Below are 72,089 nucleotides of genomic sequence, written 5' to 3'. Positions count from 1 at the left end.
TATTCACTGCTATATAATAATTGAATTAATCGTCCACAGTTTATTGGTGAATAAACACTTTCACACCATCGCACCTGAACGTTGCATGATCTTCAAAAATCCAAAGCAAAATATATTAAAAATTAAGATATACTATGGATATGGAATAAATTGAACAAAAATGTAAAAGAGTTCCTCTCCTATTTTCGGAAGATTAATAAATTTATTTTTTCGTTTGAAGAAAGCTTGAATTGGTTTTATTTGATTACTTGATACTTACCCTTTTCCACTTGTGCTGAAATCGCATTCGAACTGGACTTTTAATTTATTCTCTTTTGCAATATATTCAATATTCGGTGTTGCAGATTGGGACACCGAATCGTACTTCAATGCTACATTTTACAGGTCATCAGATATTGCTTTCGAATGTTTAAGAAAATTCTTTGAGCCTTAATAATATTTCCTGTCATCACTTGCCATTACCAACAGAAAACTCCTCTATAAATTTGCATTTGGATTATATAAATAAATATAAAATCATCTAAATAGTCAATTTACTTATAGCTATAGAGAAAAACATTTCAGTTATGATATAACACTGTTTCTTACCAGATATACCATATGTGTTGTGACCAATCAAAATTAATTAAGACATAAAGTTCCAGAAGTTCATCCAACTGCATCGGGATATTTTATTTTACCAGTTTTTTTAAATACAACTTAAAAAAATGCTGCCTAAAATAGATTGGTAAGTCTTAAAACCTTTAAAAAAATACGAGTAGTAAAAGCCATCTAGAAACTAAATACGAGTACCTGGTCAAAGAATAATCTGGAAAAAAACTAAATTAATCTGAAATAGCTTGAATAAAAGGCGCTCAAACTAATTATACAGAAGTTTACAGAGAACTTAGTCTAACAAAGATCCAATTCGTGTTTTAATCAAAACAGTGGTAAGAATAGAAAGAAGGAAGAAGTTGTGTTTTCACAACTTCAAAAATATGTAATTTTGACAAACATTTTAGGAACTATGACAAAATCCAGGGAGAAGGAAGAAATTGACGCAACTTTCAAACTTAATCAAATAAACCATTGAGTTGACGATGAAGCAGTTTCGGAGATCGGCAAATATCCATCATCAATGGTCTTTGGAAACATATATTGGATTAACTGGCCATATATAATTTTAAGACTGCAAGGTTTAGAATTGAATTCTTTTAAAGTCAGATGGTAGACTCTTGTGTTAGAATAGAAAGTACACTTAATTTACAATCATTTAGATCCATTATAAAAGTTTTATTGATTTTTGTTATTTATTCCTAAAAAATTGCTCTCGCTGTGTTGTGAATTGAAACTAATGCATAAACCACAGCTATATGAATTGATTTAATAACTTTGTTTTTTCTAATAACAATGTCATTGTTTGAAAATATCATTTTTGTATATTTCCTTCAGTCACTTTTCTTGCCTCCGAATTCTACGGAGAATTTGGGAAGCGGAGTCAATCTCTCTTCTATCTGTCAACAGATAGAAGATCGACTCTTGTCAAAACTTCAATGGAAAAATTGAAAAAATTCATTAAAGACTGAATATGGTTTTCAAAACAAGTAAGACTGAAGAAGATACTTCTTCTATAAGATAGAGGCTATCACAATGGGCCAATAAATGGCCGATAAATGTCGACCTGCTTATGCTTAATGGGTTTTATTTTATCTAACTTGATATATTTTGCTTAAAATACTATGGTAATTGATTAATTAAAAATGGTTTTGGACGCCTTAAAACAATACAACAAGACTGGGCCTTGCCTTTGCCTTTGTGAATCGTATGAAAATTTGGGTAGATTGCATTACTTTTTTTTTTTGTTTTGAAAGAAATAACTGAATGTCTTAATTAAGTTTTTGAAATCATTAATCTTCACGAAACCCCAGCCAAAAGTATCAGTGAAATAAATTTTTAGGAAAACTTTCTTAATACTTAGTCCTTCCTTTCTTCACACAAAAGACGAAAAGTTTTAGATTTCACGAACGAATTGCCTACAAAATAAATTAAAACTCATAAAAATAGTAGCAGGAGAAACCTTCATAGTTACTTGCTGTATTTTAATATGGATACCGTCAACCATTGCAACAGCCTAACTCTGCCATCGTCGCCATAAATTTGCAAAATGTGGGTGGTAGAAGGAATAAGATGATGGTTGCGACTTCGAAGTCTCTGCCACCAGCAACTGTTTTGTTTGCGTCAAAAGTTAGAGTGTGCTTAAGAACAGGGGTTGCTTATGCCAAAACAACTACAACAACAATTTCCACGTTCGCATAGAAAAAGATGGCGTTTCTCAGCTCTATAAAAATGCTATACTTTAACCAGTAACATCGACAAGCACTTGCCCCTATACTCTTATGCTCTATAAAGCACTACATGTAACATGTAATAAGTATTCAAAGCGTCCCTTTCCCATTTGTTTGCCTTCAGCCACGCTACTTAATTACAGCGCTTCTATTGAAAGGTGAAGCACAGGAATACCCATTCCATAGACAAAAAAACTGAAAATAGGTAATTTATCTTATAACATGGAACAGAAAGGAAATACTGATTTTTCGAGAAGAAACTTCAGACAATTTATTTTTGTAGGATTTCTTCCAACAAATTCGCGTTTGCTGGCTGCATCTTTATTACTCCAATGTGTATCCAACAAAAACGTCTCTCACCAATGAGAAAGAATTTTAATAAACTTACTAAAATGTAGCTGTTAAACGTAACGACAAATCTATTTGAAAGCGCATAACACATTTTTGAAGTAAAACAAAAATTTGGCTTTCATATGCGAATCTGTTTTTCGCTTTTCGCTTTTCGCTTTTCCGATTTTAATAGTTGAAGGTTCCTTTTCATTTAATTTTTCCTTCTGTGCCATTTTTTTTCTTTTTCTTCGTCGTCTTCTTCGTCGACAAACGCGCGCGCGCTATTACTTTGTATGTTTGTATGGCAACTAACTTCCTCTAAGCATTCATTCGGCGCGTTCACGCTATATTCTTAAGAAACAAGTGGAAAGGAATGCATGTATGCGTGTATATTGGTATTACGCCTAAGAAAAGAAAAGCATCAGCGTAAGAAAGGCAAATAACGCCGAATGCATGAATGAAATAACGAAAATTTCAACTTTTTCGCTAATGAAAAATTTCGCCAGCTGAGCCAATCAACGTGGATACTTGCAACTAATGTACCCTTCCCTTCACAGCCTCATTTGATTATATTCCTTAAGATTCTTCTTGTACATTGAACGTATTTCAACATTGTTACGCACTCTAGAGCAGCTACTTTCGCAAATACATAGAGCCTTGAAAAAAGCTCTTAGATACCTAAAAACTTTTAATAGCGAGCTGATAAGAGAAGGTTGAGTCATCCTTTTATATTTTTTTAACCCAAGGGTAGTGTTGGAGCTCATTAATTAAAATTTTAAATCACTCATACGCCACTCACCCATAAATTTCAATGTTATTGTGTACACGCCATTCCAAAAACAATAACCGACTACATTGTTTGGTTATGAAAATAAGACGAAAAACGCCCAACAAAAGCAGCTTCTAGTTCCTTTTCTCTGAGATACGTAGAAGATTCAGATTAAATTTTCACTATAGTTATGTAATACCTCAAATTAAAAGTACAGGAAGAGCCAAAACTCACAGCGATTCAGGACTGTAAAATAAAATCACATCTTCTACCAAAATTAATATTTTTAAGCATCTTAGGACGCATTTTTGATATGAAAGAAATTTGCCAAACAATAGACGAAAATGACTTGAATCGGTCCAATGCCATCGATTGTATTTGACCGATTCAAGTCAAGACAGATTCCAACAAATTAAAAACAAAATTAAATACGGACAGCTTGGAGTATGAACCAATTGCAATCTTTTAAATACGACGTGAGAATTTATAACTTTACAATTGCATATAAGTTCCCATGACTTCTATAAAATAGTTTCCTTCATTTCTTGTACGTTCTTTGTATATTCAAAAATGTTTAATATTATTTATAAGCATCTACAATTTTGTTCATTCGATAGGTTTGGTTAAGCAAACAACATAATAAACTAGTTTTTCTTTTACTTAGAATAAAAATCGTTACGTTGAACTATCACCCAAATATCTATTTCCTTTCTAGCAGCACCAAGACATACTGGCAAGCAATCTAGGAGCTAATAATACAGCTATATTCCTCAAATAAAAGATATATAAAAGATATTCATTCCTTTTTTTTCTCTCAGGTCCACTTCAATCTTCAAGTTGCAATCAAACTTAAGATGACAAGTCCAATAAACACTTCCTCTCTTAACGTCGCCAGAGATCAACTAAGAAATTGCTTACGAAGATAACTAACACATTTAACTTCCTTAGGTTATACTCGTAATTTAAGTAAATGCTTCATTAGACCCACATTATGTAAACTGAAACACTTGGGTTTCTATCTACGAGACACTTTTTTTAGTATCTATATACCACCCTTCCGTCTTTTTCCAACTGGAAATTTCTTTTCTATGTAATGTGGTTTCTTTTAACGGCTGTCTTATTCACAAAGAAAACATTTGTTCTTTTTGTAATCACTCCTTCGACCAATTAACATTGAAATAATCTTGAAGTCACCACAAATCATCCATCTGTGGGTAGGACAGCGAAGTTTATTGAGTAGCTCTTCAATATTTACATTTGCTCTGTAAAATAAATCAAATGATCTACAGGTATTGAATCATTTTTGTTAGTGTTGTTAAGGGCACCTTCCAGTACAAAACTTACCATACACTTCCTATAGATAACAAGACTTACCATAGATCCAAAGCAGTGGCGTAACTACATTTTTTAGGCCTGTAAGCAAATTCTAACTAAAGGGCCCCTATCAACATACTAAGGGGCCCCTCTTTTTATACTCTTTACACGAAAAATGTGAAAAGGGTATATAAGGTTTGTCAAGATTTTCGTAACGTATTAAAGGAAACGTCGGAAATACCATTAAGTATATATCAGTACAGTATCAGTTCAAACTACTCTCTCAGCTTTTGAACTCTTCGAATAAAACTTTACACACACACTTTTAGCCGACCCTGTTCACCATTTGATTTGATTGAAATTGGACGTCTATTTCTTGTAGCTGTGATATAAACTTAACAATCGGATATGAGGCTTCTCCGTTTTTAATAAAGGTATTTAAATAGAATTTGGTGTATACAGTACTGATATTTGCAAAAGACAACGTACAAAATTATTTTCAAATGGGTTTAAATCTAGATATAGCTTCCATATAAACTCTCGATTAAGACACATACTTTTCTTAAAAAAACTTTTTTATTTTATAAATAGGTTTAATATTTTATTTGAAGTACATACATATTATGTACTTTAAATTTAAAATTTACGTATCTCTTATAAAATGCAATATGAAGTTATTCCAACAAAAAACGTTTACAAACATATACAGTGGGGCCCCCTAAATTCGGGGGCCCGAAAGCGTTGCTTCCAGTTGCTTCCCTGTAGTTACGCCACTGATCCAAAGACAATGTTACAACTTTTTACTACCACTAGTGAAAGATGGTCAAATAAGAATATAAAAAACACAAAATCGATCTTTAATTTGTCAGAAAAAGACGTAGCACGCTACTCAAGTAGTTTGTTTTTGGTTAGATTTGTTACTTAACCGAACGTGATGAAGCTTTTTCTAAAACTTTTCCCGTAGTTAGGACCAAAAATTCTGAATGAATCAAATAATATATTAGAGGAGGCCTACGACAATATTTTAGATTACTCCAACCAACCAAACGATATCCCAGGCGCCTAGATTCATATAAAAATACTTTAGATGAGACAACTTCGTTTCTGTGTGTCCATAAGTCATAAAATATCACATCTCGGACACTCTTAATCAGTCTTTAATAAGCTTTTATTTATTTTTATTATTTTGAGTATTTCGTCAAACTTAACTTAAAATCTTTTTTTGACAGCAAAATATTCGTACCGCTTTTACTTTTTCGTCTGTTAGCTTTTCATAATACTGGAATCGTTATATGTGATTTTGATTCAAGTGGTATTTTTTTATTTTTCAGAATAAAAAATTCTACTAGTTCTTGGTTAAGGTTTTTACCGCCAGGTTTGAGAACTCAGTTTTTAATACCGTAAGACCCCACTTAACGCTGTTTCGGTTTAGCGCTCTTTTATGTTAACCCGGTGACTCCCAAAATTGCTCAGCGCTAGGTTTCGCTAGGTGTTTCTTTTTTCTAGAAATTATTGTAAGAATAAATTTATATAATACCATAACGATTAATATAGTGACAAATAATATGATATTATCATGGGTGATAATGAAAACTTTCACTGGAAGCTAAAATGCAAGTGATTATAAGACTTTGGTGAACGTCAATCTCAAATTAGTGCAACTTCAACAATAAGGACAATTCTGAAGAATAAAGAAAAAATATTGTCATCGGCAACTGCAACTATGTCAAGCTCTGCAATAGAGTTTGAGTTTGAGTTTGACCACTATAACTGAAATTATGAACCAATTTGTCGATCCAAATTTTGGCAGAAGTTCAAAAGAAAGACGGGTGCCTTATCCACTTATCCACAACTTCTAACAGAACGCAAAACGAAAACGCAAACTACATTAACAGAAAGGCAGAAAATTGGAAACATTGAATAAACTGACTAATCTGATTTTTTTTTTGTTTTTTTTGCATTAGGTGGAAGCATCAAAAGCCACCGTGTGAGACTTGAACCCAGAACTTTATTTGTTTTTATATATATTCGTTTATATTGTTTTTATTTTTGTAAAAAATAAATGTTTAGTTTTATTGTCATTAAAAAAAACATAATTATTAAATTTAATACCTAACCAACTTTCTATCAATCTTCCCCTAACCCCATTATTTACATGTTAAGATAGCCTCATTTAGCGCTGTTTCGCAATACGCTCTACTTTGATGGAACGTATCCTACGTGTTAAGCGGGGTCTTACCTGTAGTAGGTGTACCACTTCATTAGTTATATTAATATCCGCAATTTAGTTTTGCTTTATGTTGAGCTGGGTTCGTTTCTATATAATTCTTGAAGTAATATTCCTATTTGTCAATATGTCAACATATTTCGTCTATTGGTTACTAATACTTCTCATTTAATTGGTTTAATGTCTTGCGTTGTTTGCTTTCTTCATTTTCTTTGATTTATATTCTATTAAAGAATATTTATTTTTTGTTTTTCCTTTTCGCTGCTTCAATGTTTACTGGACATTCGCCTAGTGCTTCTTTTGTTGCGTTTATTCCGGCATTTTTTTCTAACTTTTGTGGCAGTCTTCTTTTCTGTGAGACCTCATTGTTTTTATGGTGATATAATTCGAAAACGAGATCAAGTAATCGCTTCTGCTATTGACAGATTTTAGTGGTCGCATGTTTAGTAATTTTTTGGTTTAATACCATCTGTTCGTAATTATATAGTTTATGATTATCAATAAAGTGTCGATATATTTTAAGTTATTCTATTAATCACCGTAATCTTTCATTACATCTTCAATAAACCTACTAAATACTGAGTTGGTAATTGGTCATTTATATCACTCAGTATGTAGTATAATGGGTTGATTATTTTTGAACGTTTTAATCTCATTTTGTAGCTTCACATATAATTTCAACCGTGTTTTGTTTGAGTTTGCAATGCCTGAGACATATACATTCAAGAAGATAATATATGTGTGGCAGTTTGAGCCATTTGTTGATGTAAGAAGTAACTGTTTAGTTCTGTAATATATTTAGACTCATAATCTTACTGACTTCTTCGTTTGAGATGAAATCAGCTTCTCTGTTACCTTTATTAATACTTATTTTCTTTTTTGTTTCATCTCCAGAATTATTTATTGATAATTAATTATCCAAGTTTTAATGTTCCAAAAAATAGTTCTCTATTCCTGTGTTCCGCTTTCCTGATTACGCAGTGTCAAGCTTGAGTAAATGTTTGGAAGAACCAATGTGGACACCCGTTAACTCATTAAAATAACATGATTCAGAAATTGAGAAAGAACTTTTTAAAAAACACTTTAGTCGAATATGATAGATAAGTGGAATAAGATTGCAATCAGAATTTTCCTAATATTTAAAAAGAAGATCGAACACACAATCTGCAAGGCTAAGAACAAGACTGTCTAATATTTAAAAGTTATCGAACGCACAGTCTGCATAGATATATTCTTTTACGAATAGTGAACAAAATTAACCACTTTTGAGAAGAGATCCTGCTATGGTATATTAAAATAAAGCACGTCTAGAGGAAAGAGCTGAATTCACCTGACTGCATTAGTGTAGATATGGGGATCAGGAGAAAACTATATATTTAAATTATGCATACACCGCAGCACAAATGTATACAACTCGTATGCACATTTTTACCAAATCGTTAATAGTCATCAAAACTATGAAGAGAAACTTTTGGAAGAACTAAGCTAAATGTTAACGTAACTTGATAACTTTATTCAACTAATATGGAATATGAATCATAGGTGGGTGGCATCCCATCGAAATTATTGTTGTGTATAATAATATTTAAAAATGGTTGGGAAAAAAAAATGTCAATCCATGTAGAAATTTTCGAGTTGCGCCATTCAAAGTTTGTGGTTTTTTCTGTCTTTCTTATATTTTTAATAATATAATATAATAAAACTACTTTCACAATTTCTATTATAAATCAAGGAAAAACTTTACTAATATTCGATTTCAGGACGTCGAGAGTTTATAATTGTAGGCACGATAAGCACATTCCATCACGTAACCCCACAAAAAAGTCAAGCACGAACCACAAATAGCATGAACTTATAGGTCAAAACAGGACATATTGTGTAACGTATCTTCGACACCTATATCTTTAATTTTATTGTAACAAAAATTGATATTCATGAGGGTATAAGAATCAAAATTGAGGGTTTTGATTTGCATCATCGTCATTTACGATAAAATGCATTCTTATTACACTTCCATAACCAAACTCATCATTCGAATGGTGTTAATCGAGCACCTAATCCGCACATACTCCCCTGACTTCAGTTTTTATGTTACTTGAGTTATATGAAATTAATAGCATTTTCGATTGGTAAATCCGGATTCTATAGTTACCCTCAACCTGTGAAATTTCGTTGTCCAATCGAACATTTGTGGAGAAATTTAACATTTTTTAGTCATGTTAGTAGACATTTACATTTTTCACAAATACATATCATACCATATCACACTTTAACTATCCAATCATATAACACAGCTGTTAATTTCAGGCTAATCTTACTACTCAACCAAAATATCTGGAGTGTTATAAATTAATCTCGATATTTTGCCCCAGATTTACCAATCAAAAATTGCACTAAAACTGCATTAAAAGAGCATCTTGTTTGAAAAAATTACTCCAGATTTACCAATCGAAAACGCCATAAAGTGGCAATTCCAAATGAAAAATAAACTATAACGTGCTGTAAGTTAGGTTCAATTGCTAAGCGCGTTGTGTAATGGATAAATTTGGATCTTCTTTGACACTTTCACCGACAGCAGTAATATTTTTAGCCAAGCGTGCCCAGCACATCTATTATATATCCACTTTTATCAAATTTTTTTACAGTTTTGTCTATAGTGTGTTCAGACTCGTAACCTACACTGGATTTTAATATGTCCGATTGTTGTTAAGTGAATGGTAAAGCTTAGGGTAATTTCGTTTGACATATATCACAGAATAGTGCTGCTCAATCAGGGCCAGGAATTGGCCTAAGTTATACAATCTAATCTAGGTATATTAGTCAGCATTGTCAAAGACATTTTGTATTCTCGAATTTCTTGATTGTTGTGACGACAACATTCTAAAAAATATTATATATTACATTTATCTGAATATGTATTTATTATGGATTAGGCCTGCTGAATATTATTTTGAATATGTTTTCTCTGCTAAAAGTTGCTTAAGTATAGCAATGTTTCTATCTATATAATCAGTTAACTAAAGACTTGTGATGAATTTTTGAGTTTGCTAAAGAAGAAACTTTATTTTTCATATAAAAACATTGTCTTCAAATTAACAAAAGATTTTTAGCAAATTTACAATCTTTTGGAAGAGAAATGAAAGTCGTAACATTTTATCCTTTCATTAAATTAATAAATGGAAATTTGCTCCAATAGCTCCTCATGCATTTCAATAGATTTCGAAATTAACTTATAATTGAGATTTAGGTAAGTAATGGCGTTTTCGATTGCTAAATCTGGGGCAAAATTAATTAATAACACTCTAGACATTTTCCCAGAGATTACCCTTAAATTAACAGCTGTTTTATATGATTTGACAGACGAAGTATGATTTGATTCGATATATGTATTCATGGAAAATTTAATTGTTTACTAATACTACTAAAAAAATATTAAATTACTCCAAAAATGTTCGATTGGGCAACAAAATTTGACAGATTAAGAGTAAATATAGATTGAATCCAGATTTAGTAATCGAAAACGCCATTAAAGTGCACATCGGAGGAGCTGCCCCTTCCCATTGTTAAAGTTGAGCATGAAAACATGGTTATTTAAGAAGGTGATTAAATAAAATAATTGCTTTAAAAATTTGAATAAACTTTTCTTATTTTACTAAACCAAAATCAATTTCAACAATTGTATGGCCGACTTCTTAATATCATTTTAAACAGTATTTTCAACTGAGGGAGTATTTTAGGAAGCCAGTACCTCTAAAATTGAAGACGATGTGAAAACAAGAAACTGCAACCAAGTAATTATTTGGAATGCAGAAGATAGTAAATAATGTAAATCAAGAAACTGCGAAGAACCTTTAGTAGAGTTTTTTTTAAAATAATAATCAAAAAAGAATCCAACTTCTTGGAAACTGAACCTATCAGCAACTCACATCACAGCGTTTCTAAATCTATTAACTCATCTATTCCAAAGTTGTTAGTTGTCAAAATATTTTTGTTTTCTTTGTTATTTAAATTTTTTTTTATTTATAACAATATTTTCATTGAAATGAGAAGACAAATTAATGTTTGTATTTTAATAAGCAAAGTAACACTACAGTTAAGTTGACTACTACATATTGCCTTCTAATAGACCCAATAAGACTTCCAAGGTAGATTAGACCCAATGTGAGTTCCTGAGTCATTTTACCAAATAACTTAAATATGGACATATTAAAGTAATGTGGCTCTATTATTCTCCATAAATAATATGCAAGCTTCTACGAACTTTTGTGATTCTTTTCGAAAAAAGGTTAAAAGGTCTTGAAAAAATGGAAGGAAAAAGAAAAATTGCCTAGAGGTTCACCTATTCATGTTGATGCTGCCTCTGTGAATAAACCAATTGATACCTTTTGCAGTTAAAGTAAAGTAATAAAGTAATTAAACATATACATACTATGTAAAAATAAAATCATCAGGCGGGTTAATAATAATCTTGTTTATACTTCATTACCAGGAATTTCCACTTAGATTGAGTTCACCTTTAGTACCTTGTACCCTTTACTTGAAAAAAACTTGATTCTGCTTTAATTTTTAAGGTAGGAAAAATCTACCAAGAATAAGAGCCGAAAACTTAAGATTGATAAGCTTAATATCGGTCTTACTTGGGACAATGGACAGTATGCATTTTAGGCCAACTGTAGAAAGTTTTTTTTTATCTAAAACCTCAGCATGCGTACCTCAAGTGCAAATCCACGGAAACACGTTTACATGATATTGTCAGACCTAAAGAAATATCTGTCTTTTTTTAATAATTTTCACTAGCAACCAAAAAGTATAAAAGCCATCCTGGACTCACTTGTCACAGTCGGCTTTGGGGAGAGCTTGGTGATTATATGGTCAAATGCCCATTCTTGTATATTCAGTGTGTGGGGTACCTGCTGAATAGCTACTAGAGCCAGGCTCGTGAAAGGTGCAAAACAAGTTCTGTCTATCCATAAAAAGCAGATTTTTATACAGTGGCGGACAAAATTTTTGCACAGCAGCAAATTTTAAATAAAACAATAAGGTTTTTATCTGCAAACATTCTCAAACGGAAAAAATTAATGAGTTCAATTAAAAAAAAATTCTGAGTTTCTAAAGAATTTAAATTCGAAAACGTTAACTTCTTAGAGAAAGTTTTATTGCCGGATGAAAGCAAATTCAACCATCGTCATTTCGATGGCAGAATCTTAGTATGGCGCAAACGCAATAAAGAATTAAAAACACAAAACAAAGTAAGGAAATATGGAGAAGGGGATTATGGTGTGGGACTACATGTATGCTGCGGGTGTCGAGTAACGGGGTTATCTACAAGATGATGAACAATCATGTATGTTCAAAAATTTAAAAAAAAAATTACCAAAACAATAGCTCTTAAATAAGAAAGTTCGTTTTACTTTCAAGTGAACAAAGACAGCGAGGACCCCGCTCACGATATGCGTGTGTATATTGGTCATCATATCCGACGCCTTGTCCCTTATTCTTCATAGTAACCGGATTTTAATCCATTAAAGCATTTGTGAAAGAAGTTTGTGAGAAGAAATCGAAAATACAACCACTGATTATATCCGCAAGTTAATCAAATCCATACCAATACGCTTAAATGTAGTCTAAAGTCCAAGGCACAACCTAAACAGAATGACATATTTCTTTAGAAGAAGAACTATTACATATTATGCTGGTCATACCAAGACTGTGTGCTTTATTTGCTCAGAACTGTTGTTTTGTGTGAAATTAGTTCCTTTCCCAAAAATGTAGTCCGCCACTGTTTGTGTTTTTTTTTATTTCATACGAAATAAAAGAGTGCAAATGTCATTTATTTTTGGTTTTTTTTTTTCAAATAAATTAAATTATACGAATGAAGAGGGGCTTGATGGTCCAATTAAACAGATGGATCTTGAAATAATTTTTTTTGTGGCAAAATCATGTATTCTACTTTCCAAATATTTTGTGTTATTCAGAAAATTAGTATAGCTTGATACTATACTATGTCCAAAAGTAGCAAATGCCTGCTTTAAGATATAAATATAGTTAAGATATTAGAAATATATTTGCGAACTTGTGTAATGTTCACAAAATACATGTTCAAAATATTTAGAACTTTAAATCGTTACTCATATATATATGTATATGTATTCCTTTAATTCCTAGGAGGAGCATATGGCCTCGTATATATAAGAGATATCCAAACAAAAGAATCACTATACGAGCGCTATTTATTATACAATGGAAAAAGAAGAAAAAGATATATGACTTGCACTTATCAGTATAGGATAAAAAGAAGCAATTCAACATTTAGATAGAGGTATAGTAAAGATAATTGAAATCAATTTTTATATTGTTTATATGCTATCAGCTAAAAAAAATTAAGCTACACCCAAGTCTAGATCTACGGCGGCTTTTTATACAGCATTTCACTACAGCCAGTATCCGATTTTGGAAAAATCAAAAAGAAAGAGGTGGATACCAACTGGAAAAAGCTTTTTATGTAAATGATGAGGGACTCTATTGAAAGCGAATGCCTGAAATAGTCTTCACTTTAAAATCTGAAAAAACTGTATCTGGACATAGGGTCTTTAAAGAACGAGTAATTCTGCTTGTTAGTGCAAATGAGACAAAGAATAGAGAATTTTAACCTAACACCACCGCAAATACATCATTCAGAAAATACAAGGTGGTTCTTAGGGCTGAACAAAATATCCAATAAGAAAATCTGGAGGACTAAGATTCTTTGCTAAAACTGGTTTAAAAATAACTTTTGTCATTGCTCATTGTGAGCAAATTGTGACTGGGCACCAATTAATGTTTTAGGATGCTATAGCTTATTCTAAGTATTACTTTTCACACAGAACTTTTTATAAATTTGTTCAGCAAAGCGATGCTGATAACGTTGTCGAATCATAGAAGGAATCAAAATCAGTTGAAATGTGTATCTTTCTCTTCCTGAACTCTGACAAAACATATTGCTCTGATTCAATGTGAATGGATTTCTTAAAAAAAATTGATTTGTTAAATGGTTTTCCATTTTACGGCCTTTTTCTCGGAACGTATCTAGGCCGTAGAGTGAGGTATAGTTGCATCAACTTTCTTAATATAGAAAATGGTGGACACGATTTGTTATGTATTACAGTATTTTTAAACGAAGAGTATGACTATTTGAGCGAAATAATATACAATGGCTTAATGCAAATAGAATATATTTGGCCTTAAAGGCTATTCACACAGTACAAATAATTGGAACGCTAATGGCAAATTTAAATAAATACACAATACACACGTATCTCATTCATATCATATCTTTCATTTATATCGGGATTTAGAAATCAGATATATTATTTTTTGGATTAATGACAAATTTTTTAGCCAAATATGGATTACAATTTTTATATATATGTCTATTCCTTTGAATGGCTGTCGATATTTAAGTGCCTAACGGTAGCTTTGTTTCTGGCAGACATTTAGCACTTCAAAACATTTAATGTTACAAAAACCGCCATACGCAATCATCAGTGATATAACATAATTGAAACTGAATTTAATTGAATCTCAAATGAGTTACGGGATTCTTAAAACTATAGAAAACTTAAAACTATATAGAAAACTATGAAAAATTAACGTTGACTGTAGTAAATGGATAAAATGGAAAAGAAAGAATAACAAACCTCCAATCACAAAATAAGTCGTCTTCAAGCTTTCCAGGCAGGACCCTTGTATTTTCAAGAAATTTAAGAGGTTTTATGCCTTTCTTCTTTTTGACCCACTGCAACTGAAGTTGAATTTCGAAAAACTACCGTTCATCATTGCAACTACCAAAGGATCTTGAAAATATAAAAAGTGTCAAAATCTTAAATGATAAATTAAATATTTTCTTCGAAACTTGCAGTTTTGCATTCAATATTAGTTTTCCATATACGTTTAGTAGGTAGAAACCAACGTTCGCAAAGTGAACCGATATTTTTGAAGACCTCTTATATCCACTGTTACTTCCAACTTATATAAGAAGTAACGTTGTTATGTTCGCTACACTTTTAACTATATGAACTAATGAATTGCCTATACCAGACGTCAAAATCCTTTCTTAAAAAAATCTCCACTAATGCCAATTATTGTCATCAATGGCATATACAAGGAAAAGTTTTGAGTTTAAACATTTCTAAATGATTCGACATAGGTTCCAAAAACGCCGATGATTGTCAACGACAATCATTTAATATATTCATCATCTTATCCTTTTTAAGTCACATTTTTCAAATATAAATTGTTTGTTTCCTCCATAAAACTTATTCAATACACAACACAAGTATATCAAGTATATCAGGGTGTTCAGACCAGATAAGATCACGGGCTAATTCAAGTCACTGAATAGGTTGGAGAGCCGTAGAAATAAATACATACTTCATTCTTTTGTAGGAAAGAAATAAAAATACGGCGATAATGTATAATAATGTATAATGATAATGTTTTATTAATTCTTCATTAATTTGACTTTTACAATACCATCGTTATCAGCATTATTATATTAGTATTCTCATACCAAATATATTTTATTTTTAAGGTAATGAATTACGGCACTGGATACCACTTCCACAAAGAAACATACATATACTAAAGTTTTTGTCAATTAAGTAAGTAAATTAACGTAATTTAATTAAGAAAATTTATTTGGGATACCATTAAAATAAATTATACCAATATATAACAAAGAAAAATTTGCCTAACTGTGGCAGATTAGAATCATGTCGTGGGCCGCACAAATAGTAACCGCGCATTAGACCCATGGGCCGTGTTTTGGTCATTCCTGAACTACATCATTCCTAATTACGATGGTTACAATTTTGATACGCAATTTTTACTACAAATTTCTGATATTTTATTTTTAATTTTTAAACAATAAAAAAAAATGTACTCACTTTTATTCCACGTCATAGCGTTTCTTAAGCCGCCAAATTATATTGAAAATTTTTTAATCATGAAATAAAAATATTTTCAAAGATGAATTACCGATTGCGGGAGTTTTATGCCTTTTTCAATAGAGTTACGTACAATATTTTGATTATTGCTGGACAATTTGATGTGGTGAAAATGCTCCGTACAAAATCCCATAATACTGGGTTTGTGCAAATGCTAACATTCAAAACGCTGTGTTGCTAATCACCGCTAGAGGTCACTATAATGACACATTTTCATTAAAAATTCTCCTTTTGAGTTTCTCCTGTATTTCATCCCTGTTGATATTTATCAATTCAGACTCTTATTTACACGACAACGAGTTTATGTACTTTGGTCATTCGTTAGCTTAAGGAAATCGTTACATTTTTGATTTGATAATAAAACTGTTTGATTGATTAAAAAGTGCACACGCCATAGGGAACGTCTTTTTCTTTATTTTTCTCCGTAAGAATGTTCTGGAGTGAATTACCTCATACTAATGATCACAGCTATAATTTTTCCTATATATTTATAAGCCAACTTGTTGAGATATTTGCGAATACTTCTGTCTTTGAAAATGTTTACACATAAGAATTCTTTAAAATTTTGGTGATGTTAGTTTGCACTTTTGGCTTTTAGTACTCTTTTTTAGTGAAATTGCTCTTGCATTATACTCGTTCCACGGCTTATAGCCAGGACTTTTCAATTTACTTATTTTTATAAATGTTATGAACTCTTTTCAGTTAGGATGCTTGTGAGCTTGGAATGTAGTTCGCAATTGATTCAATTTGGAGCGGTACCGCATATAATTTAGCTGCAATCATGTAAGCAATCATATAAGCAAATGTTGTCGAGAATTCGTAGTATAAATTCCTCATGCGGTGTCAAAGCTCACATAAATAATATTGGCAGTTGTCATGACGAGACCAATTGATTTAAAGATGTTCGCTTATCCGTCTAGTAATATGCTCACTAGTCATATATTTTTTGGACTAAATTTGGACTCTGTTCAGCAATTGGTTGAAACCTTTTACGGTGACTATTTGGACTAAAGAACTTACCTTTATAAATATACAAGGTTTAGGTTTGCATTAAGGTTTGCTTTAAAAAATTTTTACTTCAGTGTACATAGATGATGAACTTTATTTAAGTAAACAAATAATCATCAATCACTTTCTAACGTAACTATCTATATTCAAATTTCTTACTTAAATGGCCATAACAACCCGTTACCGGAACGTCAGCCTGCTGCAGCACGTTTCTCCACGCGCCTCTGCTGCATCCCGCGTTCTACATCGACATGACCAACTTTGTGGAACTGTTGGATGTTAATTCGCTAAATTATTTCAATGTCGTGATGAAACTTGTACGGTTCGTGGTTCATTCGGATGCGATAGTCGTCGCCGACTTGTAGAGGATCAAAGATCTTGCGAAGAAGTATTGTGATTTTAGTTAAGTTTTTCATTTTTTTCATTGACAACGAGCGTACAATTAGGATGCTTATGTGAACCTTTTAGGATAAGGATTACTGATAAGGATTTGTGCTTTAAGAACGATTAAATTAACTGGTAAAACAATATAAAATATGAAAACACTTCGTACACACTGACAGTTCTCGCATTTAAAAATAGGTGCGGTAAACTTCGGCAGATTAATTTCTTCCATATCGTCGGTTTTTCCACATACTGTGTTTGGAAGAAGAACTACTCGGCTTTGCTTAGTTATAAAAAGTTTTGGTCTTTGATATTTGAAATGATAGGTCTTCGCTATATGTAGTCTTCATACGAAAGTGTTAAGAATTTCACTTGGTAAAAAAAAATACTTAGATATTGTCACAGAATAATTTTAGAAATTAGCAGTTGTGTGCTGAGCTTTTAACTTCCACACGATTATTTTTCGCAAAGAAGTTCTGTGGTATATCTTTCACCGCTTTTTTTAGGATGAAATGGGTATTTGTTTGCGACTCTCAATATGGAAACTGACTCTCAAGATTTAATTGAATGTGCATAACTGGATGAATTAGTAACATCAGTAGAGACCTATTGTTTTAAAACTTCGCTAAATATTGCAAAACAAAAAGTTTAAAAATAATTAAAACTATAAATACGTGGGTCGTTTGCTTAAAGCACGTTCCTTTAAAATGCTGACATAAATTATTTTTGATGCTTTTACGATGAAAAAAATGAAATATTGAAAAAAATTACAAATAGTCAACGTTCCACAGTTTTACATGCGCCTCATACTATCCGCTTGTATTGTCATTGATATATTTTGATAAAGAACCTATTATCGTCATTGGTCCCTGCTATCCATTTATTCCCTCCAACAACGAATTCAATGAAAAATATAATAAAATATGAAGCAAAAAATGAATAAATAAATGAAAAATAAAATAAAAATAGAAATAGAAATAAAAATAAAAATTTGGAAGAACGAAAAGAAATGCGAGAGAGAAAAACAAGCAATCGTCCATCTGCATGCCAAAAACGTCTTCGCCATTTCCCCATCATCTTTTCTTGATTATATGCTTTCGGTTTCCTCTGCCCCATCGAAAGTTGAATCCATTGTTGCTACCCTTCGTATTTTTATATTTTCTTAGCTAACGACTTTTATGCGAGGCCAGCGTTTATACACTCTCACAGCAGGGCTCAAATAATAAAAACACAAAATAAAAAGCAATTACTCTTTCTATTTTAGTAGCTCCCACAGGCGTTGAAATTTCACAAGCACTCTGCAAAAAATTTTAAATGATAAAAAACGAGTCAAGCTGAATGCTACAAAAATGATTTCGAACAGCATCGATGACCCAAGAAAATTGTTAGTTTACTAGGAATTTAAATGGACTGCCTCTCGTTCCAAGTGAAGAAATTCCGAGTCCCTATATGGGTCCTCTATTCTAGACGATAAATCATGTACCATGTAGTTTCTTCAGCAAAATTGACTTTCAGAATGGCCAAGAACCTGACTTCAAAACATTTACAAACATTTTTACAACGGACCACCTCACATAAATTTGCCACTTAACTACTTACAAATTTATATACTCGATTTTTTTGCGATTTGCGATGAACATGGAATACAGCTCACGAAAGAATACTGAATTCCAAGATAACTTAAAAAGAAAGTACAGTTTCTTCAGCGAAACGCGAACTTTTTGCCATTTTTCTTGATTTTTTCATTTTTGTCTATTGATTGCTTTAAGGGTGATGTGGATTATTCGCAAAGGCATTGAATCTATAGAAAAATGTTTAGGGTTGCTCACTTTAAGTAAATGACAGGTATTTTTATACCCTTCACACAAAACGTGAAAGAGGGTATACTAGTATTGGCAAAATTTTTATTTTAAATAAATATATAAGTATTGTTAAAACACATAATAAGATTAATGACGCGAATTCATTTAAAGATGACCTTTTATCTATTTGTCAATAAACGAATCTCTTAGCTTTGGAGGTTATCTAGTATTGATTAGTACGACGAAGTGATAATATCGGTCGATAATATATACATAACAAACCACCAAATATGAACATTTAATATTAATAGACCAGAGTTCGGCTCTGTAACTAACTTTTTTAACTTCAAAATTGATCACCAATAGACGTACAAATATTTTACAAATTTATTTACGATACTGACAGCTTTTTTATTCAATTTAATATCTTTCATTAGATTTTATACAAATAACAAATATGTATATATTATATGTTAGTTATAATAATAATTTCAGTTATATATCTGAAAGGTATCTCTTCATTATGAAAACCAACTTTTGTTTTTGTGCTTATTCGCATTTCCATTTAAAAGGTTCTAAGGTCTCAATGAACTCATTCGAGTGCCAACAGTTCATCGAGTCTCTTGAAATTAAATACAATATTAATAGGCTGAAGTTCTGTGGCATATCTGATTCACAGAGGAATCTGTCAACAATTGAAGCAGTAAATCTCTTGACTTCAGTGAGACCCTCCATTCTATATAATAGACCTTAAACATCCTGTATTATTTTGTATTTTGCATTTTGTATGCTCCTCTTACGCACACCATAACTTAACGTGCTAATTTGTTGGTCATCGCGCGATGAGGAATAGCCACAGAGGCATCCTGGCATCTTGGCATCCTGGCATCCTAGCATCCTGGAACACACAAACAAACGAACATTACAAAATAAAATCTACTTCGATTAAGAAACAAATATGGCGAAAGTTCTGCGAAGTTTTCTGCGCTGAAAAAAATGTTGATTTTAATATTGATGTGTCCTGTTGGTGTGCGCTTATGGCCTCGTTTGTGCAATGGTGTTAGTGTGTTAATGCGGGCGAGGGGTTGGACATTGGTGGTTGGTTCTTATTGCACACATTCCGTTTGCATTTTTCCATTTTATTTGTAATTCTCATTTTGCTTCTTATTCATTCTGAAAGGGTCGTCGTCAACGAATCTGGAAAATAACGACAAAAATATGAAAGTATAAATTGTTGCGGCACACTTTTTTCTCAGCCCGCGCTGCCACTGCCATTCCAATGTTTCTTCTTACAAAAACTATACCGAGATATTGATATATACGTAGGTACGTAGATACGTAGATACGTAGATATGTAGAAGTGAAGGTAGTACACATTTAAAAATGGAGTGTCCTTTCTTAGGCAAAAACAAAATTTATAACGAACTGCTTCGTACTTTTTAAATAAAAACGTTATATATTTTTACAGCGTTTGCTTTTATTTTGGCTCTGGCTTCCTTCCTTTCTTTGTTTTTCATTCGATTGTATTAATGGCGATTCTCTCTGCAGAAAATTATATATATTTTATTTTATTCAGCGTCACCCACTCACCACCAGTTTACACTTGCTCGTTTGTTTTATTACGTAAAAGTTATTTTGTTTAGCTCCTTTATTAAATTTCTTAGGATTTCATGTGTACTTGAATTTTTAGAATCTTAAAGAGTCCATTATTCAACTATTACTAAAAAAATTATAATGTGATAGTGTTCCAAACAAACAAGGTTCGATGTTAAAGTCTAAAATAGTTTTCCATTTGTGAATTTACCAAACCAATCCTATCAATACGGAATGAGAACAACTAGCAGAATATAATAGATTCTGAAACATATCTATAATGGTCATACGAATGTTTACGGATATGATTTATCCTCGCTCACAAGTCCTAGTATTTTATTTCTTATCACTAAAATGACTAATATATTGTTTCAGTGATTACTGACAAGCTGAAGGATCCATAATGAATTCTTTAAAATATTATATATATTTAGCAATGAGAAAAAAATAGATAATATTTCTAAATTGATTAATTCAACACAAAAGTATTGAGTGAAATGTTTTTCAGGCTACTAGATGATGTTGATTACAGAAATAATTCTTTTATTGCCCGTAAGTTGTCATTCAATCACTATTTTCTACTTCCCCAATTAATATTTCATTTAGTGTTTTATTTAAAACTCCATAAGAAAATCATCTCAAATATAATTTATTAAAAAACTGCTAGAATACATAAGAGGAACCCACACACACTATTTTAAAACCCACACATCTATTGGAGAACATATTGTCTGAACTCTCCTCAGTCTGCTCAGCAAGAAAAGATATTTCTTTAGCGATAAAGTAAATTTATTATCTTAAAATATAGTAACAGAAGTCCACTTTTGAAGTTATATGTAGTATATATTGTATTTTAAGTACTATATCATCATTAATATTAAAAGGCTTACAATTTTTTTTTGTTTTGAAAGATAACGTTCTCTACGCTTTCTGAACAAAAGACTTGATTCCGTAGACAAAGCATTATATTCTGTAATATTTGGTATTTTTACTCCATTACATTTTAAATTATATTTAAATATTTTATCATTTTATGCGCTGGTACAAAGGTCTTTAATATTTATTCCAGTAATTATAAGTATTACTAAATAACAGCTCCTTATAACTGATAAATAACAATTCAAGGTAAAAACTCAAAATCAGACAGATTTATATCTTTTACTATATAATTTATTTACAATTCACAATATTCAATAATACTTATTTCGGATTACTTCTGGGTTCTCCACTGGATAAAGTAGGAACACCTAGTTTATTAAACATCGTGTTTACTCCTTAATCATACATTGTTTAAACAGTTTTCCATAATTTTATTAAAATATTTTTAACTCAGCGCAATCGACACCACAGACTTTGGCATTTATTTACGTGCATTCCTGATCATTCCAAAGAATGAATCGATCAATCGATGTCTGTTTATCTATATATCTCTCCATCTATTTGTCTGCTCTGCTATTTGTTTCTCAAATAGACGAATAAGCTTTGTGCTTCTGGAAGTGGGTTTTGAACACATATTGGAATTATTATCAACTCTGTATACATCTACATAACTATATTCGATATCTGTTATATAAACAGAACAATCAGACTTCATTTTTCTTTGTGATTTACTATACTCTTAAGAAAACATATCATATGTGGTGCAGTTAAAATTTATAACTTATTTAGAATTTCGATCGGATATAAATTTGATGTCCGTTTATCAATTTTTATTTAGCTTGACTATTAAGACTGCTTAATTGAAACAATTGAAGACTTAAGCGGTAAGAATATGGTTATAAAGCTGACAAAAAAATAATGCTGAGCAAATTTGATGGCTTGAGCATAACTTTAAGGTGGGTATTGAGACTTAAGGTGCGAAATCGTGTGAAATAGTCCGTAAGTGTTTTAATTTTCATTTAATTGAATCGTTTATGTTCCAATGTGTAGTTGACAATCAAAAAGAGATTTTCTTTGGCATTCATTCAAATTGAATCCTTCAGCTACAGCAAATAGGCTTTCTAATCTATACCATAAGGATAAGGATTGTGTGTACTTGCGAAAAAAGCCGAAAGCTGTCAAAAACTTTTCGTGCCAAATAAAAGTTCGGGCACAAATGTTTAAACTTACCATAAATAAAATAATGTTAAAATAATTTCTTAACATTGGAAATGTTTTGTAGAAATTCTCTTAAAAACGCTTTAAGCAGGGTTCAAAAGGATTTAGTTTTACTCGTATTTATAAGGTCAACGGTGATATGATGCATTTTGCACGATAATGGCCTATGTTAAATTAACAGAGAAGTATGTATCTATTTGAACAAGACATCTCTCACCTTTGGATAAGTAAAAGGATTGTCAAACATTAATAATTGCGTATAAATTGTCTATATTTGCAGTAACTATTGTAAACATGAGTGAGCGAAGTGAAGAGGCTCAATAAAAGAAAATAGTGAATATATGTGAATAAAAGAACAATTTTTGTTCATATAAAAAGAACCATATTAACATATGATTCCACGAGGATGAGTATCAAATATAACATTTCATACTTCATTAAAAACTAAATGAAAGTCATTTTTTTCTACAAAGACAAATGAATAAATTTGATAAATTTAGTGAAAATATTCTGGAATTTAATTAATTGCCTAATTTAAAAAAATCTTCGATTAATAACAATGTCATTAAAACTTATTTAAAAAATATTGCATATGTGCTTTAATAGTAAATAAAATTCTTAACTCAATAAATACAATTTATTGTATTTGGGACGTGTGCGAGTTAGGCTAAGTTGATGCTAAACCAAAACACGACCCACGGTCCTCTTGTGCCCGCGACTTATTTCTGATCAACCACAGTTAGGCAAATTTTTCTTTATTATATTTTGGTATAACTTATTTTTATGATATCCCAAATAAACTTACATAATTAAATTACGTTAATTTACTTACTTAATTGACAAAACTTTAGTATATGTATGTTTCTTTGTGGAAGTGGTTCAAAAATCTCATATCCAGTCCCGTAATTCATTACATAAAAAATAAAATATATTTGGTATGATAATACTAATATAATAGTGTTGATATAATAGAATTAATAAAACTTAATTTAACATTATCGCCGTATTTTTTTTTTCTCCAACAAAATTAGGAAGTATGTATTTATTTTTACAGCCCTCCAACCTATTCAGTGACTTGAATTGGCCTGCGATTTTATCTGGCCTGGACAACCCTGATCTAGTGTACGTAAAGACACTGTATGTAAATGCAGTGCATGGCAGTTTCCTTAAGGGCCCGAAAAATAATCAGACTTTGCGATACATTGTTGAAGACTAGTCTAAACACATTCCTGTCTCACGACGAATAATTTATTTTGAGATAGAATTAAAAAAAAAAATAAAAAATTTACATATTAAATTAATATTGATAAGTTTAAATGCGGACGCCATCTTACTAATGTGATTTTGGGCCTAAGACACTGAAGTCAATAGGCCCATCGGACTATTGTAGAACGGACTAATGTAGAATTACGATGCAATATAGACGAAGTACCGCCTACAATTTTTCATGTACTAAAGTCTGATATATATATATATATATATATTTATATATATTTATATATATATATATTTATATATATTTATATATATATATATTTATATATATTTATATATATATATTTATATATATATATATATATAAAAAGATATGGCCATTTTGTGAAAGTACAAAATTCTCCAAAATTGGGTTCTTACTACTTTTCTCATAAGGAGCAATTGTATTGCATTGTATTACTGAACTGACACATTGGAAATGTATTCAACAAAATGTACTAAAATATAATTAATATTACTTTATTCAATTAAAAATCGGTTAGTAACTCTTCAAAAGAAGAATACTAATATTCACTTTCTTCTTCAGTTACATTTTGGACAAGAATAGAATCTGCAAAAGGATGTGCTTGTTTTTAGAATGGCAAGCAAGTAGTTGTTAAAAAATTATTAGTAAATCCAAAGGAAATATTGGCTATAGATATCGTTTCTATTTTATCGATAGCGAAAAATTAAATAAAAAAGACTGTTTGAAATTCGACTAACAATATCTGGAGGGTAGTAGCTTTCTCAATATTTCATTGCTTTACACTGAACAATCTCCAGTTCCTAATTTTGAAATTTTTTCCATCCTTTTAAGAGCCAAACTTACGGATGTCCACTTCTTATGTGGCACTTTTGCTAATGCCACTTCTCACAAAAAATTACATTATGTAATTACATTCATTAGTAAAAATAAAAAAAGATTAAAGAAATAAAAAAAATTAATGAAATATGATAGAGAATTTCAGAAGACGTTCTTCCTTCTTTATAAACAGTCAATCGTTGCTTTACGCTTCTTCGCCTAGGATATAGTATAAAAGTCACTTCCGAAAATATAACCGATTATTGAACGTTGATCATCTGCAACACTAGCTCTGACAGCATAGTAATAATCTGATATTACACCATAATTTTTTTTTACAGTAGTTGCTTTGATGATTTGACGCGGTCACTGCTTCACAAATGATCTCTTCGATTCGTATCGTATCTGGTAAGAGAGTAACCGCATAACTCAGATCATAAGTGATCTGAGTAGTAAGCAGTAAGCAATCAGCAGCTTCCATTTATGCTTCATTAGTCATTTTTCGATTTTCTTCGTCAGGCGAAACTTTTTGTTAATATTGTTGCCATTGATATTCAGGATTGTATATATAGTTGATTGATCGATTTGCAAAACCGAGAATGACCTTTACATCGCTCCAATCTTTTTGTTCAGTCGGTGTTTTTATATGTGATTATGGGAGTGCGTCTTGAGCACCTTTTACGATTTTCGCTGTTGAAATTTGCATTTTGTTCTTCAAATAAAAAATTAGAGTGGTTTCAGTGAATGCACGCTTTCAGCAATATAAGTAGCTTTACGTCATTTTCCACAACCTTCCTGCAACAATTTATAATAAGATACGATTTTCTTTGTCTCCTTCAGACATCTAAATTTTCACGACTATCTAATATATTGAATTAAATCATTTATTAAGACTTAGAAATGAAAGATAAGGAAAGAAAGCACATATGGACTCAAAAGAGACATTGTCAGAAAAAAGTAATAATTCTTTTTATTAATAAATAATATAATAAATAAGTTATTTCAATCATATTTGATTTTATACTTACATTTTCTTTTTATGGGTGTTCCACTCTTTTACAGAAACTATATAATTTGTTCAACTACATGTCCTGAATCATCTATTCTTATTCTTATTTTTATCTTATTTCTTCAAATCTTATTTTTTCAAAGTCTACTGTTTTTACTCAGATGCTGAAACTTTACTTTAACTTCTGTATTATGTATAAAAATTTATAAATACAGACCTGGCACATCTCAAAGAATGCCCAAAAATACAAAACTTATTCCCCCACCAAGAGAAGATCCTTACTTCTTACCAATTTTTATACTTGAAGCAATAGTTTCTCAATATCATTTAAAGCCATCCTTTAAGATTGAGAATTTATTGTGCTCCAAGGTTCCAATACTATATATGCCAAATTGCAAGAGCGCAACTTGATTTTCAGTTCCATTGAATCTAATTTATTTTTTCGGTTCTGTGTAATGAGCTTAAAATATTTACCTTATTTCAAAATGTTATTTTATTGCAATCAGTGTTAATAATAGAACAAAGCAGCAAGTAAACATGCTCATTACGAAAAGTATCTAGAAACCGAAGGCAAACTGTAGCGTTGCCCATCGTATCCTAAGAAAATTTGTTAAGTAAAATTTATTCAGTCTGAGAAAAAGGATACGAAAAGGGGTGAGTTAGATGACCAAAAACTATGTTAAGAAAGTAAAGTAATGATTTGATCTGCGACAGCGAAGAAGCACACGGGTAAATAAACATACATGAAGAGCAGACACCTTGAAGTTTTCATAAGTTCTAAACGATTATCTTAAAGCACCATAAACATGGAATTCATTATGATCATTATATGCTTATGAAATTTTAGATGACAGATGTACTGCCAAATTATTTTGGTCATTTCAGTCTAGCATAACAAAAATCAACACAAAGTTCGAATGGGAAAACAAGTAAGTTTGTAGAGGGCAAGGGGACAATCTATTGTTAAAGGTAAAAACTGGTTTTCCCATAAAACCCTTTCGGTGCATTACGCAGTTTGCAAATTCCATGGGAAAACTTGCATGACCAGTTTAGGAATTGGTTTCATACAAAAATTGGACAACGGTCGTTGCTGCAATTAAAGAGTTAGCATTGCCACACTGATACATAGGATTCACAATTGAAGTGGTGCCGTGATAATTTATGCATAGATTTAAAAAAAAATATCTTGTAGTATATGTGAAGAAGTAGGATACATTGTTCAGATTAAAATGAAAATGGTACTGGTGACTGCAAAGAGGTGTGCTGCAACTGCAAAGAAAAATTTGGGTAAAACCAAAATCAATAACCTTTTATTACCACAATTACCTTTGAAAGCTGCATACAAAATTTCACGTCAGCTGACTAGTGCAACTTCGAATAAATGTCGGGGTCAGTCTCAAAGCATACATTGCCAGCCTTTTGCAAATATGGTAGGGTTGCATTAAACTGATCAGACCGGTTCGGTCACTTTTTCTGTAAGGAGAATTTCATAAATTATCCCTTTTATCAATATGCAGCACACATCATTCAAAAACAGCAGAAGCCGGACAGAGCGGCCCTGACATCAGACAATGGCACACAATGGCTACACAACACAAAGTAACCACTTCTTTTAAACATAATTGAAACGTTTCGCTATCCGTATTTGTACTATTTGCCAAGAGACTTCGAGCGCAAATCGTCACATTGGATATGAGCGCGTCTGCACATATCACACATGCAAATAATCTGTTCTCGTGCACATGAGCACATATCGTGCACATATCGCGCACACATCAGGCAAAAGCTGCGGTAGAAGGGCTAATTTAAAAGTTTTGCCAAAATTCAATTTAGTAGCAATACAAATTTCGTAGTCGGGAGGTACTGTGTGTCTTGTAGAGCTTCGCCATTCTTAAGAAATCGAAAGAAGGAATAAAAATGCTGAAATCGAAAATTACAGAAAAATGTCGTTTTTTTCTTTATGGTGTGGATATCAGTGAATCCTTTAAGTCAAGTTAAGGGGCCAAAATTGTTACTAAAAACTCGCAGATAACCTATTATTTATGTCTGTCCAGATATGAATTATAGTGTAAACAGTTTTCTGAAGGAAACGTCCCGTTCTGTTACTCAACTCATAAGTTACGAGTCATAACTAAAACGAAAAGTGTTACTAACGAAATTAGTGAATAAAACAGCATAACGTCGAATAGACTTCGGAATATTACAATAATTCTGCCTCGTAATAACAGAAAATGTAATAACAAAAAATTTTTGACATAAACTCGGAAGTAGTCTTGCAAAAAAAAAAAAAATAATAAATAAGTTGATGTACATATGTATAAGACGGAGTATGTATTTGCTGAATGCATGTACATGACCAAGAAAACTAAATACAATTATTCAGTGTTTTTAATATCAAACATAGATAAATAAGAAAATTAAAGAAAAAATTCTCAGAATTCATTTTTCTTCCATCACGAAGGCATTCCCAGAGAAAAAAAATTACAAAAACATAAAAGAGAGAAACACCAAACTGTGGCACAATTTGATACGTTTGTTGAAGTGTTCATTCGATTTTGTACTCAACTCAGTCATTTTCGGGAAATGTTATATAGCGCAGCCTTATTAGACAAATATACCGCACTTTTTGCAAAACTTAATTGAAATAAATGAGTAGATTTAAGAGAAAATAATTGAACGCATTCCACTCTAAACTTGCGACTCCTCAATGGTACGGCACCTTTCACGCATACAAATCGAATGCATAATCGAAATACGCCATGCATTAGCCCTTTGAAGGCGTTTAATGAGCTTAAAATGAATTTTGTTCCACAGACACCCGTTTTATTGGGGTTCGTGTCCATCAAAAGTGCTGTGTAAAGGCACCAAATAAAGCTCTTAAAAGCTCTTATGTGCTTATGACATATGACTTAGGCCGTAGTGATGCTTTTTAACGAAGAGGTTCAGATCCATATCCTGCCTTTGACATTGTATTGATTTTCAGGATAATGAAAATAATTTAGACAGGAAAAATGTAAATATTGATACATAACGAAAATACTCCGAAAATTTTATGTTATGTTCGTAAGGGAGACATTTCAGTTTAAGTGCTGTAAGTGCTGCAAGTGCTGCAAGTGCTGGCAAAATTAAGTTCGATTGATGGAATATGATTATAGCATTCATTAATTAGTGTAATTATATTTAATCAGCTCGACCACTCTTCGTGGTAATAATAGTACCAGGTTTCAAATAAATCAATATTAGGAATATAGTGCTATTAAATATAGCTGTGTATTATTATTATTTTGCAATAAAAAAAATTGACACGCTGGAGTTTAAAGGTCTGATTATTTAAAAGTAATAAAAAATTAATGTATTAATGTTAAAATATTAATTTAAAATATTAACGTGTGGATCTCAAAGCTCTCTACTTCTTTTGTAATATACTTATACCAACATTTTTTCTAATCCCGGAAACAGTTGTCTAAATCTGTTTTTGAATTGTCCCTTAAAGTGCAAAGCGATTTATTGCCCTCGATTTTATTAAAACGATATCCACGAGCTTATGGAATAGCCAAAAGTCTCACGGAAGTAAAAATGCAGTATGAGATGCTGCATTACCAAAGTTAAAAAACCAAGATTTGTTTGCGCAGAACGCTGGCTTCTTCTTGATCTAGGTTATCTCCAGTGATTATGTATTTCTTCTTATCCTAATAGTAAAAAAAAAAACATTATTTATCAGATTGTAACATAACGCAGTTCTCTACAAAAACGTAATAGTTTTTATCACACTCCAGAACCGATTCAATAGTTTGGTTTGAACCGATTTAAATGAAAAGTTAATGGTATCAGCAAGGTCTTTAATTATCAATCGACGATTTTCGAGCACAAAATCTTTGATTTCTTTTAATTTTTTTTATTAGTTGATGTTGCTGGTCGATCAGAAGCGCAATATATATTTTTGGTCAGGGTGCATTCATAGCCTATTATTTAATACTGGTCGACCAGGGCTATTTTTATTTTCAACGTTTTCTTCGCTTTTGTCAAAGTTGGAAAATTATTTCACTTTTTCGGTTCACAAACCACTCACGTAACTTTTAGATAATGTAGGTATTGACATGATATTTGATACATATTTCATTGACTGTACTGCTGACGTAAAAGACTTATCCGAATCAAAAGCACCACATACCTTAAACTAAAAATTTTACGTTATTTTTGATCGTAGTAGTATATACATATGATATTAACGTTATTCATGTATTATTGTTAAACATAAAGGTAAAAAATTGTTAATTACTTACAATTTTCACATCATAAGCGAGCAATCGAAATTATACTGGATTTGACTTTACTTTAGTAAATATAGGTACATATAGAAAGTATATGAGCCTTGCAAGACGTTGTAAGCTTTTCGAATAATTATGAAGCATTCTCATAATTGTCACAGTAACATAAACTTAAAAGTTCATGAAGTCTCTTCTATACAAGTATTTCTCTAGGATATGGAAAAAATATTGCAATATCGGGAGTTGATGGTTGCCCACTCCAAAAAAAGGAAACCTGCCATGATAATAGATTAACTATAAGAAGTTGACTTCAAACGTAATAAAGAATCAAGTTTTCATCCATTGTTACATTGATAAATGTTGCTCAAAAAGTCATTTTTATTATTATTATTTATTATTGAATAAACCAAAAGAAGTTCAACTCTAATTCATTGACCAACAGTCGGGATGATGAAAATTTCCGATTCTATTAGACATATGTATTTTCTGCGAATGGTTTGTCAAAATATATGAGTCATATATAATAAAATTTTTTGTTTTGTAATCTTATAACTTGTACACATATATATTTATGTAACAGAATTTTTGAAAAAAATAAAAAATGCATCATTAAATTAATTCATATCCTTGTATTTTTATTTACGAGTATCTTTTAACAAATACTTCCAGGCATATCTCTAGCTAATTGCTTGCAAGCAGTAGATGAACCCATAACAGTTTTAATTAATCAGCTAATAAGTAATATACTATATACTGCATATAAAGACATTACCAAGAGTGTATTAAACATTGTTTTATGGAGTACCAGGCTAATTAAACAATAAACTACAAACAGATACAAGCTGATCTTGCCCAATTTTGTGCCTTACTTAATCAAAAGAAAAAGGCGGTTGATAATATGTAAGACACCGTCTTTATAGAAGACGGTAAACATTCTGATAGATCATAAAAGTACGAAGACGAACAACAGCAAAAGTTATTGGATTATGACCCAACTCAATCTCAACAGCAATTGGGAAAAGAATTAATCCCACACGGTTAAAATGGAAAACTGCAGTCACTTGTACTTGTACACTTTTTTATCAAAGTGCGCCGGATGACGCAAATCGTGTTTTTCACTTGCTGAGGGCGGTCCTTCAAAACCAAGGTCGGATCTCTTATACAAGACGACCACACTTTGTGTCTGGTGGGACCAGAGCGGTATTCTATATTATGAACCCGTCTTGATGAAACCGTTAATGTCTATCGCTATTAAATAATTAATTTAAACTATGAAATAATCGAAAGATTGAACTCCTTCATTATCCTCCGTTCTCCCAAGACCGAGCACCATCTGACTATCACATCTTCGCATCAATGGGTTAAGCGCTCGCATAACAGTAGTTTAGATATTTCGAGGAAGTGACTCGGCGAATGGTTTGCCGCAAAAACTTCTTTAATATCTAGAAAACTAGACGACAAAACTTTCAGGGTTGCTGTTTCAGGTATGAAAGCAACTCTAACCTTTCGCCTTATTATGGGAATGTAAATAGTTGTCTGTGTTAAAATGTAATCAACATCCGGTCATGTTATGTGACTTCACTTACGTTAAAGCTAAAGTAATAGAAATAGGAATCACCTTAAAACTAATGTGTCTGGACACAGCTGCAGTACAGCGCAGTAACTTCGCAGATTAACTGCCTAATCTAGTGATGTCCAATCCGTAGTTCTCATTGATATCATTGTTTCTTTGTTAAAGAAGTTTCGAAAAGTAGTGAACTATAACTTCTTTCTATGCTTGGTATACTTGCGCTATATAAGCAAAAGCACCAATAATTCTTTCCTTTCGACAAGTAATATTCCTTATATTACTAATAATATTAATATTAGTAATATTTTTTAAAAATATTTATTACTACGTTTGATGTCTTAATAATATAAAAATACATATTTCCAACAGTTTTCATCTGCACATGAGTTTACCTTGTCAGCTATAAAAAGTGGCAAAAAATGATTTTTTTACAAATTAAAATAAAAAGAAATAAAAACTAATTTATTTTTTCATACATGAGTTTACAAAAAACCCAAATATAATTTTCATAACTTTTGTTGGCGTCATAGTTAATTGCCACCAGCGTGTGGTTAGCCGCACGTTGGGTCCCATAGTACTATAATGATGAAATAATGGAATATAAATTTTAGTCGTTAAGCTCTTCTCATTTACTTAAACTTGTGTTATTTTACTATTTACTATAGACAGCTCACCATAAAACTCCAAGGTTGAACTTGCCTGGTACTTAATGGGTTAAAAAACAAAAATCTATCTTCGAAATAAAATTTAAGTGCTTCTATTATCAAGGATAGCAAAAACAAGTGATCAAAAATCCACAAGCACTTGGTATTTCTGCAGTTCTAAGGCGAGTTAAATGTTAATTGGTAAAAATTTGGACTGCGTCTCATTGCGTTTGTGGTAATTAATCATAAAACTGCGAAAAATTGTATTTTGCTTAAAATATTTACTACAAGATCGCACTGTTCGGTCGATACCGTGATCAAAAATTGAAAAACTACCAGAATTATTAAGTCAAAGTCGCGTTCTGGTCGCCCACTGAAACTTACACATCGTAATAGCCGCTCAATATTAAATACGGTAACGAAAAATCCACGTTTGACGGCATCGGAAATTGTACGTAATATACAGGAAAGCTTTGCAAGAAATATTTCTGTGATCACCGCACGCAGAACTTTTAAATGGGCCGGTTTTCAATGTAGTGTAGCACGAAGGAAATATTACCTATCTTTAATTAATCGAAAGAAGAGCATTGCTTTTGCTAATAATATGTAGATATGCCGGAGAAATAGTGAAACAATAGGCTTATCTCCGATGAATCCAAGTTCTGTGTTTTTGACATAGAAGGACGTAAATTAGTATGGCGTAATTGTCATATATGAAGCATAGAATAAACAAAATCTCTTACCAACTGTAAAAAATGGAGTATGGGGTTGTATGGCAGCTAATGATACGGATAATCTTGAGTTTGTCTAAACATTTTGAAGAGTAATATGCGATCAAAACCAGACAAATTGGGACTAACAGATGGATTTTATTTTCAACAGGACAATGATCCTAAACAAACAGCAGAAATTGAGCGTCTTTGACTGCTAAATACGCCTCCACAGTCACCGGATTTGAATGCATTTGAACATTTATGGGGACTTTTGGAAAGAAAAACTCGTAAACATTCAATATCGACCAAACAGCATTTGAAAGACATAATACTAAAATAATGGGGTCACATAATAACTCAGGACACCAGTAAACCTGTAAACCTGTAGTTACCGAACTAGTTACTAAATTGCATGAAAAATCAGAAATTTGCACTAAAACGTCGTCTTATACCAACTGCTTGTAGACTTTTGATCGATTGTTTTGCTATCCTTGACAAACATTATCAATGATATAAAAAAATTAAATATAAAAAAATATATTAATTAATTATAATATATTAAATTATTATATATATTAATTAATTATAAAAAAATAATAAAGCATGTTTCCAATAAATTGAGTTTTTGGAAAAAAATTTCAAATAAAGTTTTTTTTATTGCCTACTTGTAGACTTGTGACTCCGACTGTAAGTACATATATATATATAATAAAAAACTATTTTTTTGAATTTATCTTTATATTAGCACTTGATTGAATCAAAGCTAAATGCAAACAGCATTTTACATAGAAGCATTGCATTTGAGTTCCTTTTTTAGTACCAAAAAGGTAGAAGAGTAGTAGAAGAGCGACGATATTCTTTCGATATTCTAGCTCTAGATATATATAATGAGGGAAAGTGATAGTACCTTCTGCGATTTATGATACATCAGAGATGCAAACTATTGCTATAATTATAATTTTAGTAACTGAGGAATCTTCTGACCTGGTTGAAGCCAATAGAAGTAAAATATATAGCAATTGTTATTTATAAAAATTTCTTTTACATATGTGTTTTTGGAACGGCTAATTGGTTAACGTTAAATAATATACAACTCTTTAAATTAGTTTTAAAAAATATATTTTATTGTTACCGATATTTCAACAGGGTATAGTCATCTTGAGGGTTAGTGGCAGAGCTAGACCAACTCTGGACGTCGGCGAGATCAGAATTGCGAGACCCCTTTCATTACTAAGTTATAAAAGAAATAATCTACATTCACGATTATGACGAAGGATGTGTGAAAGTATGTATTGCTAATCAAATTAAAATTAACATAGATTAATGTAAATTAATTTTCCTATCTTTAGCCTCACTGTATTTCTTTAAAATTATATCGTAATTTGCTAATGCAAATCTCGCTTTGCTCACCGTACTTCTCTAGTAGGTCTTAATCAATTTTAACTTTGAAAAGCTTCTTTTTGCAGAAGCTGTACTGACTGGAACTGTGGGCATGATTCTGGCTACTACCATATATAAACATTCGGATATACTTCTCTAAATTATTTTCTTTAATATGCCGGATGAGTTGCTTTATACCGCTGATTAACTCTAGTAAGTTCGATTTTGAAAGCAGCAGTTTCTTATACAGTTCAAAAGTCTTAATGTCGCTGTTTTGACCTTCCCACAGTATTATGCCTTAAGCATTACAATGATTGAGCAGGTATTCGATTCATATTCATATGATTATGTCATATACGAAACTAAATTCTTTAAAATATATATTAAGTGCTTTGAATCGACAGTCGGTATTAATTATGATAGTAACTATCATTAAGATAAAAAAGTTTACATCACTGAATTTTAATGGATATTATGGGTTTATCAATATCTTTATAACTAAACAATCATTTGTTCTTTGCTATTCTGTTTTTTTTAATTTAGGTGAAATTTCATAACTTTTTTCTACAAATGGGTTTGTTCAACGTTTTTTCACTTTTTTCAGTATTATGAGAGTCCAGTTACGTAAATACGAAGTGAGCGTAGAGTGTCAATAACGCTCTTCTAGTAAACCTCACCCGATTGCCATAGTTTATTTATATAGTTTTATATAGTAAAATTTCAAATCACACGCGTTTTACAACTCGAAAGTTAGCATTTCATTCAGAACTACTTCACAATCGCTTAGACTTGTAGAATCATCAGTTTTATTTTTCAGTTCATTTACGCATTCAATAACATCATCATCATCAGGTTTTAAGGCCAATTTTAATTTAGTTTTCACAAGATTCCAACGCTAGCTCGACTTTGAAAAAAGAAAATAGATTTTTTGATAAACCCGAAAAACGTTTTCGTTGTAGTTGAAGAATTAGCTGCATCAATCAAAAGCAAATTCCAACTGTCGCATTCACAAGGTGTTCTCACGCCTTTATTAAAGCCGCGCGCGATCATATTGGCACCATTATCATAAACCTGTCCTGAAAAATTTTGGATATGTAAATCTTATTTGCTCAATTCTTGTAGTATTGAATTTGATAAATACTCTCCCGTCTTTCTCTATAGCTCTGACCAAGGAATTGAAAAATCTTCTCAATTCAGTCGCTTCCAAAGCTGGTGTTCGCCTAACAATATCTCCATAAGCAATATTTTTTGATCAAGAAAATATTTCTAAGGAGGCAAGCTATTAATATAATGGTTATATCTGAAAGCCACCTAACTAAACTTAACAATTTTAAAATTAAAGGATTTACGTTTTTCAACACACAATATCTCGATAGTGATGGAATTCTGCGGTGGGTCAGGAATACCTATAAAAAGTAAAATAAAAAGCAGTACAGTAGTTTTCTGCATTATTTCCACAGCCAAGCAAATAATTTTTAGTAACAGGGACTATAATGCTGAGCATACTTTGGGGGGGTCAAGACACCTGACAGAAATTAATTCAAGGTTGATAAACAGATGTGAATGAATTTGGAGGGACTAGTGATATCAATAGGCCATCAGTAACAGGTGCAGTATAATCTTTCAAAGTTTTATTAAGTATTCAAATTGCAATTGAAATTTTGAAATTTTATTGAAAGTTGAAATCTATTTATTTAAAATTTTGAATTCTATAAGACTACTATGTAAATTTATAGGTTATGAAATTTTCGATCTAATTAGATAATTATCCTGAAAATGATAGCAGTATTTAAAAGTTTCAACTTAATCGTTCAAAATATTGAATCTGAAAAAAATTGATAATTCCAAATTCCAATTTATAAATGTTAGAAATTCTGATTTTGTTATTCAAAGGTTGAATCGAAAAAATCCAATAATTCTGTAATATTGCAAGATATTACAAAATTTAATTTAACTGATTTTAAAACATTTTAAAATTTTAAATAATAAAAATTTAAATCAAATTTGATAGAAAGACTACAGCAGCAGCCAATTATGTCGAAGAGATTCTTAGAAAGAAATCCCATAAAGGCGTGGGATAGATTACGGGAGCCCAATTTGGATAAAGAGTTTATACACCTAACAAGCTAACAGAACTTATATATATATATATATATAAATATATTAAACATGTATACGCAAAGATACTTGTAGAATACATAAGAGAACAGTGGTTTTACGACTCGATAAGCAAACTACATTAATGAAGAACGCACAAAGAATTACGTTTCGGTTACGCTAGATGGAGTTCGAAAGATGAGATGAGAAAGATGAGAATCCACACGAATCGATGTATGGGTGCTACATGAGTTAATACAAAGAAAATCCACATGAACTGAATCGCTGCTAAATCCCAACAAAATCGACACTTTATAGTTTTTAGGGCTAAAATAATCACCAAGCCAGAATTGACGACCAGGAAGGTTTTATTGTATGTTTGGTGGGATTGGCAGGGAATCATTTACTATATGCTGCTCTCCTATGGCAAAACTCTAAACTCGGAACTGTACTGTCAATAATTGAACCGTCTGAAAGAAGCAATCGCCCAGAAAGAGCTAGTTTTGGGCAATAAGAGAGAAATTGTGTATCATCAGGATACCGCTAAACCAGACACAACGATAATGGCATGTCAAAAGCTCCGGGAGCTTGGTTGGAAATTTCTTCTGCATTCACTTTAGTTCTGCCTGGCACCAAGTGATTATCATCTTTTCCTGCCCTATGCGAACGATTTTTCTGGTGAAAAATTCACTACAGGAGGGGCTTGTGAAAATCGACTGCCGTAATTTTTTGAAAAAATGGAAGAGGACCTTTATGAGACAGGCATAATAAAATTGCATTCAAAATGGCAATATTTTATCGAAGAAAACGTTTCAAAAAGGTTCAATGGTTCAAAAAGTTGGCATCACTTTTAAAATATGTTAAATGGTTTTTTGACATATGTTTTCGGTTGTGTTGTGTATAATATAAAATATAAAAATTGTAAACACTAAGAATTAATTGATTTATTAGAAGAAGGGCAATGGTAAGCATTTTTATCTAATAAATTTATTTATTTATACATTTAAAATGATCAGTAAATGAAATCCTCATATGATTTTAACGGACGACTGGAATTTTGCAACATATTTCCAGTGATCATTCACAATAGACTGATTTTTGAATTTGGCTACACAGAAACTTAAGACTTAACATTTTTTACGAGTCAAACCTAATTCTAAAGGTTTAAAGAGCTTTTTTGTTGCTACACATATTTTCTTTTGTAATTTACGAGTATTTTCTTGCTACTCTAAAAGAAACAATTACGACTTCAATTACTCGAAAAAATTCTTCCCAAAAAATTAATCTAATCGGTCATATATATTATAAATTTAATTAGTTTAAAGGATCATTAAGACAGAATATATATAGTAATGTATTTGTAAACATTAACCAAAAACGTGAACAGAAAAATTAAAATAGCACAACTATGAAGTATTTTTTTATACCAATCCTGAGTTAGAATTTTTTGTTATTATCGGTTTTATTTTGTCTATACATATACCAATTTTTATAGCATAATTCGACCAAACACGATAATGGCGACAAATAATGACAAATTATCATAAAATAACAAAAGTATTTTAAATTTACAATTGCCGTTTCCGATGGCTCGCAAGTGTGGCAAAAAACGCATGCTGGCCTATATTCGCTAAGCTAGACATTGGCATCACTGTTGCAATCTGTCAAGTGTTATGTTTTGGCAAATAGCAAATCTTGCACATGTGCACATACTGCAGCAAATCACATTCTAAATAAAAATAACAAATTAATAAAAAATTGAAAATTAAAATAAATACAAAATTAAAAGGAATGATAAAAATTTCAAAATAAAACAGTGAAATGTTTCTTTTTCCCAATATTCAAATTTATGAAACACATTTATTTTTTGACATATGATTGCAATATTCGTTCACAATAGTTCGTAACACTTTTTTTCGCTGGCCGATGTGTGTATAGGTATACAGGTTACCTGTACTGGCCTAGTTAGAGAAAATAGTGTTGTTGTTTTGCGTGCATTTTGGCCAATATAGGCCAGCAACTTGCAGTTTTTTGCCATATTTGCGAACCACCGAAAACGCCTAATAAAGGAAACAAAATAAAAATTAACTTAATTTTTTGTTTTATTCTATAGTAGTGTCAAAAAATACTGCGAATATGAAATTATATAATTGGTATTTAAGCCATTCGAATTTTATTTAATAAACGCATACATTACTTAGTGTTATATTCGCATTAATAATCATGTTTAGATTTTTATGCTATTGACTTTATTTTTAAATAAAGTCAAAAATGATTTTAGTTTATTAAAATATGATCAACGGTCTGGAGAGAAAAAAGGGTTTACTCAGCGAACAATGACAAAGAGTAAGAAACGCAAGAGATTAAAAGAGAAACATTAACTGACTGTCTTTCTTTACTATCGGCAGAACTCAAGTTCTGTTCGTACTGAAAATACAAGTACCAGTATTATTTGTTTAGGCTCCACCGCAGCTGAGCTCCGGCTTTCGTTTTCTGGAGAAGGAGTGTAGGAAAACAAAAATTTTTTCATATCACATATACGTTAAATTTGTGTAACACGGGGGTTCGAGTTTGACGGTCACCTGGTAAATTAAAGTATTCTAATTTATAAGTAAAATAAGTCGCGTGCATACGTTTGTAACGATTTTCTTTATTGTTAAGTGGAAATTCATTTTTGAGTAAATTATTTATGAAATGGTGTTTCAATTATTATTATTAATTTGCCATATATAAACATTTTTTGTGCTTTAAGTAAGATAAAAGCAAACTACTTTAATCTACTACAATTGACCTTTTTCCACTTACTTTCCAAGTTTTTTCGTATTTGAGTGAAACAAACAATAACGAAATGATATTTATGAAAATAATACATAAGATCTGAATAAGATCTGAATTCATCTTATAGTACATTGAAGTTAGTTTGATTTGAATTCAGATTGTACCAGAAATTAAGTGATAATGTTATTTAGAGTTCTCTATGATAATATCCAACAAATTTCTCTACTCTTAATAACAAATCAAAACAAGTTTTAAGAATACGAATGTGAACTGTTCCGGATGAGTTTATGCTGATTTCAATACAAATTTTGTTTCAGAACGGACTGTAAACTTCGACTTGAGTAAAACTTAAGTATGTCTGATATATTTAATTTACTCTGGTTTGAATTTAAATATAACTACTACTATGTAAAAGTGTGCAGATCGGTTATAGTTTTTATCAACAAATCGCTATAATATATCACAATTAACTAGCCAAATTTGCAGTAATAAGTGTCATATATGAGATCAAAATGTGCTAACCTTAGTTCAGTGACTGTAAGCGTAAATATAGTATAAGACTATGTTCTCGAAAACTGATGTTAGTTCTATATGTTTTTATTTTACGAAAATTCGATTTCCTTATAAAAGACCTACAATTTTTTAAGTACGAGAAACAACGTTGAAAGTATTGGAAACTCAACGAAATATTTTGTTTTTTTTTCCCAGTGACAGTATTAATTTTAGGGAGATCGGAGGATCGCCTGATTCATAGTATTTTTAAGAAATACAATTTTCTTTTATGCATTACAAACGTCTATACAAACATATATGACGAATTACAGTGAGTTGTTTTAGTTCAATTCTGTAAGTATTTGTGGCGTATAGCAGAGGAAGCACTCAGGCTAGAATTTTTCTATTAAAGTATACCTCGATGTATTAGAAATAAAATAGTTGAATCACTTATTAACTATAGACTATAGACATAGACTCTCCTACTTAGGGTCACACTTTTTCAATTCACTAAGTGAGCTAGATTCTATTTCCATAGCTCGTGTCAATGGCTTTGCGGCCAGTACCAACTGGTTATAGGGACAGGTGTTAAATTCTTTAGGGTATCACAATGGACCTTATGGTCTAAGTAAGTCTTCGGACAGCCCCAGTAACCTAACCTAATCTATTAACTATGAAAACGGTACTACGTTAGTGTACTAAATGGGAATACATAAGACAAAATCAACATTACATTATATCAATCAATCAACTTTTTGAATCGCTATAATATCTCCATCCATTTCTTACAACATGATCCATATTCATGGAATATATGCTAACGTGGCATATAGTTAGTGGCAAGATATTATAATATGCTCAATAAAGACGCAGAAGGACAAGAATTCGTATTATAGGTTTCAAGTGAATATCGTAAAAACCATCGTGGCTATTTAAAACCAGAATTATCAATTTGAGTTACGTATTTGTAGTGAACATTTTCAAATGCCAAAAATTAAGATCTTACCTAATGGGAGTTAAGAACCCAATTTTTGTATGGGAGGTGGTCTATGTTTTTGAAAAGTTTTAATATAAGAAATTAATATAAAATTTTAATACTACTATGTAATAAATATTAACCCTCTCAGGCCAATATTTAAATTTTTGAGATCAAAAAATCCATTAGTTTCAAAAAAACTGAAAATTTTGTGTAAATTTTCGAGAAAAAGTCTTGTAATGTATAAAGTTCTTTTATAAAAACATAACAGACTTAATCATGGATGGTAAACGAAACACGAAAGAATTAACAATGACCGATAACCAATTATGTCAGAAAAATAAAGTTTTACAAGTGGACTAGGTTAAGATGTCGACGTAGACGCTTGCAATGTATAAAATTAACCTTAAATTAAATTAAATTAACCCTAAAATTAATTCTTTGCTAGTTACTTAAAAAAAACTGAAATTTCCCTTATTTTTTCGATACTTTAAATGCAGAGCACCTTCTCTGAATTTACTTTAACCCTCTTCTTATATACGGCTATCAAAATTTTATTTGATTATATTTTTAATATTTTTTTGATATCAAGTTGTTTCTTCCGAAACCTTGAGGTTTCGATCATATATTTTAGAATATTGTTAAAACTTTATCATTTGCAAAATACATACATATGTGTTACATGGGTGACATGACATGGGTGTTAATTTTTAAGGTATCGAAAGCTTACAATTATCTGCAGGCACACAATCTATTGTATGATTCCAGAAAAAAGCCTAGTAATGCAATATCGCATGAACATAGGGAAATTTGGCTTTGGAAATTTTTGCGACACTCTTTTATTGAAAGTACATATCTTCGAATCTATATCCGGTCAATTTTCACTGAGTCCAATACAACAATTTTGTGTGAACTAAGAGAGAGTCTCAATGCTGCAGAAAACTAGATGTGAAATAAAAATTGAAAATGCAAAATGGATTATGGAATCCCCATTATTAATGTAATACATTTTAACACTTCCAGAGATTACTCAATTTTCCATATTGATTGAATGACAGTCTGTTTAACATACATCACTGAAACTATACTGCTAAATTAGGGCAACGGAATGGGTAACATTTCATGATCTGAAGTCTGTAGAAAGTATTCAAACTTCAGCAGACTCTAGCTTAAACGTTTTGTATCTTAATTTATATATGTTTTCATAATGTTAATATTCTCTACCAGTAATCGTCAACCTAGTCCTTATGGGCTTCTTGGGAGCACTCCAAACTTTAAAGTGCATGGTTGAGATATTATCCTTAATGAAGTATGAAGAAAATTTTATAGAATTCATAAATATTTTCATTAGGTTTTTATAAAATTTCCCGCTAACATATATCTGTTTATAATTATAGCATATGTTAGTGAACTTAGTTTGAATCTAATATAAATAGCTACTCATATTGTATAATTAATTTAGTTTTTCTCAACCTACTTTGCCACAGAAGACAATATGTAAGAGCTTGGTACATTGGAAGAAGTATGAAACCAAATTAAGATGCGTCTGTCTACCCAAACGCAATCGTCCAGTGCCAGACTAAGTTTTAATAATTTAGAGTTTAATAAAAATGACTCGATGGAACAAGTACTAAATATACCTGAGAATGCTGAAAATAAGCTGAAATTATTAAATATTCGGAATAAAAGCAGAAAAAATTCATATGAAGAAGAAAATGACATGTCTAAGTATATGCTATTTCATCATATTAATGAAAATGAGTGCAAATTACATACAAATCCTCCACAATGCCTTCGACCGCACCAAGAAATATTGCTGCAAATGCAGTGTATGAAATCTGCTTTATCCAAAAAGGAAAAGCAGGTGGAAAACCAATCTACTGATATCGTAATCGATTTAAGTAAAAATTCGGTAGGAAAGCCTACCAATGCGACCGAAGCAAGTTCAATTAGAAATATTGGTTGCATCGCAGAGACTATCTCTTCAGGTGTATCATCCTCAAATCAAGTGAAGCAGATCACGTCAATTGATGGCTTTTTCAACAGAAAGCGTGGACGACCACCAAAAAATCGATTCGTTGAAGTCTATAAAAATGTAAGTATTCGTATGGAGGTAATATTCAGTAATGCTCGTCATAGTTTTTGTTAGGTGTACTAAACTTTTCTCTTTCATAGTCTTTTGTTGTGCTTAGAAAGAACTAGATTGTTAAAAATTATGTATTGTAGTTCTCATTTTATTCGATTCGAAATGAGTTAATGGTATTGTATCACAATTTCTACTTAATTGAATCCAACGGCATTGCTGGTAACTTGTAGATACATTTTTAATAAAAAATTTTTTAAGTTATTGTTTGCTTATTTTTACTTTATTGCTTAAAAGCACTTTTAGATTTCAAATTGCAGATTAATATTTTTTCCACGTACAAATTCAATAACAAGTCAAAATTAGTGAGCAGAGTACATCTATTGCACCTGTATTGAGTGCCGTGTTATTGTAGATGCGTCGAAGGTATCGTCATTTTCACTATACTAATACTTTTAATTATTAAATATCCTTGATTATTATCCATAATCAAGGATATTTTGGCATAGATTTCTTGTACTTTACATGTGGTATTAACATGCTTAGCTCCAAAACAAAACTCAGCTCAAATAAATGTGTTCATCCTGTTAAATTTGAATATTTTCACGAACGAGCTTTTCGCGCGGTAATCTATTACAAAGTATGTAGGGACGTTTCCAGTCATTAAGACCGAAACTTCAGTTTAATCAGTTATTACTATAAAAGAAAAGGAAACAGAATTTCAAATGGGCAATATGCGTAGGTATTCAGTTTTACAATTAAAATGTTGTGAAATATGAGCGATGAGCGATGAGCGATTACAAATTAAATATGCAAATCACGTTATTTGTATAATTAATAGCAACGCATAGATTTTGTGCCATTATGAATTCCTTTTAGAATTAAAATTTTCTTTTTAAAATTACCATATATACTTCATAATATGATCGCACTATCAAATTAAATTGACAACTTTTACAGTGATAGTGTCATTATTCATATAAAAACCATACATATACAAAGTGTAGTATACCAACCAAACTTCAATTATCGTAGTATTAAAATTTGGTGGTCCCATTGTTGCATTTCATTTATAGATTGGGAACATATATGACTAAATGAAGTCACTTATATGTAGCTTTCAACAACCTAAACATATATATGGCTTATAATTTTCTTAACTTCGGCTATTTCTCTGAAAATTTTAGAAGTAAAGGTGCAAATGTTGACTGTTGTGTTCAATAGGCCTTTTCGGTGGCTCGCAAGTATGGCAAAAAATACATGCTGGCCTATATTGGCTTCGGGTTCCATTGGCATCACTGCTGCAATCTGTCAAGTGTTATGTTTTGACAAATAGCGAAAATAGCATAATGCAAGCAAATTATATTATGTATAAAAATAAATAATTAACATAATTTGAAAATTAAATTCAATACAAAATTAAGAGGAATGGTTAAAATGTTGAAAATTTCAAAATAAAACACAAATTTTTCTTTTTTTCCAATTTTAAAATTTAAGAAATTTTTGAATTTTGTTTGAATTTTTATTTACAAATAAATTTTGACACAATAGTTCGCTAATTGCGTTGGTAACACTTGTTTCTTTACTGGCCGATGAGCTTAGAGAAAATAATGTTGTTGTTTTGCGTACATTTTGGCCAGCATAGGCCAGTAACTTGCTGTTTTTTGCGATACTTGCGAATCATCGAAAAGACCTAATATAAATGGTAATGAAATATAGATACTTAAGACCTTACTTTTTTACTTATTCTTAATTCCAACCTACAGACGTTTCAATATTCATTGTACCCATTATTATTATTTAGATTGAAACGAGTGAAATTTTTGTTAGCAAATGACTTTATTTCTTTTTTTTTTCAAGTATGTGTATAAAATTAATTGGGCTCGGTTCATAATAAATATATGGTACATAACACGCCTCCTTTAAAAAATAACGATCATTCTTCAATTCACTTTTCCTCAATTGAATCACGTACGTGTACTTACTATTAATTTAGTTAATTACAAAAGTAATTAAAAATTCAATAAAAATAATTAAAAAAATTACAATTTAGAAAATTTGAAAATAGTGCACTACTTTTCTTGGTTTTACCATTTCACTCTTGCCTGCATCTTGTTCTTTACAATTTATGGAGTTTATATATTTTTGCATTGCTTTTTCTCGTAATTCTTTACCAATCGAAAATTTATATGTTATTATTTTTCAATAACATATTTCGATCAATTTCAGTATTGTTGTTGCTCTCACTGAAGCTATATGCGAAAACCGACAGGCTGCCCTAGTTAGCATTAATCTCAGAGTAATCATTAACCGGACGGGGAGATACGCAGATCTTAGATCAGTCACAAAGCTTATGAGGAATACACAAATTGGTCAGTGAGATAGGTGGGACTCTGCAGAAACCCCCCAGCTATCAAAGAGTAAAAGTGCCCAGATGCACTAACTCGGAAAAGGCCCAACATTAGACTTAATGATTCAATATCAAAATTTGATGACATTTTAGACTTAAATTGGTCGATTAGTCTTAGTTTTCAGATATATAATTAGCAAATTTAGACTTTAGCCTACAAATACTTGCTAGATGCCCACTTTTTACCCACTTTCACTTTTAACATTTTTTTTATTATTAATTCAAGTTTTATTCAATATAATATAAACTTGTGTTTTTTAATACTTAATATGTAAATTTAAAAAGTTCAGGAACACTTCGTTTTCAATTTAAATATTAACAATTATTAATAATATTAATTTAACTACTCCTCTAGAACTACTTCTCTAGTTATTTAATTTTACTTTCCCAACTCACTGAAGTATTATTTGGAATTAGGATTGACTAAAATTTTCCCTGTATCAAAGTGATGTTCACTGATGAGAAAGCGTTTTATGAACTATTAATTATTTCATTAGCATAGAATAGTGATAATAGTATATCAATATCATCTGCGAATATAAAAGTTGTACAGTTGACCAGATTAGGGAAACTAGACATATATATATTATATAATATTGAAAATATCCCTGAAGACAACCAGTAAATGTGAAAATTAACACGCATTCAAATCCTTCTATTCATAATATGCACGATCGCTGACTTAGAAAACTCTTAGTTAATTTAATTAGCTGAAAAATAAAGCCGTAGTTCACCATTTTGAAAACCAAACTTGGTCAAATGCTGTTTTAATATCTAGTAACACTGTACCTGTGCTCCTTTTACTTGCAAAATTTTCCTTTATCGTACTAAAAAGGAGCTATGTTTTCTTCGAAATCCGAACTGCTGAGGATGGTATATGTTTTTAACTTGAATAAATTGAATAATGCCTTCTTTTAATATTTTCTTGAATATATTACTAACTGCTGTTAAGAGACTAACAAATGTATAAGACAAACGATTTGACGACATACTTTCCTTCAATATTTTGAATCCATTAATGTTATCGGAAAATACGCTAGCCTTAAGCAATCATTCAAATGGGATCTTTCAGGATTTTATTATGATTTCGTCTATTCCAAGTGCGCTTCAAGACGGCGCAACTTGCCATAGAGAATGCTCGTTCGTGATATATATGCTTTATGTTGATAATAAAAAGATTTGGGGACATATGCAATGTGTGGTTTTGTGAAAACCACTCTAATGTGGAAAACGGTTCACCAAAAAAAATCATTATGATTTTCGAGTTCTACAAAAAATTTCATCATTGGAAATGTAGGTTTCGTCTTTGGAAAACAAAATTTTTAAATAATGCATCCTGCATCCCTAAATATTAATTATAGCTATGTTATTGTAATTAATTCAATCGCTTCTCGACAGCGGATTTTTATTTTTTATTAATCGACTTTGATTAACTTTGACTTTGTTATTTATTTATTTAATTTTTTTACTGTGAATGGTCACCTTTTTAGAGTGTTGCTATTAAGAAAAATATTTGTTTACTGAAATTTCGCCTGTTTATATTCACTCACTATTTCCGAAGTCATAGCCTTTTTCATAATAATTTTTTGTTTCTCTTGTGAAGCTTAATAACTTTTATCTTCTGTTAAATGCTAGACGCAACAAGCGCCACAAGCTATTTTCACATCATTTAAACTTCAAAAATACGGATTGGATGCACTTGCAACATCAATTCAGGAATCTCAATTCGGGGAAAACCAAAAAACTGTTGGTGCCAAAAGCGGTGAATGTGCTGTTGAACAGTTTCACCTCTACCAAACTAGAAATATAAAATGCATTGAAAATGATTTACCAAAGGAAAAGGTAAGCATGGATTTTAAGTTTTTAAACTGAAGTTTGGTTTAAGTTGATATTGATGAATCAAAGAAAAAGTTCAAACTATGAGTAACATTTGAGATTAATAAGATTTATAACTTTATAACCTATTTAAGCACTAACTGCACTGGGTCTTCAAGATTGTTGTTCAAATACTCATAGCACGTTTACACCATTACAATTAAAGCATTTCCACAATTAACTTAAATGCACCAAAGCACTACAATTATTTAGTTTGAGCCATTCCAGTATATCAATCGCGTATGCATTAGGTGTTTTCAGTGGCTCGCAAGTGTGTCAAAAAACGCATGCTGGCCTAAACTCGCTAAGCTAGACATTGGCATCACTGTTGCAATCTGTCAAGTGTTTTGTTTTGGCAAATAGCAAATCTTGCACATGTGCACGTAATGCAGTAAATTACATTTTAAAATGTATGAAATTTTTGAATTTTGTTTGAATTTTTGTTTACATATAATTTTTGACATATGATTGCAATATTCGTTGGAATTTCCAATGAAGGTTCACAATAGTTCGCTAATAGCGTTGGTAACACTTTTTTCTTATTCGCTTATTCGTTCGCTTATTGTGTTGGTAACACTTTTTTCTTCACTGGGCGAAGTATGTTGCCAGTATACACAGTATATAACTGTTGGCCTAGATAGAGAAAATAGTGTTGTTGTTTTGCGTACATTTCGGCCAGTATAGGCCAGCAACTTGATGTTTTTTGCCATATTAACGAGCCTTCAAAAACGCCTATTGTTAATAACTGAGAAGCAAATGAAGAGCAATTTTTAAAGAACAGAAACACATGTTTGAAAATGTTAATTAAAAATAAAAAATAATGCACTTTACAGATTTGGATCTAATTTTATATTCAAACTTTCATAACTTTTTGATAAGAAAATTTTTTAAATTTAATTTAATTAGCATAATTTTTTATTATTAATTTATTTGTCGTAATTGATATATTTAAGTTTAATTGTGGAAGGATGTTCAATTATAAACATAGTCTAATTATCAGAATAAATTAAGTTAAAAAATATACAGTTTTTGTAAAAAGAAAATTCGTTTGATACATTTTTTTTATCTCCAAGATTTTGATACCAACCGACTCCAGTAAAATTTGTGAAGACGACAACAGGAAACTGGAAGGTAAATATATTGTTTTCTAATGCGATAATATGCAAATATATGTATTTGATCAAATGTTTGACTTATTGCAGTTGTACGAGCGACTGGAACTTTCTTTCCAGAAAATAAAAAAGGTTTCAATATGTGTTTTAAGCGTCTACTAGCAAATCGGAAGTCAAAGACGCCATCGACAAAGCAGAAAGCCAGTAAAATGCAAACATCCTTGAAAAGGAATAAAGAGACGTGTTTGAGGAAATATTTGGAACATTCAAAGAGTAATAATAGCTCAATTTGTGATGAAAAAGACTTACCAGAAGATTTAAGCATTAGTAGCAAATCAAAAATAAATCAATGTAAGAAACAAAATAATATTAATGAACACTCCGCGGAAATTGAATGGTCTCCACCTTTGAACATTAGACTTCAGCAATTAGTACAGGCTTATTATCAGCACTGCCTCCAACAGAAGCAGTTCAAGGTGAGCCTAGCACCTAGCACTGGACAATTCAGACCTTTTGAAGAAAGCAGCTTATCATCAAACCGAAAATCTATCCCTGCAAACACTAATAACATGTATGAAATGAGCTTATTCTTAAGAAATGTGTCAAATACTGTGGCGGCTATTGCTACAATAGAACCAGAAAATGCAGTTAATAACCAAGCAAAAGCTGTGTCCAAAAATGAAGAACTACTAAAAATAAAGAACGATAAGACCCCAATCGGGTATGTGAAATTTCGTTTCAACGAAGATTGCGGGTTTTCCCGCTGCACTTATCGCAAACATCAAACACATTTTCACTGCAATCGAAATGATTGCTGCTACAGTTTCTGCGATAAAACTCGTTACGCTACTCATAGCGCGCGTCACGAACGACTGGATTCTTTAATGGGAGATGACTTCCGTCAATATCGTGTAAACATGAAATGTGGATTCGTTAATTGTCTGTTTATGTCAAATAAGGCCAGCTCAAAAAAAACATCCCATTTCCACTGTCGCAAATGTACATTTGTATGTTCCGACACTAATAAAGTGGTGGCTCATCGACGTTTGCATATGAAAATGGAATGTATACGATTGGCCGGGTTTCGTAAAATTACATGCAACGAAAATTGTACAACGATCGTAGTCCACTCACAGACAAATTGCATAAGTGATAACGATATATGCAATCAATTGTCGCAGGAACTGAGCTGCTCTTATAACATGAAACATACTCATTACCATTGTCTAGTTTGTAATGCTAGCGTTTTGTCAAGATCCCAATTTGCTATGCATAAGCATAAATCAGCAACAGTTATGACCGCATAAAAAACATTATTAATTCTAAGAGGCTTCTTAAAATATATATTGAACCAACTGAATGTAGAATTTTAATTGTGAATAAAACGTTTTTAAGTTCCTCTTGTATTTTTTAAAGCTTACTATGATGTGCACAATACTATGTTCAATAAATTAGGTATTTACACATAGAGGTTCCTTCTTTTTCACCTAAAATAGTTAGATTAAACTTGTCCTAAAGATGGGGATTTATAAATTTTAAATCTAAAATTGATAACATTGAAGAACTCTGCGATTCCTTTTTTGTAATTTCAACGTAATATTGGCTTCAATAATAAAATTTTTATATTAGGAAACTATTCAAATATCAGGTGATGGTGCATTAGGACCTAATAGCTTCTCCCACTTTTCGCATACTCATCAAAATAGCTTTCGTATTTTCTGGGGTAGTAGCTACTCAGTAGTTTATTCCACCACGAACTCACTTATTTTGTCTGCAGAAACAACTGGTGTGGTGGTCACACCATAGATTAACTTTTAATATGCCGCCATAGCTCTTTAGTGACTTTATTTTGCAGAATTTTCGTGCCATTATCTATTGCAGTATTTGTGGTTTCATTTGTTTTATGCAGTTTGCTTACAATAGAAGACTTCACGACGTTATTACACTTGCCGCAATTATTTTTGTGCGATTGCCAAAAGAACTTTATCGACGGAGCCTGCAGCAAGTATTTGTCAATTCTTTGTCTTTTACTACGTTGAATATAATTAAAATGTATTACAATATTATCTCTTCAACAAGTTGAGCTATACTATCTCTTTAAGAGTTTAAATGAAACTAAACTATTTGGTTTTTTTAGTTTTTTTTTTACAGTAGGTAGAAATCATCAAACGAAACCGTGTAAGACTGGAACCCACTGAAACCATCTCTCAGGAATAACAACAGATAACCAGCAGTGTACCGTGCAGGTTCGCGATAGGGAACACAGTAAATATATCTAAATCATGAGAAAGATTGAGTCCAGATTAAAAGCTTAAGTTGAGAAGTTTGGTTGGGTGGGTTGGTTAGGAGGAATTTCGGAGGTGATTGTGACGTGCCTGTGCAACAAGAATATAGCGAGGGGTGAGCGAGAACTTTGCGGGTAAGGACTTTGCCTTGCGTTTCTCTTGTGAAATAAGAGCACAAAAATGTTACTTAAGGCAAACGAAAAAATACTATACGATACTATGTTAGGCATGAAAGTGTTAATGAACGAGGCAGGTTTGCGGTGGTGGGAGGACGGGTGGAATTTGGTTTGTTAAGTGATACAGCAGAAAGCCGGGGTGTGCTATGGGTCATAGCCGTAGAAGTAAATGAAGTAATAAAGTGATTAGATTCACTAAGCGAAAGAGTTTTAGTCGATATAGATTTAAAGTAGTGTGTGCATAAAGCGCAAAGTTCCTTGAATTTGGAGTACCTGTAGCTCCAACGAGGTGGCCAGATTGAGCACAGCTGCAACATTTAGGGATGGTTTCAGATATTTGTTGCTTAGTGACCGAATCAAAAGCTTTAGGTGAGAGAATACACACACCTTTAGGCTGCGAGCCACCGCAGTGAACGCATCGATAGGAGAAGTCATAGAATTTTACAGTATGCTAATACCGCTGACAGTTGAAACACTGCAGCGCATCTAGGTGAGCTTTATGCTTGAATTTAACAATGAGGTTAAGGGAGGGGAGCATTTTAAAAGGAAGAGAGGGCCTCGTTAACTTTTTCCCTTATATTGTTCACTCATGTCAAATGATCTTTGAACAACATCCTCGTTTCCTCCAAACTCCCAGGTATCTTTTTATAAACACTGAAAAATTAATATTTCGCTGCTAACTCTTCTTGAAGTCGAATGAAGATTATTTTTTCAAAAACTTTATCTAATGAATCAAGGTTTCTACGAATGGCTGTTTTCATCAACATTTGAAGCATCATATTGGTATAACACAGTCACGTTCTCCCCACATGGCGTAGCCAATAAAAAATTCGTTGGTATTTGAGAACTTTAGATGTATCTCCTATAGCTTGTCTAGTGTAGGCAATCTGAGTTCTTTGTTGACTGACGATCGACTCAGATTAAAAAAATGGGTCACTGGTTGTTCAAAGTTTTTCGGTCACTGTCTGGTTCCAACTAATTTAATAGTTGTACTAGAGTATTCTCTAATATAGCACAGTCGCAGTGCTCTGCTCAGGTGGGAGCTAGTACCCCGTTCATTCATATTTTATTTTATCTACAACTTTGTTTCACAGTTGCCATTCGTTTTTTATAGAATTATCGGGTTGAGTTGATGTTTGATTTACTATTGATTTGAAAAGGTTTTGATCAATGTATTTGTTAATTATTATTTATGCAGGTAAATTGGAGAGTAGTTAGAATTTTACACAGCACCTTCTTTAATTTCCATAAACTTTTTGAAGATTTTTCTTGAAATAAAGAATTCAATGAGGTATTTTGTGTTAGTCAGTGTGCCAATACTTATATTTTCCTATGGATATTGTTTCGCAACTAGTTTGTAGGATAGTTCTCAGATCGCAACCTTTAGTCGTAATAACTCTCGAAAGTCAGAAAACAGACTCATCTGCAAAAACCACTAGGATTGCAATCTCAGCGGACTATGTAAAGCATTCAAATCATTTTCTTTTATACCCGTGCAATTAAAATGACGAACAAAGGGCGTTAGATGATTTAGAGGCAACTGCCCCATTAATGACATTTTCGGTACAGCACTTTAGTATATGCATACTAGAATCATTTAAATTAATTTTAAAACCACATGAGAATTTGGAACTCAGAATTCTAGAGGCTTTTCGCATCTCAAAGTGCAATATCAGAAAATCAGATTGTCTTATCTTTGTTAAAAAATAACAAAGTTAAGACAATTGTATTTGAATATAATATTTATATAGTGGTCATATTAGAAAAGCATTTTGTGAACAAAAACTATTTTAAAACCGACAACTTTACAACATATTACACCAACCATTTGTCAGATTCTGCCAGCGGAAATCACTGTAAAAAAATGTTCGAAAAAATGTACATAACTTATGACAAAACGTAGGCAACATGTGTACAAATTTGTTGCAAGAAAGGTGCCGTAAAACTGCTTAAATATATTGTCCTCCAGAAAGCAGCATTAAATCAACATATGTTAGTTGCGACAATTCTGTAAAAGCTTCGCTAAAAAACCTTTGATATGTCGAAGCTATAACGTAGATCATACACTTTCGGATTCAAGATTAACTAGAACGAGCAGAATAGATACTTCTTAAAAATATTCATATTAACTATTTGAACTATCTATAGGCAACCTATGGACTAGTCCACTGACAAACAAAACTGAACCGAATGTATTGACTCGTGGATAATTCACTAAATATGCACTTCTTGAACTCCCCATTACTTGTAAGCTTTATTAATTAAACAACAAAATACAGAAAACCATATATATACTCACATATTTAGACAATATGGTCTGGAAAATCTGGAAAAACCATGCCAAGTACAACGGAACATGATGGTGACTTTAAATAAGTCTGCAGTCAAACGAAAAGCTAACATTAAAAAGAATGCTGAGAAGGTATTGACAATACTATACTATAGTAGATACTGTAATGACAACAGTCGACTGAACAAAATAAATAAACAAACAGTTTCACATATTTTATTGACGGTTCATTCTATTGGCAATCGTTCTAATGCGTCTACTTGCAATAGTCTGAGAAAGATTCAATAAAAAACTTTGTCCCACACTTCGAAATTCCATCTGATCAACTTCTCGGTACCATGTGCGCAATAATTTCCCATGTTAAAAGATTACATAAATATTTCGAAAGATGAAAGAAAGCTTATTAAATAATCCATTATTTCATCAATTAAACACTAATAGCAGAAAATTTTTGTTTTTGTTACTTTGACATTTTAATGCTTTTCGGCATTATCCACATCGCCGGAAAAGGTTATGTTAGCAGAATCGCCTACTTGGTAATTCTCGTAAAATAAACGGATTGCATGTTTAAGAATTTTAGCGAATAGATTGGAGTTTTAGCGAAAGCTATTAGTATAATCGGAGTGCAGGATGAGTTAATGACTTTTATATTTTTAAAAACTTGAAGAGACAGTTAAAAAACATTAGTTTTTCAGGTCTTCGTCGGCAAAAGTTACTTTGCGTACCTTATTGCTGGTGCCATCGTTGCGCTTGGGTTGAGTCGGGTTGATTGAAACCTCTAAGAATGGTGGTTCTGTTACCTGCTTATGTTTTACTGCGAGGACCGCTGGCTTCAGCCGTTCTATCGAGACGTTTAGTTGGTTGGTGCCCACTTGAATTTTGAAGATCCGTTTACTTATCTTTTTGATAACTTTATGCGGACCTGTATATGGCGGCTAAAGTGGTTCTCTTATATGATCAGCACGTAAGAAGATATGAGTGCAGTATTTTAATCCTATCTGAAAAAAAAGAAAATATCGTCTAAATGATAAAAACCGAATGGTGTGGGTCGAAAGATTGAGTCCATGTGGTGTTGAAATGTTCGAGTTCCATTTTTTAGCCCAAAAGGCATTACGACAAATTCAAACATTCACACTGGAGTGCTGACTGCAGTTTTGCCAATATGTTCCAGGTTCATTGAAATGTTATAATATGTTCGATTAATGTCAATCTTAAAGAATACTGTACTTCCATTAAGTCGTTCTGACACTTGATCAATGTACGGTATTGGATAACGGTCGGGTTTCGTGCTGCTTTTCAATTTACGGTAATCACCACATGCCCATCATCTAGAGTATCTTTTTAGCTTTTCTACAAACGGTCGTTACTCTGTTTCAATCTGATGGCTTATTTGTGACAGTTTTTGGCAGTTTGTAGTTGTTAGGAGTGGATAGGTTATATACTTGCGAACTATGTTGAACAACTTGATAAAGGATATCATGGATATCGACGTTCTTTCCGGACCCTGAGACAGATGAAGATGTCAGAGGATCAATCAGCCGTTTGTTTTTTATGTGTGGCACTAAACCGAAATTTGTCAAAAACTTTGCGCCTATGATTAGTAACTTTATATTAGCTATTACGAAGTTCCAGCTGAAGTTACGATGAAGTCCTAAATCTTCGAATGCCATAAGTGTTTATAGTTGTATTATTGACTTCATAAAGTTTGATGTCTTTTGGAATTACATTTATGTTTTGTACTGTGAAAACAAATGGAATGCTGGAATTTGGTTTTCGCTTATGAAGTTAAACGACTTGTTATCGCCTGCTGCAAACTCTGGTGATAACGATGTTAGTTTCCCGATATGGAATTTCGTTAAGAAAAATTCGCTTCAGAAAAATTATATGGCTGTTGGCACTTCGTGGCATTGGCACCGATTCTAGAGATAGAACGATTTTCTTCTTATGGCTAACTGTCGCATCAGAGCACTGTGATATAGACTCTGCTGTTTGGTCCACAGTACTTGTATTACTTGCAGATAAAATACACCTTAAATTACTAGGTTTGCATTTCTCTAAGTAGTTACGATGGCCGTTTGTTTGATAGCTTTAAGTTCGTCAATAATTTCACAAGCTATTTTTATTTCGACTCACCATATCTCTTTTCTTTTTTCATCAAAGTAGTACTACGTATTTCGTAATAACATTCCTTACGTACGGTTATATCATATGTATGTCATTAGGGTGGCTCACGTTATAAGAGGGAAAAAAATAATAATTTAATAATAATTTTCTACTCAATTATTTATAAAGATTTTTAAGCAGATATGAAAATGTAGTCAAAACAAGAAATTTCTTTGTAAGCAAAGAAAAAATTATTTGTTATGAATTTAGGCAAATTCATAACAAATAACTTTAAAAGCGGTCTTCAAAACTGATACAATATTAATATTAATGATATTAAAGCGGAAAATTCCAAATGTCTGCAATTTTAAATTTAGTCGCACAGGTGCCACTTCAAATTCTAATTGGATGGCGAAAGTCATGTATTTACTAAAAATGTTTATTTTAAGAGGTCAATTGATATATAACTCGGATGATTTGTACGAGGTATATACATTTTTATGGTGAGCATATGTGTGAAAATTAGAACCCAAACTAAGTGAGTAGAAGTCATTTTTCTCAAAGAACCTTATTGATTTTGTGGCCGAAGATATAACAAATTTTTTTGATCGTTTTTGCCTGTCGTAGATTTTTATCAGTTTCGATCCTTCGACATGGACGGAGAGACAAGATTATAGAGATGGACTTGAATTCTTTTCCAGACGTCATGTAGTAAATGATTGTGCAGAAAGAGAAATTAGGCTTATGATGGATTATAATTCGATTTTGACAAAAAAATATAGAGGAAACACAATATGTTCTGCAAGTAGTCGAACATTATCATAAAAGTTATCCTTAATATAATAAGTCAGATTTGAGTTATAAAACATAATAAAACATAATAGTTTTTTGTAAATAATAACCTAAATCGCTGCATGTATTACGGCATGCACAACCGAAATGCCAACGCTTAACCTAATCTTACGTACACTTTTCATAGGCCCGTGAAGGTATGGCTTTTAGTTCCTTTAGCGAATTCTCTTTTACCGATTCAATCGACTCAAAACGCTTACCTCGAAGGGGCAATTTAAGTTTCGGCAACAGGAAAAAGTCGCACAGATCCAGATCTGGCGAATATGGTGCCTGAGCGATGACAGTGGTGCCGTGTTTGGTCAAAAAATCGCGTACAACAAGAATTTTCCATAGTTAAAATCGCTAAAAGCACTTGAGGTAGTCTCACATTAACAGCTGCTGTAAACAAACTAATTGAGAGATGGCGCTCAAATTTGTACCATATGTCAAGAAATGGTGTAACAACATAACAAAAAACAATTTTTAAAAAAATTTCTATTACTTAAAGAGTAGTTAACAAATCCGGATACTTTTTGAGCAGAAGGTACTTGTTGAAATAAGTAACAAAGATAAGAAATGACCTTAAATTGAAAAATTTCTGTTTTTTGTACTGAAAACCCAACTTTGCTCGAATAGCACAACGTCATTTTTAATCCTATTGCTCCAAAACTTTGGGGATATCATTTTTTTGGTCAATGGCATATTCCTAGGGGGTGCGCTCATTTAAAATCGCATTTTGGTTTTTCTGAGCCTCCCTAGTGTGTCATGTATGTTTGTGCCTGGATAGTTTTCATTATAAATATAGTAGGCCATTGGCAACGGCAAAGTATAATAGTATGTGTGACTTCAATGTGATCGACACCATCGACAGGTAAGTGAAAGCTTTAACGTCCTTTTTATTATTACCATTCATTGGTATGGTTTTTTATGATTATTAGCTTTTATTATTATAAACTTTCATTGGCATGCGACTTACTTTTCGAATTCAATTCAATTTCGAATTCAATTCAATTTCGAATTCAATTTCTGAAATTTCGAATTGGTTATTCTCATGGCCAAATAAACACAAAACCATTCGCATAATAATTTCTATTTTTTTTACAATTTCTCTAATATTTACATTTAAATTGATAAGTATATTATATAGTGTAGGATATATTATTATATATTATTATTATTATATGTGGATAAGCTAGAACATAACATAGATATTGGTAGGGTTAAGTATAGCTTTTACATACTTTTGTAGTAACAGTATCTCAGTCGCTGTTTTCCAGTGACTAGCCATTATGTGTCCGGGTATCGCTATTTAGCGATATACTGAGGGCATGGTCTTGTAGCCATTATTTGGTTATGATTATTGGTTATTTTAACAAAATTAATTCAGCAGGAAGAGATATTTAAAACCCTCGAACTGCGTTTGAGCGCGCTAGCGCACAATATGAAATTTTTAGACTGTGACTAATTGTATAAAACTGTTCTTATTGAATGCGAATGGCTTAACTAAACATAAAAACTAACTCGAAGTCATATTAAATAACATCGGTTTTATCGCTGAAACTCAATTGACCAAGTAATCGCAAATAACTTTTAAAAACTTGTACTATACCATAAATCCCGATAATTGCGCTACGTTTTGGGGCTCAAGACTTACCACTCACCAGTTCAACTGATAGTTTCACAAAATCCATCATTATATCAAAACACATCCAAGTTAATAAATACATTTAAAAACTGTAAATATTTTCATCTACAGCTTGTACATTTCCGCAACATTGACCAAATCGTTAACCACTATCAACTGGAACAGTACGCCAACACCAAAACAGGTAATTCTGCACGGTAAAAAATATCCACCTTTCATAATAAACAAGATTATGGAGAAGCGGAAATTACGGAAACGTTGGTAAGTAACCAGGTGCCCGTTAATAAAGTGGCAACTAAATCGAGCATTTTAAAATTCAAATAATCTTGTTTTGACTTGATAACGACCAAAGTTCTTTGAAACTTACCCAATCATCTAAATAGGTCTCAATTGACAACGTTATTGAAATTTGCTTAAAAACTACAGCTAGCACGTTTATTTTCAATAATCGAGAAGAGCGACTTATATTCTGCTCATCAATTTGGCTTCAGAAAAAAGCACTCAACAATCACCCAAATACACATAAATGCTATTGAATCAGCGATGCAAGAAAATAAACTTTATTGTTCCGTCTTCCTAAATGTATTGCAAGTCTTTGGTTAGGTTTGGCATGCAGGATTGCTACGAAAACTTAGAAGCATCTGGGCATTACGCTCGACGTCAAACTGCAGTTGAAAGTACATGTTAAGAAAAAAGAAAAAAACTTAACTTGAAGCCCCCTTTTAATTTTCCGAACAAAATTGCTTATTAGTACCTCGTATTTGTTATTTGCGCATACAATCCCATTGTGATCCGTCTTTTGTGATAGAAATCTTTTCTTAATACCACCACAATCCTTTGCCAACCCCCTTTAAATAGGTATCCATGACTCGCCCATTGACAGCGGTGAATACAGCTAAAATCAAACTAAAAATCCAATCTGTTGTTTTATTATAAACCCACAGCTCTGTGGGACACAATGGATAAATATCAAATCTTGTCAAAATGCAACTTTGCGAATTTTAGCCGGCTGCCATTGCATGTTGACCATAATCATACAGAATATAAAATGCTTCTTATAAAGAGAGCACAAGCACCTACCGTCCTAAAATATTCATTTGAGTGCTACAGAGATGAACATCTAAATGGTAACATGATCAGTAGATTCATCTATCAACATGACTCTTCTATGAAACATCCGTGCATCCCTTTATTCGTTTCATAAATACATCGACATCTATTGTAATGGAGGTATTTAGTTCTCTATAAAGATGTAGGGTACTCATCGAGATTACGGTTGTCCAGCAAGAAAATTGTCAACAGGGTCCGGCTGTCATGTCTAAGGATGAATGACATCTTACTCGTAGTAGCTAGCTTTCTCCGTCTCGACCAAGTTTAATTTTAATTAAAGCCCACCTAGCCCATGTTTACCCCTTACCGCAAATAACCAATATTTTACTCACTTGTCCCCTACTTCTTTCATGAATTACAATTACTTTCATGCCTCCTGCTACATAGATCCACATAAGCTAAAATAACAGCAACAATAATCTTCTCCTCGAGACAGACGCAGATCGCAGAATTCCATATTAAAAATCAAATACATATATAAATATAAGACATTCGCTTGAAAACCAAGGCACAGATGTTTAATCAGATGCCTCTAAAGGTGCATTATATGTACGTAAATTAAATACACATATTCTGAAAATATTTAAACCAAGTATTAGAAAATGAATTCATATCCTTTTGTTGCTAAGGATATGATTTATTCCTAATCATTTGTTTTATTTTATATGATTTGGTGATGACTTAATCTTTTAAAGTGACAACTTGTCCCACATGTCTATAAACAAACATATTCGACCCAAAAATAAATATAATTTGGGCGACAGAAGTAAATATCAGTTTAAAGGTGCAGATATGATTTTGACTTTGGATTTGATGTAATTGTTTAGCTTATTTCATAGATTTCCACGCCATTACTGATTTGAACAATTTATAGTTGACATTTAGAGAAGAGAAGTAAATGGTTGTCAGTTTCTATAATGTGAATGAGAGATTTTAGTTAATGTCTTTAATATATAAAGAAAGCTAAAATTTGCATTTAGCGTTAATTAGTTTGTTATACCATTAAAAACCGACAAATTTCACCGCACAAACCGGGATAAGAAATCATTTAATCAAACAATAATGTTTTTAATTAGAATAGTTACAATAGTAAGTAATATATTTAAATTAACGATTATTGGTAAAATTCAAAACAATTTAGTTATCGGAAAAATTGTATTATTTATTATTGAAAAAAGCAGCATTAGCAGAAATATTGGTGGCTATGTTGGCACTGCCAACATGCTGACTTCTTGTTGATGTGGCATACAGTTGCTGTTGAAAACTATGATACTGTTGAGCATATTTTAAATCATTAGTATTAGGCCCTACAAATGATTTGTAATTAACATTGCTGTTTGTATTACTTCCAACAGCACAAGGACCAGCAGATCCTACATTATTGCTTAAAACAAGAGTATTCTGCATAATATTATTGTTCGGGTTTGCACCTAACATTGCTGATGGTGCGTTCATAGCACTTTGCATAACTGCTGTATCATTTTGTGTAAGGGCGGTGTTGTGAACTTGCATATTATTTCCAGTTGAATTCCCAGAATTTATATTTTGACAAATTCCGCTCATTCCTTTGTTTATTTGTTTCTGTTGACCAGATCCAGGAAATATCTGATTTGCTGTTGCAGGTGAGTTAGTTGGTGGACAAAATACATTGTTGAGATCACTACAATCGATACTATCTTGCGAACTACCAGAAAATTGCGGCATGGTTGCAGCTTGCATTCTTGGTGCTGTTATAACTGGATTATTCATATTGCTATGTCGTATAGGTCTCATTCCACGTGCTATTAACGGGGGCATATTCATATCATGTGCCTGCAATAAATTGCTTGCTATTTCGTCTTCGCCGCCAATACTTCCACCAACACTCATTTGATTGCAATTTTGAAAAAAATTAATATTATGTCCAGGTTGAACATTGCTATTAACTAGTTTTGTTTGGTCAGGTATGACTCCTGATGTGATTGGTGTAATATTTGAATTATCAATAATATTAGACGCATTTGACATTTGAGGATTAGCATAACGTTGAAGAAATTCTAAACTTGGAGGTATACGCATGTTATTCCCATTGTTTTGAGGCTTGACAGGCATATATTGTATTGTATTTGGCGTACTAGCCTTAACTTGGATATTTGACGACACATTAAAATTTCCAAATGGTAATCGACCTATCATACGGGGATGCCCAGGCATCATTCCAGGAAAGCTATTATGCGCTTCTCTCATTCCACTTGTATTTGCAGGAAATCCACTGCCGCAAATTTTTGGGCTCAACAGCCGTTGACCCATTGAATTAATCATCGGATTAATGTGACAGTTACTTGTACCGAATGGTCCACCGGTATTCAAATGAGGTGGTATTAATGCATTGTTTGTTGATATTGGACTACAGTGGTCCACATTGCCATCAATGGTAGAAATCAGAGCTTCCATATTTTGATTAACATTGGAAGATATATTATTTTCACCCATATTACAAACGCTATTTCCAACTCCTGAATTTAATGGTACGCAACTTGTCAACTGCTGTGACATTTGTGCAAGCGATGAAATTGGATCAAAAGGTAAACTCATTTTATTCGGATTTGATCGACTGATATTTGGATTTAATGGAACATTGTCAGAACGTCGACACAATTGTCCTTGGACCGGAATTGAAGTTTGCCGCTAAATAAAATAAAAAAAATGTGTTGTTTTATTTGAGTTATATAAAAGGTTTATTTAAGGTTATTGTTGTGTCAATGTATAATTTAATATTATACTAATATCTATTATATTATACTATAATTAATATTATATTAGAGGTACTCAAGATCTCTGTGCATCACTGCAAACTCAAATAATCGTGAATGCTTTTCGTCTTAGTCTTGCAAATATTTATAACAGTTGATTTTTGTTTTTGTATTTATTAAGTTGTAAAATATAACTCAGATTCGATATGCATAATTTTAACGATGCAGAATATGTTGGATACCGTGCTGGATTTTGCTGATGCAGTATTAATAGGTAATTTAAATTTGTGCTTTTATATGTATAATATAGCACTTTTTTGGATGTAAAATAGATACAAAATCAAACAATATTTAACAAAACTTGACAGCTTCGCTAAAATATTGCTCAGCAAACAGTAAAAAAGTAGTGTTATTCACAATAGAGTCTTGAAAATAATATATGCAAGAGGTAATTGGTGTTGAAAATATGGTCTTGCATATTGCCTTGGAAATCTTGAATACTCCTATAATAGTAAAATTTAGTTTACTAAAATAGATATTGCAGGTTGTAATCCCATAATTTGATTATTAACAATAGACACTGCTTAAGCAAAGTTTTTTTACAATAAATTTTTGTATAATTCTATATATGAATAGAGTTCAATTTTAGGACATTATTATTAAGTTGTCACAAAAATTTGTGTTTATTGTGTGATGCACGTTCGTTTGCATTTTGTGCTCTCTAAGTTTTGCTCACGAAGCTTATTCGAAGTCTCCGAATAATTTCACTACGAATACTAACCGCAAATTCGAATATTCGAAGACTCTGGATTTACAAAAAATTCGATTTTATTTTCAACTCCGGAGACTTCATTACTATCCGTTTAATCGAATAATCTGATAAGTTCGGTTTTTGAAATATTCGTATAATATCAAATTTTGTTAGCAGACATAGTATTAGCTGTTTTAACTTTAACGCATATGTATAGTCGTTTTCTTTTGTAAGCGTGTCGCAAAAGAACAAATATAATAAGCACTACTTTCGATGGCACCTCTAAAAAAATTTAAAATTTCAAAAATGAACAATAATTCTTTGCAATTATTGGTAAGAATATTATTTTTTACATGATTGTGAATAAAACATGTCTTTTAACAGTAAAATAATAAATAGAAAAGGTGACGTAGTTTTTACGAACAATGACTACACGAAATACGAATAACTAACGAATTCATTCGTTTACAGTTAACTGGAAATTTCGTAGGTACTTCAAAAGTCGTTCACAATAGACTAACTTTTAGTCTTGTCAACCATGCGATTTGACCTGCTTAACAGTTAAGCGGTTTCAAAAAGCCAGCAGTGTCGTTGTTCTGTATGTTATTTTTAAAATAAGCGGTTATTCTTTTGTGATATGCTTGCAAAAGAAAATATATTTATATTTAGGTTAAATGCAGTTCAAATCTTATACTTGAGTGAATTTAAAAATTAATTTCGTAATTAAAATGACTTAAATTAAAATTAACAATTTTAATATTAATTATTAATTGTTTTGGATGTTTTCGTTTTTTTAAGACATAGAGACCCGTGCACCGCATTTAAAGTTTTAACACAAATTTTGCTATTCAATAACGTTTTAAAAGCTTGATTTGATTACTTTAATAAAAATTACTGAGAATCATTTTAATTTTGGTATAACATTTATTTTATAACCTGCAATTCATTATTTAACCTCACCGACGATAAAAAGTTTATTCTTCTTTTTCGATAGTTTACTAAAATGTGGTAACAAGATCTACGCTTTGTTATTTTACATATAAGTTTAATATATATATATTGAATCCTTTAACTTCTAGGAGGAACATATGGCCGCAACAAAAATCTTCCACTCAGTACTATTGTTGGCTAGTAGCTTCAACTCTTTCCAGCATGTGCTGTATTTTCATATCAATTTGCCTTTTCCAAGTGCCCCTTCTTCTGATAATCGGGTTTCACTCAATTGCCATTCTTATGGTCTTTTGGCCTACGCAAAGTGTGACCGACCCAGTCCCATTTTCGTTTTTTGATTTCGGTTCTTTTAAGTGTTTGCTGAGTTAAAGGCCATAAGCGTGAAATTGTATTTGGCCAAAATATTTTAACAATTCCGTGTTATGACTGATTTACGAAAATTTTTAGTGCATTGTTTGCAGCAGCGTTTCAAAATTGACATCCATATAGGAGGCAAGCTATTATATTGGAGTTAAATATTCGTACTTTAGTTCCAGACCAAACGCTTGTTTTGCCTTCTTAATACGGTTCTTGATATCAGCACTGGATCCAGCATTTGTTGATAGGCTAATTCCAAGACAGCAAAAAGACTCTACATCCTCCAAACAGCAGTTGTTTATAACAAAAGATTCTTGGACGTTAGCATTAATGCGCATAACTTTTGTTTTGACAACATTGATTTTAAGACCCGCTCTGTTTGCCGTAGTTAATAAAAGATTTAGGTTGCGAAAAATGTGACTATAACTGTGTGCCAGCAGACACAAGTCATCGGCGTAATCGAGATCACTCAAGCGATTTTAACGACCCCAAGTTATTCCGCCACGTTGGCCCAATACCAACCCTGTCGAACGCCAGTTTTTATGAGTATTATATCACTTAATATTTCTCGTGCAATACCTGACAATTGACATCCTTGTATAAGGTGTATAACCTGATGATCTTTTGCGGCACGCCCTTATTATCAAGCGTTTACCAAATCACGGTGTGACATAATGTTTCGAGGTCTATAAATAAAAAATAGAGAGACTATCTCTATTCTACAGACTGTTCAACGATTATTCTTTGGCTGGTTATGAGATCAATATAAGACTTGTAAGGTCGGATTTCAGATTGTTCTCTGCGTAGTTTTGCTATTAATACTGTTGAAAGTCTGTTGATGACATGCGCTATTATTTTATAAATCATGTTCAACAGAGTAATGCCTCGTTAATTAGTTCTTTCTGTGAAGTCTTATGATTCAAAGTTCTTTGTCTGCCAAAAACATTCTATTAACGGATGGATAATATGGGCGCTTATATGTGAGTCAACTTTCAGTAGTTCCAGTGCTAAACCGTCGGACCCGGGTGCTTTGTCCTTCTTTAGTGTTTTTTTTTGCAATTATGATCTGGTAAAAATGTTGCTATTTTCAAAATGTCTGCCGTGGTCGGAGTAAAATTGAACCTCGGAACTCTTATTAGTTAGCATATTACAATAAAATTGGGACCAGATATGCATTTGTTTTACAGATCAATGCTGTAAGCAGTACCCCATTTTCATATTTCAACGGCTTACTGTTCCTGATGTTATTTTCAGTAAGCTTTCTAGTATCTTTGTACATATCACTTCTATGTAGTTCAGCTGGGGTTTGAGCTTCATTGGCTATATCATTGTACCAATTCTTTTTGTTTTTTAAGTTTTGAATTTTAATTAAATTATATAAAATAGAATAATAAAGTAAATTTATGAATATGATTTGTCTGACAATTTACTTTATAATTCTATTTTATTATTTTATTAAGTAATATTAAAAACTTAATATATAAAACATAATTAATTATTAAACAACGGTAGTGTACTTCATGATATCATTGCATAGTACTATAGAGCATAGCATTTACACTAACAACAACTATGATACCGGTTACTGTCGGGGCAAACCCAATATTTTTGTATGAAGCCAGTATAAAATTTTATCATAAATCCAATTTAACGTAATTTGAAAGCACTTGTGTATTACATGTACACATTTAGTAGTGTGTAATAACAATCAATAGTAGAATAAGTGTTGTTGCTGTTTGTCGGTCCATTCGTTACCAAAAAATTCTAATTCGTCTTTGTGTGCAATTGCTCTGATATTAGAGTTTTTTCTATATGGTTTTGTCCAAGCAAAATACGTTGTGTTCACTATTGATTTGATTGCTGACTACAATAACAAAATATTAGTGATCCTACATAAAATACTAAGTTCGATAGTTTTTATGTTTAACAGACATGTTTTTCCCATTGGGTGTGTCTTTCTAGAATTCATGATTTTTTTAACAGAGTCAAATTAGATGTCTTTATATTTCTATGTTTTTAATTATTACATTGACATCAGTTGGTAAAAACACAGGTAACAATAAGTAGCTTAACAGGTCTTGTTACGTACTATTCTAGAATACCAAATTATGTAAATGTTGCTACGGTGAGCTTGTTAGTATTGTGCGAGAATCTCTCCTTAAGTAAAAGTTCATTTTATTTGATTTTTTAAGCTCTATCGTTGTGCTCACATATCTTTTTCCTTTCATGTTTTTTTTGTGCACTTGAAAGAACCAAATTTTGTTTAAGTATTTAAAACAAAAAGCGCGGTTTGGACCCAAGACTGACACAACAAAAGAAAAATATTAATATTTTTGCGAGAGCGAAAATAGGAAATTAAACTGAAAAGAAAAATGTCGGTATATTTCGACTTAGCTTGATAGCTACTTTTTCCAAAGCATCATTAGCTGTCAAAACTTTTATGAATAAATAGAATTATCTTAATTATAACAAAAGAAATACTAATATTTTATCTTTTGTAGGGACAATGAGATAAGTGATTACTTTAAGAATGACATACAAAATAACAATACTGCTGTGGCTCGTTTATATAAATCGTTCGAGTTAAACTCGAACGATTTCTTTCGAAAAGTTCTCACTTGCTTTTTGTCACTTCTTTCGAGTTTGCTGTTTATGTAACATGAAAAATTCACCACACGAGAACGTTATGGTGTGATGAGAGAAACTGATGAAAACGGAACGTTTTTTTGAAAAAATGGAACGAAAATGAAACAATTTTAAAAGGTTGCTTAGTGTTTGCAAATAGCACTTGTACCAAAAATTGTAATTTATTCACTTTAACTTACTTTTTTCCATTCAAAATTCAAAACTTCTTGCAAGCAATTTGACAGGTGAACGAAAAAAAGTGAGAAAACAATTCACCACAGTTACATAAACACTTCTAGTGAGTAATTGTCAAAAGTGAGAAAATCGTTTAAGAAAACGAAGTGAGAAAGTTACATAAACGACCCACTGGTTTATTTTATCCAACTATTCTGAAATTGCTTAGCCGATACGTAGCTCACACGTAGAAATGTCACAATATTGGAATGCATAATTCAATAAGTTGGCAAAAAAATGTTTGCTTGTTTTATTGTATTTGGTTTAATAGCACTTATATTTTCAGTTAAAATATTTTCGGTCTAAGTATTTTTTTTAACTTGTTTACGTCTAAGGAAAAATTAACGGAACCAAAAATAGCAAAACCCGTTACTTTCATAATTATTTCGACATTAAAAAGTTTTCATATTATGATACATGTATTATTGGCTTACACACTTACACTTACATTATTGCCACTATTTTGAAGGTGTTGTGGAAAATTGGACCCAGGGCTAACAGAAGGAAATCGTGATTCTATACCACTTTGTTCTGATACGTTACTATTATTAGAAGATATTAAAGGAGTTCGTGATCTCTGTGGACTAGGACGAAGATTTTTTAAGTCACCTAGAAAGTATATATATGAAGTATATTAAAATTATATATAAAAATATTTGAAGTTAAAATTTTAATCAAAATTCATACCAGTTGACGAATTGGAGGTAAAAGTCTCTATATCTTTTGGAGACATATTTGAAATTGGTGTACTAGGATTGCTATTAAACTGATTCAAGTTATTCCGACTACGATTGGTATTAGAATTGTTACTGGTTGGTGATGAATTCTCTTGAGTTGTAAAGCTAGTTTTTGTTGAATTACCCGTAGATGCAGTTGCTGTCATTGACGATGTCGATGGAGTCGATGTAATTGTATGCACATCCATATTTGGTGAATTTGCTGGCATTCCACCTGCTGTGCGAGGTGATGGTAATGACAAATTTGAAGTCGGATTATTCGGGCTGGTGGGATTTGGCGATTGTATTGCGATTGGTACCGAAGAACACCGCTGAGTAGAGTGATAAGGTGGAGGAGGTCCTTGATTAGATCTTATTGCTTGAGACTGAGAACTTTGGCAAGTAGAAGAAGTATTGCTTGTAGATAAGTTGGTTCTCAAGTTCCCAGCACCAGTTGAAGTAGAACGACATAAAGAATTGGATATACCGTTTGAAGTTTTATTGTTTTTCATTCTATCATCGAAAAATTGATTTTGCATTTTAGACCACTCCATTTGCGATGACATACAAAGTTGGCCAACATCTTGATTATGTAAGTTTGTTGACATCGATTTATGTTGTAAAACAGTATTTGTATCGTTCACAATGCAATTTTGATTAAATCCTACAATTTCTGGGGAACTCGATATTAATCCTCCACTGCCAGTAGGTCCTGTTGTACTAGGATTTGCTCCAAGACATGATACTGCATTATTATTATTCATATTGCCGATATTTGTTATTGAATTCATAGTTAATTCACTTGAGCAACTTGTATTAGACTGGTTACTAATAGAGTTCTTATTACCGCTATTCTTATTATTGCACTGAATTCCAGCTATATCATGAGCACTCATAATATCATTTCCAATTACTGCCTCATCTTCAAGCCCCGTCGTCAAATTTTCACCCTGTTTTGGATTTATTAAATTTGACGAAATATTTCGCATACAAGTAGGATTTATTGTGCATCCCATCTGAGTTCCAAGTCCTGACGCAGGCGGCATGTTCAACATTAGTCCAGTAAGGTTATTACCAACATTATCACTTAGTTTTTCCAGCTGATTATTTCCTTGTAACATATTACTTGATTCTGCACGAAACTCATTACCATTTTCTGGAAATAAAAATTGATTCATTTTTTTTAACTTTGCAAGCTGCTCTTCACGATGTTGTCGTTGTTGAGGAGTTAAATTCTCATCTGGTACTTTAACACCTTGTAATGATGGAATATTGTTATCAGCTGAAATCATATCTGATGAATTAATTGATTTGTTAGGTACGCTCTGGCGATTTAATGCTACTTCCACTGCAGATTCTGTACCAACTCCGTCTAATAATTTAATATGTGAATGAAGATTGTCTGTAGTTCCAGACTCTTCCAAATTATTTCGTGATTGTTCCCAGCACATAATATCATTTTCACCAGAAAGTGCATCACTTGTTTCTTGAAAACCAACTATATTTGACTGTCGTAAATTCGTTTTCGCATGCAATTTATTATCCGATGCAGCTGCGTCCATAACACCAAAATTTATTTTTGTATTATTTACTTTTTGTGGAATTTTTGATAATGAATTAGAATTACTATTACTTAACCAAGCTTGACCACAATTACCAACTGGCAAACCGGATATATTCAGCGAATTTTGCCTTTGAAGTTTTGTCATTTTCATAGGATTTTTAATAAAAAAATCCTCTAAAAAGTTTTTTGTCGCAGGTTGAGTGCAATGATATGCAATAATAGTCGGAAACTGGCCACTCAACACACATTCAGCTCCTTTGTTTGCCAATTTTGTTGAAAAAACAAATATATGATTTTGCTGTTGCATATACTCCATAGAATTTCCAAGTAATATACCGGTGTTAGCATTTCCAGTAACAGAAGTCGTTAAAATTTGTTGTCCTATATTGTTATTGCATATATCATTTGAAGTTCTGCTTCCAATATTAAGATCCTCGTTACAACTGCTATTGTTTCCTAAGCCTGATGACGCCTTTTCATTGCTGTTATTATTGTTCATGTTTGGCAAAATTTCATTTTGTTTTACTAGAAATAAAAATTGTATATATTTTATACATTATGTTTGATTTAAATTCTAACCCAAAAAATATGCATTAATATTATTTTAAATATATCATCGTTTCTTAAATAAATCAAAATAATATTAACTGCACACGATCAATAATAATTTTTTTGTAAGAAATATAAAGGATACTCTGTTTTTAATCAATACTCAAAAATGGAGTGTACCATAAAAATAGGTTGAGAACTGCTGCTCTACAATATTTATACTGCAATATAAACACATTCTTTGGATCAGAAAAGTTATCAATCTATCCAATGAGCACTCATCCGATGAAACATAGGTACTGGTAAAAAAATTTAATTGTAAAGACAAAAAAAGTTATATATTTGGGTAACATACTTATAAAAGTAGTACATAAGTACCAAAAAGAAATTCAGAACTAACATATTTTACTTATTTTAGTTTTCAGAAATGTGTTATATGCACCATCAAAGGACTATTTTATTTACAGTGACAAAATTATTTATAACTAATATATGGAACATCATTCAAATAAAATAAATATCATACAAGGCTCGCATTAAAAAAGAAACTGAATTGGAAATTTAATTACGTACGTAATGAATTTAATATAAAATAATATAACATATAATTTCGTAGACTCATAACGTATTCCGATGATTGTACAATTCTAGCCAATCATCGAATTGGCTAGCAATACCACCTTACGTGCACATACAGATGGACATCCCAATTGTGTCATGTTCAGTACTGCCTCGCTCCAAGATACATTCGTCGATCCCTTTCTTCATATCATACATATGAAACGAGAACTAATAGAAACGTGAACTTAAAGTTCCCGTGGTATACTCTTTGAAACCACGGTTGTCATGAAACAAAGTTCTCAAACAAAGTTCTCTCTTCGCCTAACATTTCCCAGGAAAAACGACGACTCCCCCCTACAGCAAAAACTGTCCTAACTCAATTGAAATCAGAATAAAGGCATGTGCTAAACGGTTTCTTGTCACGCATAAATACGTAAATTCCTAATGTGTGCCCGAACTGGTTATCTAACCCCCATGATGTCGCTTATTTGTTCTCCTGTTTCACCGCACACCCAAGCCTCAGTCCAATCGAACTTTAGACCCACCCCATTAAAGTGGTCATCTTGATCATGGTTGATCAATTTAATCCCACCCATCCTCAATCCTCCCTCACTCTATAATAATCTTCTCGATCCTTAGTCCTAATCCATGTATTTGTTATGTAATTCCTTTCATGTTCATGTTTCAAATCTCCGCGAGCTACAATAGCAACAATATAATAAAATATATAATAACACTAATACAAACTGCTATAAGTTTTGTTTGCGATTATACTAGGTGGGGTGGATTGACAACTATCTGACTTCACAACAGGTGCCAACGCCAGAACGAAATTAATTGTATTTTGTGTATCAAGTTTTAGCGACAGCTGTAGGAGTTTCGACTTCATCAGATGTTTGCTTAGCTTATTCTAAATAGTGCACCTTGGTGATTTTTTTATAAAACGGAAAAAATTATATATCGTTCAGTAATAAAAATTCTCTATTTGATAGGAATGAACAATGATGCAATCAAATTGGAAATGGATTCTGTTTATAGCAAACTTGCACCATCGTTTACAATAAAATATTGAAACGTTGAATTTAAATGTGGTCGTACGAGTGTTATTGATGAAGGGTGTCCGGATCGCCCAAAAGAAGTCACAATTGAAAAAAACATTGAAAAAATCCACAATAACGTGTTGGATAATCCAAATATTACATTACGTGAAATAGCAGAGTTGACAAGCATTTTATATAGGTAAACATGTATCGAATATTTTACATGAATATTTAGGTATGAAAAAAATTTCGACCAGATGGTCGCCGCGTTTCCCCACTATTGATCAAAAAAATTGTTTTGAAATCTACAATCTAGCTGACTGTGAGCGACAAGTAGTGACAATTTGTGAAACATGGATCCATAATTTCACACCTGAGGGAAAACAACAAACCAGAGAATGGTTAGAACCCATGCTTCCAAACTACCACGAACTGAACAATCGACTGGAAAAGTTTTGGCTTCCGTATTTTGGGATACAGGTAAAATAATTTTCAAAGACTATTTGGAAAAAAGACATATAATAACATCAGCCTACCGTTGCATATTATTGCATCGATTGAATAAGGAAATTAAGAAAAAACAACCACATTTGTCGATTTCCAGATTTGGCGCCCAGCTAAACAAAACAGTATAAAATCATTCGCAAATTGTATATAGTTAGATATTTTAAGACACAACTTAAACAAGCAATTAACACATGCAACATAAAATATGTTGTGAATTTGGAATTAAAACGAAAAATACTTAGGTCAAGCAAAGTAAAACCAGTAAAAAGTTTGTATAATCAGAAATTATACTTTTATGCGATAGTGCAACTTTATGCGATATTTGATCAAGTTATTTAACTGTTTAGTTTTTAAAACTGTTTCACTTTATTTAATTAATTCATTCAGAAACACGCGTCCGACGAATCAAGAGGAATCAAGAGAATATTTTTTGTTCACAACCTAAGAAAGCCTAATTCCGGTGTAGATAGATGTGGAATTTTTTTTTATTTACAAAAAATCACTGACAATATATAAATTAAGGATATATACATACACCAGATATATTTAAAACACTATTTTAGAATTCTGATAGCTTACCAGGAGTACCAGCCCGTGCAAATTTATCTGACGATGATGCTCCAATAACAGGTGGTATTGTTCCAAATCCAACGGGTGACATTTCTGGCGATATAGCAGTGTCCTCTTTTTTTATTGTAACTAAATTATTTATACGATCAGGCTCTTCTTTTATTGATGCTGTGCTGTTTATGGTTGGAGTAACAGAA

General features: G+C 31.8%; 2 protein-coding genes across 3 annotated transcripts in view; one reads left to right on the top strand and one right to left on the bottom strand.

The window, feature by feature from the left end:
- Positions 1-42,312: 42,312 nt before the first annotated feature.
- Positions 42,313-49,645, top strand: LOC119685213. The gene is made up of 4 exons (XM_038099446.1): positions 42,313-42,910; positions 46,944-47,150; positions 48,257-48,314; positions 48,386-49,645. Exons 1-4 carry the CDS (start codon positions 42,356-42,358, stop codon positions 49,600-49,602), a joined length of 2,037 nt encoding a protein of 678 aa, XP_037955374.1. The 5' UTR covers positions 42,313-42,355; the 3' UTR covers positions 49,603-49,645.
- A 10,175-nt stretch (positions 49,646-59,820) lies between these two features.
- Positions 59,821-72,089, bottom strand: part of LOC119686181 (protein BCL9 homolog) — a 13,355-nt gene continuing 1,086 nt past the window's right edge. The window contains exons 3-6 of one of the 2 annotated variants that reach the window (XM_038100682.1): positions 71,902-72,089; positions 67,073-69,190; positions 66,828-66,994; positions 59,821-61,402 (exon numbers count right to left, since the gene is read on the bottom strand). The exon at positions 71,902-72,089 is cut by the window's right edge and continues 40 nt beyond it. In XM_038100682.1, coding sequence (XP_037956610.1) covers positions 59,894-61,402; positions 66,828-66,994; positions 67,073-69,190; positions 71,902-72,089 — 3,982 coding nt within the window. In that variant the 3' untranslated portion in view covers positions 59,821-59,893. The remainder of the gene's footprint in view (positions 61,403-66,827; positions 66,995-67,072; positions 69,191-71,901) is intronic. The other variant, XM_038100683.1, reaches the window with a different exon arrangement.

Source organism: Teleopsis dalmanni, chromosome 2, assembly GCF_002237135.1.
Source record: "Teleopsis dalmanni isolate 2A chromosome 2, ASM223713v2, whole genome shotgun sequence".
Lineage (NCBI taxonomy): Eukaryota > Metazoa > Arthropoda > Insecta > Diptera > Diopsidae > Teleopsis > Teleopsis dalmanni.
The sequence above is the reverse complement of the archived record's forward strand: the minus strand, read 5'-3'. Positions and strand labels throughout refer to the sequence as shown.

What these genes read in the sequence shown, in the direction of transcription:
- LOC119685213 (XM_038099446.1), top strand. Translation starts at nt 42,356, where the DNA reads ATGCGTCTGTCTACCCAAACGCAATCGTCCAGTGCCAGACTAAGTTTT. An exon ending in ATGATTTACCAAAGGAAAAG is followed by an intron (nt 47,151 to 48,256) that starts GTAAGCATGGAT and finishes TTTATCTCCAAG; the next exon opens with ATTTTGATACCAACCGACTC. An exon ending in CGACAACAGGAAACTGGAAG is followed by an intron (nt 48,315 to 48,385) that starts GTAAATATATTG and finishes GACTTATTGCAG; the next exon opens with TTGTACGAGCGACTGGAACT.